Source organism: Gossypium hirsutum, chromosome A01 (genome assembly GCF_007990345.1).
Source record: "Gossypium hirsutum isolate 1008001.06 chromosome A01, Gossypium_hirsutum_v2.1, whole genome shotgun sequence".
Lineage (NCBI taxonomy): Eukaryota > Viridiplantae > Streptophyta > Magnoliopsida > Malvales > Malvaceae > Gossypium > Gossypium hirsutum.
In genome coordinates this window covers 14,023,563-14,095,651 of record NC_053424.1, presented here as the reverse complement: position 1 = coordinate 14,095,651, position 72,089 = coordinate 14,023,563, and the positions used below count along the sequence as shown (strand labels likewise).

Genomic DNA, 72,089 nt, shown 5'->3' with positions numbered 1-72,089 from the left:
TTGATGTTTGTAGACATCAACATTGCGGGTCAGAAGCGGAGTGCTCTTATTGATATGGGAGCATTGGACTTGTTCATGTCGGAAAAAGCTGCGAAGAAGCTTGGTCTGTCGATTAGGAAATTGAATAAAAAGATCAAGGTAGCAACTTCTGAGAAAGCCCCAACTGTGGGAGTAGTTCGTGATGTGGAACTACAAATCGGCGAATGGAAGAGCAAGGAAGAATTCGAGGTAATCCAATTAGATGATTACGATTTTGTGCTTGGCTTAAACTTCCTTGTCAGGATTCAGGCAACTCTGCAACTAGGGGCCGATCAAATCCATATTGCCACCGGTCCATCAACAAAGAGTATTGTGCCGGTACATCGGGATGTGAAAGTTGGGACTAAGGTGTTATCGTCAATCCAACAAGTCGAAGATGTTTTGTATGGGAGAAACATTAAATCGGCAAAACGAAATGCTACGAAAGCCTCTTCGGAAGTGTTAGTGGCGCAAGGGACTGATATGAAGCCTGCGGGATCGACTGTGGAGCTGACACCTTTGGGAAAGGTGGGTTGTGCATCGGGCTTCAAGGGAAAAGGAGCGATGCAAGGACAGTCGAGACGAGTAAATGTTACGAGTAAGGTACATTGCAAACACTCTGATAGTGTTTTGAATTCTGACTTGTTGGCTTGGCAAGGTCGTAGGGGCCCTTTCAAAGTTCATAAGCGAGGAGGCTAATGAACTGTGGGCGGTACGAAGCCGAGGTATGAGAATCGAGGGGATTCCAACAGAAACAAGTCAAAATTGGGGCAAGTTAAAGTGGAGACTACTTGCCAACAGAATGTACCAACGAGTGGAACAGTTCAAGATAAGAGGCGACGGAAGTCGAGGCATAAGTTCCGAAGGAAGGGAAAACCTGATCGCAAGACGAGTCAGGAAGAAGCCGAGGCAACGAAAGAGTTTCACAGTGAATCAAGTCAGTGTCATCCAGAAAACGCAACGAGGGCGTTGCGAGATTGGGTGGTGGAGAATGTCACGGGCCAAAGTGCAAAGCCCGTGACCATGCCGCAAGGAGCGCCCCATGGAGGTCTATCGATTAGATGGGGGACATTCAGCCCACAAGAACTGGGCCGATTCAAAGAACTACTAAAGAAGCCTATCAGATTGAAGCTTGGTTGGCCCAATGATGAAGACATGGCAACTTAGGCAATTTTGGTAACTAATCTTAGAAGATAGAATAGAATCATATCTTGTAAGATTAGATTAGATTTGATATGGTAAATCTTGTAAATCCCTAAAATCAAGGGATATAGTGAATCTCATCCGTCGATGTACATGTATCTTGACCGTCGGTTTTGGGGGAGCTCAACTATAAATAGAGAGCCTCCCCCTCATTTGTAAATCATCCATTGTAACTTGAATTCTCAAGAGTAATAGAATTCTTGAGCATTTACTCAAACACTTTGTGTACTTTCTTTCTTTAAGCTTTCTGTTGTTCTCTTGTGGCTTCTTTTGGCACAATCGCTTCCGCTATATAAATTGGTGCCTTGGAGGAGTTCTAAAAGAATCCTCTCTTTTGGGAGTAAGGCTGACTTGGGCGAGTTTGGACGAACGGATCGCCTAAGGCCGCACGGATTGCGAGACGAAAGGTCTAGCCCCGTGACACTTGTGGCTGCATACAACTCTTTGTATCTAAACTCCCTTGGTCCAGTCAAAATCTCTGCTTTCAAACACTTTTCTACTTTCATACCCTTCCATTTCTTCACAGAAACATAACCAAAAATCGCAAGAACCACAAAAAAGAAAGCTGGACCAGCAATACCAAGTCCTAAACCAAACTTCTTATGGTGTTTTTTGGTAGAATTTGAAATAGGAATGCCTGTTATTGCTGATACTGAACTCTCAGATACTATTGGAACCCACCATTGTTTGAAAAGTCAAATGGGGTGGGCACCGAAAGTAGAAAGTAATATTGGTTGGCAAGTTGGGTTAAAAGTTGGCATGGGATAATTGCAATTTTGGTCCCTAATTGTATAGGGACATTGCAAGTTGATCCTTGAACCTCAACTATAAATAGGCTTAACCATTGCTTACTTTCTTCATCCCATAATTGCCATTCTCTACTTAAGGCATTATTCTCTCTCTATTTGTAAATTTCACTTGTAATATTTGGAGTGAAATATATTTGGTAGTGCCCGAGGACGTAGGCAAAATTTGCTGAACCTCGTTAAAATTCTGGTGTTCTTTATTATTTGTTTTGCATATTTTGTGAATGTGATTGTAGTGATTTATTGTGCTATTAAATTACGATAGAGGGATATTCTGGCTAGAAAAGACTTGGTATTTAAGTGATCTTCGTGATCTACCTCTCTTTCCTGGGAATTGAACTTAGTGTGATTTTTCAGTACAATAATTTTACTCTTTCACACGCTTCCGCGCAACAATTGGTACCAGAGCCAGGTTCGTACTTGGGGAATACGACCGTTTACAGTACTATTTACGTATACAACACTATTTACGTATACGGTACTATTTACGTATACGGTACTGTTCACGTATACAGTAGTTGGGATTGAGGAGAAAAATGGCAGCAGCATCGTCATCAGCAAGGACTACTGTGACAAATGCAAAATTTGAAGTAGAGAAATTTGACGGTACCAATAATTTTGGTATGTGGCAATGTGAGATCCTGGATGTCTTATGTCAGCAAGAGCTAGATATAGCCCTTGAAGAAAAACCTGACAAGATGGATGACAAGAAGTGGGCCAAGATCAATAGACAGGCGTGTGGTACAATCCGCCTATGTTTGGCCAAAGAGCAGAAGTACTCTGTCATGAGGGAGACATCAGCGAAGAAGTTATGGGATACACTGGAAGAAAAGTTTCTAACGAAAAGTCTTGAAAATAGGCTTTATATGAAAAAGAAACTTTATCGATTCACGTATGCACTTGGTATGTCGATGAATGACCATGCGAACTCATTCAATAAAATTTTAGCAGACTTGCTAAATTTGGATGAGAAATTTGAAGATGAAGACAAAGCATTATTGTTGCTGAATTCCCTTCCTGATGAATATGATCATCTTACCACCACATTGCTTCATGGGAAAGACACGATCACATTTGATGCAGTCTGTAATGCGTTGTATAGATTTGAGACTCGAAAGAAAGATAAAAGAGATCACAAAGATACAACCGTAGAAGTCTTAACAGTAAGAGGTCGTTCACACAGCAGCAAATCTGGTAGAAGGGGAAAGTCCAAAGGGAGACCCGCCAAAGATGAATGTGCCTTTTGCCGTGAAAAAGGGCATTGGAAAAAGAATTGTCCTAAGCTACAAAAGGGCAAGGCTATTTCTAATGCATGTGTAGCGGAGCATGATGAGGAGTCAGACTTTAGCTTGGTTGGCATGGCAATGGCATGTCAAACGGATGAGTGGATTTTGGATTCAGGATGTACTTACCATATGTGTCCTAATAAGGACTGGTTTTCTAGTCTTAAAGAGCTAGAAGGTGGAATTGTTCTTATGGGCAATGATAGTGCTTGTAAGACAATGGGAGTGGGTACAGTCCAATTGAAGAATCACGACAGCTCAATCCAAGTCTTGACAGATGTTTGCTACGTACCTAGCCTGAAGAAAAATCTCATCTCATTAGGTGTCCTAGAATCTAAAAGGTTCACAATCACTTTGAGAGATGGATTACTAAAAGTAGTAGCTGGGCAACTGACGGTGATGAAAGGCACAAGAAGAAATAACTTGTATTTTTTAAATGGAAGTACAGTTATTGGATCAACATCAACAGTTTCTACAAAAGATGTAGATTCAGAGGCTACCAGATTATGGCATATGCGATTGGGACATGCTGGTGAAAAAGCTTTGCAGACATTGGTGAAGCAAGGCTTATTGAAAGGTGCAAATTCTGGCAAAATGGAATTCTGTGAACATTGTGTTCTGGGCAAGCAGAAGAGGGTAAAATTTGGTCCAGCAATTCACAATACGAAAGGAATTCTGGACTACGTTCACAGTGATGTGTGGGGACCTACCAAAGTAGCTTCTTTGGGAGGTATGCACTATTTTGTTACTTTTGTTGATGATTATTCAAGAAAAGTATGGGTGTATCTAATGAAAAGAAAAAGTGAAGTTTTGGATGCATTTCTGAAATGGAAGAAGATGGTGGAGACTCAGACTGGTCGAAAGGTCAAACGACTTCGATCAGATAATGGTACTGAGTACAAAAATGATCCATTTCTACAAGTATGCCTAGATGAGGGCATTGTGCGACACTTCACTGTTTGGGATATACCACAGCAAAATGAGGTGGCAGAACGAATGAATCGAACTATACTGGAGAAAGTTCGATGTATGTTATCCAATGCTGGATTGGGCAAAAAATTTTGGGCTGAGACAGTTACATATGCGTGCCATCTAATTAACCGTTTGCCATCAGCTACAATAAATGGAAAAACTCTTATGGAGATGTGGACTGGTAAATCTGCTACTGATTATGATTCTTTGCATGTATTTGGTTCCACTGCATATTATCATGTAAAAGAATCTAAGTTAGACCCAAGAGCAAAGAAAGCATTATTCTTGGGTATAACTAATGGAGTAAAAGGATATCGTCTCTGGTGTCCTGATACAAGGAAGATTGTTTTCAGTAGAGATGTGACTTTTGATGAATCAACCATGTTGAAGTACAAGGATTCACAAAAGGATGACAAAACCAGTAGTACTTTACAGCAGGTGGAGCTTGAAAAGGTTAACGATGATCCAGCTAATATTGAAGGGACAAATAATGAAGAGGTTCCTACCCAAGAACCTCTACAGCAACAAGATTCAATTGCATATAGAAGGCCAAGAAGAGAGATTCGTAAGCCTACTCGCTTTGATGATATAGTGGCCTATGCACTTCCAATTACAGATGATGATGTTCCTTCTACTTACACAGAAGTAATAAGTAACCCTGATGGTGTAAAGTGGAAGCAAGCAATGAATGAAGAAATGCAGTCTCTTCATAAAAATAAGACCTGGGAGTTGGTGACACTACCCAAGGGAAAGAAGGCAATTGGATGCAAATGGGTATATGCAAAGAAGGAAGAATTTCCTGATAAAAATGAAATTCGATACAAGGCTAGATTAGTAGCAAAGGGTTACGCTCAGAAAGAAGGAATAGACTACAATGAAGTGTTTTCTCCAGTTGTGAAGCATTCGTCTATTTGGATTTTGCTAGCCTTGGTTGGGCAATATGATCTTGAACTAGTTCAGCTTGATGTGAAGACCGCGTTTTTACACGGTGATTTGGAAGAGGAAATTTATATGACTCAGCCAGATGGATTCAAGGTTGCTGGAAAAGAAAATTGGGTTTGCAAACTGACAAAGTCGCTTTATGGATTGAAGCAATCTCCGATGCAGTGGTACAAGCGATTTGATCAGTTCATGAAAGGGCAAAGGTACACAAGAAGTAAATTTGATCATTGCGTGTATTTTCAGAAGCTACAAGAAGGAACTTTCATATACTTGCTCTTATATGTTGATGATATGCTAATAGCATCTAAGAGCAAAGTTGAGATTGAAAGATTGAAGACTCAACTCAATCTCGAGTTTGAGATGAAAGATCTAGGAGAAGCTAAAAAGATTCTCGGCATGGAAATATGGAGAGATAGAGCTCATGATAGAGTTAGCTTGTCTCAGAAGCAGTATTTGAAAAAGGTACTACAGTAGTTTGGCATGAACGAGCAGACAAAACCTGTAAGTACCCCGTTGGCTTCTCATTTCAAGCTTTCTGCACAACTATCTCCTTCGACGAATACGGAACGAGAATACATGTTGCAAGTTTCGTATTCTAATGCAGTGGGTAGCTTGATGTATGCAATGGTGTGTACAAGACCCGACATTTCACAGGCAGTTAGTATAGTGAGCAGGTATATGCATAATCCTGGAAAAGGACATTGGCAAGCTGTGAAATAGATTCTACGGTATATTCAGAAGACCGTGGATGTTGGATTACTGTTCAAGCAGGATAATACACTTGGTAAAGGTGTTATTGGGTACGTTGATTCTGACTATGCCGGTGATTTGGACAAGCGAAGATCAACCACCGGTTATGTGTTTACACTTGCTGGAGGACCAATAAGTTGGAAGTCTACGCTACAGTCTACAGTTGCATTGTCAACCACAGAAGCCGAGTACATGGCTGTAACAGAGGCTGTAAAGGAGGCTATTTGGTTACAAGGTATGGCTAAAACCTTGGGGTTGGTTCAGGAGCATATTAACGTGTATTGTGATAGTCAAAGTGCTATTCATTTAGCAAAGAATCAAGTCTATCATGCACGTACAAAACATATCGACGTACGATTCCATTTTGTGCGGGAAATTATTGAAGAGGGGAAAATTTGTCTTCAGAAGATCGAGACTGCAGATAATCCCGCAAATATGATGACCAAGGTGGTAACAAGCAACCAAGTTCGAACATTGTTTGAACTTGATTAATATCCTGCAAGTTTAACAGTTGAAGAAGGCACTATCAAGTATTGTTGTCAAAAGCAGAAAGAATTGTGTGAAGATAAGATTATCGTAATCAAATCTTCAAGGTGGAGATTATTGGAACTCACCATTGTTTGAAAAGTCAAATGGGGTGGGCACCGAAAGTAGAAAGTAATATTGGTTGGCAAGTTGGGTTAAAAGTTGGCATGGGATAATTGCAATTTTGGTCCCTAATTGTATAGGGACATTGCAAGTTGATCCTTGAACCTCAACTATAAATAGGCCTAACCATTGCTTACTTTCTTCATCCCATAATTGCCATTATCTACTTAAGGCATTATTCTCTCTCTCTATTTGTAAATTTCACTTGTAATTTTTGGAGTGAAATATATTTGGTAGTGCCCGAGGACGTAGGCAAAATTTGCTGAACCTCGTTAAAATTCTGGTGTTCTTTATTATTTGTTTTGCATATTTTGTGAATGTGATTGTAGTGATTTATTGTGCTATTAAATTACGATAGAGGGATATTCTGGCTAGGAAAGACTTGGTATTTAAGTGATCTTCGTGATCTACCTCTCTTTCCTGGGAATTGAACTTAGTGTGATTTTTCAGTACAATAATTTTACTCTTTCACACGCTTCCGCGCAACAGATACATTATGAGGATGTGATCTTGATCTCACAGGCAGGAAACCAAAAGTCCTGAAACTCCAATTGTAAATCAAATGAACTTCAGTACTCCCTTCTGTTGAAGCTGAAAAACCAACAAACATATCATCTTTAAGGTAGTGAGACAAATCAATCTCCAGAGATAACAATGGGGTTGGAGGCTTTACAGTTGAATAACTCAAGAAAACATTCAAAACCCTCAAATCATTCTTGTAATCAATCCAAGCAGTAATCAAATTCCCACTCTTTAAATCAATGTTTTGCAACAATGCATCAGCTGTGATGATTGAATCGAGCTCGTTGATATCCAAACCGACATGATTCCCATTGGGATCATTGAACTCGGTATCAAGCTTAGAATCAAATTCAACGGCTAAAAACCTGGTCTTGGTCGGTTGTGAAGAGTTGACAAGACCGAGATACCCACCGGCACTGCCGAGAGTTAGGTTATCAGATGAAAGAAAAAAGGTTAAGCCATCACCAAAAGAGGTTGGGTTGAGATTGTTAATGGAAAAAGAGAAACTTGTTGAGAAAGAAGCAGTGATATTGGATTCTTGATCAAAGAAACGAATTGGGTTTTCATAGATAAGGCTGCCCGAGCTTGAATAAGGAACACCAATCTCCCTGGTGAGGCCTATGAGGCCGCCATTTTTAAGATTGGAATCGCCGAGAAGGGTGAGGTTCCTGACAGTGAAGAAAGGGAAATCAAAGGAGGTGTTTTCAGCTGAGGTTAAGAGAAGAAACAAGGAAACAAGAAGGATCCTTGGCAATGGCAGCATTGTTTTGATTCTTGGACTGGAAAAGGAACAGTCGAACAAGAAGCTCTTGAATTGTTTACAAAACACAATGCATGAGAAAGAAAGAGGGAAACGTGGTTTAAACGGTTAGAAAATAGGCGCCTGTGGGGCTTTAAAGAGAGACACAATGACGGTCTTTTTTTTTTTAATATATATAATATTTAGTTTAAAATAATCGTGTATTATTGTATAACGGTTAGGAAGGTTGAAGGTGGCTTGTATATTCGCCATGGTGTAGTTTTATTATAGATTTGACAGAGTAGAGAAATGAAAAAGGGACTTCTTTTTTTTTTTTTGGAATGGGGTTTTGAAAAGTGACCGTTTTTAAGGTGATTGGGAGCGTATATGTCGGACTGGTGAATTCTGACAGCCATGTGACTGAATTCCCTTTCTTTCTTTAAAGCCGAGCAAGTTCACATTTGACCCAATAATGATGAATAGACCCAACTCCTATATATATATTGGTGATAATACAGACCCAACCCCTATAATATAATTGATGGGGTTTGAATAGAATAGAATAGATAACAATTCAAATATATATTATAAACTCTTTCAAATATATATCATTTTATTTTGTTTCAAGATATACAAGTGAAAAAGTAAAAAAGAAAATATAAATTTATAAAATGGATAGTGAGTGGAAAAAGATTTGAATATAAACTTTTAAACTTTTGGGTGAAATCAGATTCCGAAGGGATATATTCTTTCGTTTATAAAGTTAGATTTTCTTTATGCAACTCAAACGGCAACATAGAAAGTGGATCAGAATTGGTGTCAGCTTGAAAAAGAAAGGAGGCCGTGCCAACTAAGCCGACAAAACAATGAAATCTGATATTATTTTGGAAATCAATAATATGATTGGGTCCAATTCCAAACCTTAACCCAAATCCAAATCCAAATCCACGTCATTGAGCCGTTACACGAATAGAAAATTTTAAGGTTGCGATGCTCCAACATCATCACATCACATGTTCATTCTGCCTAAAAAATAAAAACCATTATCAGTGGTATAAGAACTGAGATATTACACCAATGGATTTCAAAGTACAACCAAATAAACAATTTCAACATTCTTCTCCCACCTTTAGTGCTTATAAAGGTCCAAGAACTATTCATTTTGGGCCTCTCTAGGCTTCAAATTATAAGACATTGCTATCATCGCAACTGCTTCCATGGAGCTCAGTTTATTCACTGTTTTGTATCATTAAACAGTGAGGGATTGGATTAGAAGAACACTCATTAGCATATTGGCGACTTGGAATTTTGCCAGGTGTAAAACAGTTAGCATAACTGATGCCGGCACAACTACCATTTACATCATTTGTCACATTTTTCTTTTAGTTTTTAAAATCTCCTGCTTGTTACTCTTCCAAGAAGTCTCTCTACTCGCTCTGCCACAGCAAAAGAAGCAACAATTTCATTAGAGGGGAGGGTTTTAGGAATAAACATTATTTAAAACATTTTTTATAAAGTGCTAGTTGCCTTAAAAATGGTAGTCAAACTGAAGAGACGGTGTACCTTTCTATTCATAGAAGAGCTGTCATTGAGTCGGCCGAAGATACTACGGTTTTCAAAACTGTACCATTCAATCTAACTCACTCGATATTGCTGGAGCTTTCTTGGCAAGAGAACTATTTAAGAGAACGACTGTTAGTCCAATTGACCGACATGGTACAAGATTTATGGTTTTTATGATAATCACCTTCAGAAATGCTACAAAAGCTTCCTGGGGGGAATATTACTTCTGGATCTAAACGTTGCTGGGAAGCGACAACAAGAGCCACACGATTTTTACTGCAAAAATCACCAAGAGTCAAACATCATAATCATCATTATGGAATGGTGCATGTGTTCCACGCCAGATTTTAGGATGACCAAACTAAGTCACATACCTGGCCCATGATGGAACAAATTTGTTGTTCGGTTCATCATCGTCTTCATCTTCATCGTCAGAAACCTTGTATGGCGAAATATCATATGATTGTTCCTGGCTTGTATCTGCAATCAGGCTATTGTTCCCTCTTCCTCTATCCATGGTGCTCATTTCAGTCTCCACATCATGCTTGAATAAAAATAAATATATTAACAGACATTCAATTAGTAAAAGAAACATCCAAGAGATGGTTTAGGTTAAGCTGGTATTAATATAGCAAGTAATCCAAGGGATGATTCCATCAGTCTGCTGCAAATTAACCTAAACACTTGGATAAGAAAATCTCACTGCAGACGTTGCTTTCTCTTTTGCGTTTTTACATGGTGAAAAACATATGTTATACCTTCTCAATACAAGCTGAGATAATACTTTTAGCATTTTCTCCATCATAAGACAACACGCTCCAATCCAGATGGTTTAGCAATAAAGAGACCTAACATTTAGTTGAATATAGCAGTAATACCGCTAAAAAGAACTTTACCTTTGTATTGTTATCTTCAATAGCTGTGCATGCCTTTACAGAAGTTGAAGCAACAGCTGTGCTAAATTCCATCTCTGACTTTTTTCCTTCATTCCCGCCTGCTATTTCTTTTTGCACTTTCTTATGTTTTGCTGCTTCATCACTAGGACCCTTCGTTGTTTGTGCTCTCTCATCCTAAAACAGAGACCCAAAGTTAATGCCATTCTACAGAAAGGCAAACTTAAAATACAATATCTCCTTTACAACATAAGGGAGTTTACCGGGGCTTGGCACTTTTCTTCATTCTCATCCTTCTTTGAACGCAACTTCTCTTCAGGAGCACGCTGCTGCCTCCGTGTTTCATCCATATGTTTTCTCTTTCTCTCTTTCGCCAACCTTTCTTCTTCTTCCCTCTGTCTTTTCTTAGCAGCCATATCAGCCTCTTTTTTCTTCCGTTCTTCTTCTTTCTTTTTCTTCTCAAGCTCCAACTGCCTCAAATTTTCTTGCTCCAACCTTGCTCGTTCAAGTTTTAAGGCCTCCTTCTTCATCTTTCGATCGTTCTCTTTCTTTTCAGCAAGTTTTTTTGCAGCTTCAGCAGCCTCTAGTGCCTTCACTTTAACATCCCTCTTCCCTAAAAGAATTACAGAAAATTTAAAGCATCTGCATGATCTATATGTAGTAGTTTTCATAAAATTCTGTGAAGAAACGAGACAAAAAGAACAGCTGCAGAAGACGTAAGAAGACGATTACCAGTGGTAAGAAGATGATTACCAGTGGTAACGGAAGCTGCTTGTTTTTGCTGAACAATTGGAATGAACGAAGTGACATTCGAAACTATATTATTGACCTTTAACTCCTTCTGTGAGAAACTTGGCCCACCTTTTCTCAGCCTGGTTTTCTCAGATAATTGTGGTTTACTGAACCTGTTACGAAGTGATTCACTTGCCCTTTTGGTACCATTAGCCCCTGGCAGCATACTCCGGTTCTGTTTCAACTTACTTGTGTCTCTCCTCTTGCTGGCATTGTGTTTTCCAACCTTCTGCTTGATCCCGTTCTCAGTCCCAGAGAAGCTGTAGGTTGTGTTCACAGAGTCTAGACTATCTCTAACAGTAAATTGTTCGCTTTCAGAAACTGCTGCAGGAACATTTGGACATTCCTTAATCTCAGCAAGTGCTTCCCTTTTTCCAGAACAAGCCTCAACTTCGAAAGCTGCATCTTCCTCAAATGTATCAACTGCCTCATCCATGTTCTCGTTTTCTTCACTAATGCAGGGCAGGTCAGGATTTAAGCTACCTCGCTTCTCTGAACTGCCAGAGTTCAATGTGATTTTATCCCAGAGTTTACCAATAGGAGAAAGATATGGTTTCTTCCCATCTCCAGTAACTCGAGAACTAGAAAACGGCAAGCAATCTGAAAAGGATCCTCCAAGAAAAGCATTGTTGATATCCTCACCAAAGCAACTGGTGCTTACTTTAAGTTGACCTTTCAAAGCATCATTGTTGAGAAGGGTGCTGTTCAGGTTCATGCATTCTAGAAGTCCATTAGGAATAGACTGGTAAAGATCAGTTGTTCGCTGCCATCTATATGTGGTTGGAAATTGGGATAATGGGGTATGGACGTAAGCAGACTTGCAAAGCTGCTCCAGGAGGCCAGCACGTTCGATTGTAGTCTTTGGAAGGTCCAGACTGTGAAAGCTAATTCCTTCGCCATCAATGAATACTTGTTCACTATCTGTCTGAATAATGAACCCCTCAACTTCTGGTCTGCTTTGTTCAGACATTGTCAAGTCTGTAGGTTGTCGACATGGAGAACTAACACCATCTTCTCCAAGTTGAGATTTACTTTCTTGCTTGCTCGTTCCATCAAAAGTAAAATGTTCAATATTGCCAAATTCTGATTTATAGCCAACATTCAATAGTACTTTGTTCTCATCTGCAGTGCATTTCCTTGTTGAACTAAACATTGTGCTGGAAGGATCTACTGCTCTTGTTCCCTCCACTGAGTGATCTTCAATACTTTCAAGAGTCTCTTGTGGCAAACTTGAGATAGAAGTCTTATCAATTTTTTTATGCATAAAGTTGGATGGGGGGCTTTCATTTCCACCATTCTCTTTCCAATTACATTTCCCCTGGCAAGCACAAAATAAGGCATTCGCTTAGCAAGTGTTCAAATTACATGTAGCAAACCTGTGCGATTTATGAATAACCTGTTCCAGATATGTAAGTACGCTATTTATGAAATGAAGCAGTGAAGGACCAGTGAACAATGCACAAAAATTGTAATAGTAACGGAGTCCAAAATAAGCAAGATAAAGAGAATTGAGAATTTAAGATCAATTAGAAGAGACACAAAGAGGAAAGCCAGCCATCAATGACAACCATCTAATGCAATGAAGACAGCAAGCCAAAGCATAATTACAATCTATGACTCGGTATTGTGCGCAAATCCTTTGTCACCAAAAGTTTCTTAAATGTGCCAATTCAAGAGGTAGTATTATCATTGAAATAAAACAATTAAGTTTCATCACAAAGATAAAAGTTGGTGAAAGTGCAAACATTTTATAGGAGGAAGAAATTAGAAGACATCAGTATGAATTTGGAGGTCCTAGATACTAAAAATAATTAAGAACTAAAACTACAGGAATATTAGCATACCGCATTCTGATCTTCTTCATCAGCTAGAAACATATCGACATTTAATAGCATAATATCTTCTCCCTGTTATATATGAAAAGTCATGAGATTTAGGATAAGCACAAGATTATCTTGTACAAGTCAAATTTCTTGATAAAACCCGGTTTCTAAACTAAAGCGCTTTACCTTCGAGCTTGTTGACAAAGACAGCGAATTACTTTGTTGACCTTCAATCTTCCTCCGCTTATGAGACCATGAACCTTCCATGTGGGTGCCAAAGTGTCTACCTGGCTGTATGGATTGAGTTGCAACTTTGTTTTCACTTGATTTTGCATGTTTGTGATCTAGAACGGAATCAATGTCATCAGCAATACATCTTCCCATTGAATCTGCATCTTGGTATTGACACAGACTTGGCTCCATTTTCTGCTTCAGAGAATGACCCGTAGTTTCTTCAAGTACTGCAACACAAGGATGCTCACTAGCATCACTGGAAGTTGCAGATGCTTTTCTTAGCAGGGCAGGGCTACAAACTCTAGTGAAATCAGTATCTGCCAAAACTGCAGGACAACCACATAAATCAATATTCTGATTACTTGCTTTTTGGGCTGACATCACAGATTTTATTTCTTCAAGCTTCTCATACTCCCTAAAGAGATATTCCATCGCTGTATCAGTATTTAAACTAGATCCTGCTGCATCCTTTAGTGAGTTTCCAAACAAATTTTCATTAGAAACTTTCAAGGTAGTTGAAAGATCTTCCATTAAAGGTTTTTGTTCAGAGATTTCATTGCTTTCAGGCAGAATACTTCTTACAGCATCCGTAGAAGCCCCAGGTGTTTCTCTTACTAAGGACACAACATTTAAATTAGAAGTTCTGCCCGGTCCAGATGTCTTGTTCAAATCTGTTTCGGACTCTTTCTCTTTTTCTCTAATAGCTTCTTGGTTCAACAGCTTTTCCTGGGATGGGTTGTATTTTTCTTGGTAAAGATCAGAAGTTACTTCATCCAGCTTATCTGCACAAGGTAGTGGTGTAAGAAACCTTTTCTCCAATGAGTTGATCACTTCTTCACGCTCTGATATAAGACTAGAAGCCTCATTCAAGGTGCTCTCTCCCAAATCATCAAAATCAAGTTGCTTGGGTAACACCATCATAGCAGACTCAGAGTGTGGGCTCGTTCTTACTGTTTCCAAGTCAACTCTGTCGTGCATATTCAATGTTTTTGCAAGAAGAGGATCGTTAACACCATTCAAGTTAGATGCAGAACTAGCGGAATGAGTCTCAACTAATTCATCAGAATCTGCATCAGTGTCGGCAACAATTGTGTCACATTGATTCAATTCAGCAAGACCACTGTCATTGGCACAAGGAAGGGGATTAACTTGAGTACCAGAAACATCCTTAAATTCAATTCCTTTGGACCTGCCTGATGACTTTGCGTATGGCGGCTTATTGGAAGCTTTTGATGTGGACTGTTTAACTGCAGACTCCAGAGCATTAGAAGAATCAACATGTTTAAACATATTTGCACTACGGTTAGCTCTTGATCTGGTACTACCATCATTATATTGGTCTACAACAGTACTCAGCTTTGTATGGTTGTCACTTGCAGTGGCCTTTATTCCACAACTTTCATCAGTGATATCACAAGGCTTAATCAACTCCTTAAGATCATGAGTAAGGCAGGCCACCTGCATTGATTTGCAAATGCCATCATCAGTGCTGCTGTCAGGATTGCTATCCAACTTTAAATGTTTATTCTCGAAGTTTTGCTGTTGGCTATGACTTCTGGATCTTTTCAATCTTCCTTGACAAACATTCTTTTCGTTACTTTGGGGATCATTTGCTTCCTTGGAACCACAACTTCGAGCCGAGATAGCAGAAGGCTTTATTGATTCCAGTAATTCATCAACAACATTGTGCTGACCATCACACTTTGCAACATCAGAAATTTTGCCAGCACATGAAAACCCATTAAGAGACTTGGGAGGTTGGGCAGAATGTCTAACTCTTTTGATGCTAACAGAGTGAATGCTTTTGCCTCTTTCCTTGCCCTGGCATTGACCTCTTTCTTCCTTTTCTACTATACAAGTTACAACATCAACTGGTTTGACAAATTGCAATAACTTATCAGCAGCATCATGCTGTAATCCTGATTTGTTAATGGATTCTGTAAGCACAGCACCATCCTGCTTTGCAACAGAAAAACTCTTGCCTGCACCTGGCGGACTATAATCAGATTTTGGAGGTTGAACAGAACTTCTTGACCTTGTGAGTCTACCAGAGTAGATATCTTCACCCTTTGCCTTGCTCTGGAGTTGACCTTCAGTTTTCACTCCTAAACTTCCAGCATGAACAGGTCCCACAAATTTTGATTCCAATAACTCTTGAAAAACACCAAGCTGTTGTCTTGATTCACTGATGGAGTCTGTAAGTACCACATCATCCTGCTTAGCAACAGAAGAAGTGTTTCCTGCACCTGAAAGCCCACTCATGGACTTTGAAGGTTGAACTGAACCTCTTGATCTAGTTACCCTACCAGAATAAACATTTTCACTCCTTCCCTTGCTCCTGCATTGCCCTCTCTCTACCTTTTCCACCTCATGAGTCACAACAATATCACTAGATCTAATCAATTCCAACTTATCCACAACATCTGACTGTAAAGAAGCAAATTCGGACCCTTTGTTTTGATTATTGGAAGAATTACCATTCTTCTCACAGCTTTCATTGTTTTTACATGCTTTTGCACTGTTTCGATGCTCCAAAGCCCGTTGCCTAGACTTAGATCTCTGGATTCTTGCCAGTGATGAACAATGATCAGGACAAACATCTGACATCATTCCATCTCTACAATCTTGAGGAGGAGAAGTAACACTAGGGTCCAGCTCATCAACTTTACCAGGAAGGCACTGATCTAAGCCTTCATTTGAAGCATCAATTCGGGAGCATAAAATATGGGGTAACTGAACGTTATCAGTTGTAACAACTGGCTGTTGATACAGAGAACAGTAAGGAATTGAAGCCTGTGAATGTGGAAGTAGGAGTCCTGAGATAAGATCTTCCTTATTCAACTCTGTAATTAAAAAGTAGACACTACCTTGTTTAAAAATCCAATAAATTAGCTGTTTACGGATCATAGACACAATTTAGAACACTTGCGATATTTAGTTACAAAATTGAAATGCAATCAAGAATTCTAAAGGAAAGGGCTTTTCTATCTTTCAAGAGGCAAATTTTCAATGGTTAATTCAAGTTTACGTACTTGAAAGTAGGGAAAAAAAAACTTTTTTCTCTTAAAAGAAGTTCAATACTTTGAAAAATTCCTGCAAACATTTTCTAGTAAAAAAAAAGAAATAAGCATTACAAACAAAACTATTAATGTAATTAAAAGGTAAACTCATGACATACTGATAACGTAGTATTTAGTGGAATTTTGCTTCTAATAGAAATTTAAAAAAGGAATATTAAGAAAAAATAAGGACGCCATTGTTAAAGAGCACTTCACATCGATTATGCGTAATAAGACTACATTTAAGAAAAGAAAAAAAAAACAGAAAGAACCAGAAAAAGAAGAAGAAATTCGACGATTCCAACGGAGAAAAATGAAATGTACGCATTAATTAGGAAACTGAGACCATATTATTTTAGATAATTTTGAAATAAAGTAAAAATGCACTTAAGTAAAATTTCAAGAAAAAGGAAAAATGAGAAACATAAAGCTGAAGAAAAAAGAGATTACTGGAAGTAGAAGAGGAGAGGAGCCAAGGAGGTGGAACAAAGCCATCGATGAGACACTTGGAGGCGAGTTGATGATCGAAGAAAAGGATTTGCTGCTTCACGTGGTCGATTATTCGATTCTTCCTCTCGAAGATCTGAACCAACACTTTCTCAATTGTCGACATTTCTCTTCTTCTTCTTCTTCAATAGCAACGAGTTTCAGTTTCCATTTACGGCGAACAAAATTAAAGAAAAAGAAAATGGAATTTTTTAATTGACTATGAGAGATCGAGAGAGATACAGACCAAAGGATGATGGATCCAAAGAAGGAAAGAAAGAAAGAGGAGATAAAGCGCGGTTCTAGAATTTGAAATTCAGAGGGTGAATCTGATAATTTCTTGACTGTTCGATGGCAAAATAGGTATTTAGCTATAACCGAACGACGTCGCTTGAGGGTAATCCACGTCAAGCAGGCTAGGTGATCATCAAAATATATATCCTCCGTATACCTCAATTAAACTATCACTAATTTTAAAATTTATTCCTTCAAACAAGTTTAACACAAGACAAAAATAATAAATACGCTAACAATATTAAATTGAAAATATAGTAAAAAAACAAATATTCATGATAAAAACTAAATTAAAATCATACATGTCGCTTATATATATATATAACAATTACAATACTAATGGTAACACAACATAATTTAATAGCGATAAAAAAATCACAAAATTGTTATATTATATCTCGAATTATATTTTAATTTTTTATTAAAAATAATAAATTAACTCATATATGTTAGTTAAGTGAGTAAAACAATCCATCTGTTAATATTTAGTGTTTATATATAATGTATAATAATAAATTTAGTATTTAACTTTTACATATTTATTCAATTTGACCCTCAACCTTTACACATATATAAGGTATTGTTATTTTTTTATTAAGGGTCAAATTGAATAAATGTGTAAAAATTGAAGGTAAATTTGTTATTATACCTTATATATAAGTATCAAATTTTAATAGAGAGTTATTTTACTCAATCATCTAACTTACAAGAGTTAATTTACTCATTTCTTGACTAAATGAGCTAAAATGTAATTCTATGGCATACATTTTATAATACTTTTACCAAGCAAAGTCAATAACTAATTGCAACATCAATCCTAAAGTTATCAACAACGGAAAAAAGATTGATTTATGATAAATGAATTGAAGACTTAAAAAAAGCAAATAGTAACGGGGTAGCAACAGGCTTAATCTGAAAGGAACAAAATGATAGTAGAAAAAATAGTATACAAGGTTTTGGGCTTTTGTCTTTTTTGTACTTAATTATTTGGCCCATAGATATATTATTAAAGGATAAATATTAAAATTATAAATGAACCTTAATATATTAAAGTTGATTTTGTGCAATTATACATATTAAACTTTGATTTGAGTTCAAATATATGTATAAACTTTTGATTTTAATTCAACTGTACACATTTAAAGAAATAAATACATAAATTTACTTTTATATTATAGATAAGTATGATTACTTGTGTATATAATATATGTAAATGTAAAATAGTATTATATCAATAATGATGCCAGTTATTTTTAAAAACTGAATCAAATCAAAATGTTAAGTATAACATTATAAATTGAACCAAAGTTCATGTCAGGGGCATAGTTAGGGGGCTGGCAAGGGCCTTGACGCCCTTAAAATGAAAAATTTTTCATTTAAGTCTTTTAAAAATTTTAATTAGTAAAAGTAAAATTACATTTTGGCCCTCAAAAAATGATAAAATTTTGATTTAATCTTTTAAAATTATAAAGATATAAGCTATTAAAATGATGAAATTACATTTTTAGCATCGTAAAAGTTACAATTTAATTTTGACCCCTCTAAATTTTTTTTTGACTTTACCCCTGATTCATGTGCAGTTTTAAAATTTATCCATATTATTAATTTCAGTTAATTACTTGTTTTTAAACTGAATTTATTTATAACCAAAATTTTATGATAAAATTAAATCCGATGGTGGGAAGATTAATTGAAGTAATTGAGATTAATTTGATTTTAATAGGAGTAGGCACGCCAGCCATTAGACCTAACCTTTAATTATCTGAATCAAAAGGCAAAAGGTGATGAACTAATAAACTTGAAAAGGACCTGACTCGGCCAAGGGAAATTAATGGACTCCTGAAATTAGTAATAATAAAAATCATCATCATATACCATAAGTAGTTATTAATAAATACAGAGAAATCTTTTAATAAATAAAAACAAAAATTTTGAACCGTTATTTTTTTAACAAAATTTTATTCAATACTGCTTATATCAAATGGTTCATGATTAAGTCTAATCTTTATAGTAGGGAATATTTCATTTAAATCGTTAGTGAAAACATAAGCTTGTAGAAAGTATTCTAAAAAAGTTTTTTGAAATTCAACCAAATACTCTTCATATGTAGACATATATTGTATAATATCAATTCTGGTTCTCAAACTCTCGTTTTTTGTACACTGAATCGCTTCCCCATTATTTCAGACACTATTTAACTCAAAATAGTTAAAATTTTGTTCTTATTATTCAGTTATTTAAATTTTTATATAATTATTTTTGTCAAAATTTAGTTACTCTTTTTTGTGATACCAGCAGATCCTATTCTGGGAGTCGTTTAAAGGTGCAGTCGCTCAAGATCCAAGGCTGAAAGGGATTCAAAATATTATTTCTCAATTGTTAAGGGGGCCAAATAAACATTTCTTTTAACTTTTAAAGGCGAAGAAATTTTTTTTACCAACTTTTAATGGGTCAAAAAAGTTTTTTTTAGCTTTTAAGGGGCCCAAAATTTTTTTACCGACTTTTAAAAGACCTAAAAAAATTTTCTTCAACTTTTAAAGAACCTAAAATCTCATTTTATTATTTTACCTAAGACCTTAAAAATATCAAAAGCAAGCTTGGATACTTAAAGATAATTTTTTTTTGTCAATTTTTTAATGCACACTTTTTTTAGTTTCAAATTTTAACACTACTATTTAATTTAAATATATGTTTTATATTGTTTACTTATTTTTTTAAAAAAATCACTTTTTTTCTGTACTTAGATATTAGTGAAATTTTAAATTAATTAATAAAAAATAAAGAATCATATAATATAATTAAGTTAATACATACCTCCAAAACTATGCCTCATATGATAATAAAATTGAATAAGAAAAAAATAGATAGAAAACTAACTATATACTATTACATAAATTATATTGAGTGATAATATATCTAACTCTAAAACTTTTAAATTTGAGTTAAAAAATACTTTTAATTTAATATTAGTAATGACTCTATGCTTTTAAGCACAAAAACGCATTTCACAGGTAATGGGAAATGGAGCCTAGTTTTGAGAGTACTCAATTCAAATTAGGGCGGTCTTTTCATTTAGTGGGAGCATAACTTCTCGACAGATTGCATTCATCTTTGACTTTGAATTTGTCAAGTCAGGTACAAAGCCGGCTACTCATTGTTTTGCTTTTTTATCTTGTTGATGAATAAATTTTAAAAATTGGGCATAATAGTAATTTTAATATATAATGTGAATTTAATTTTGATTTTATTTAACTCTTAATTTTTATTCATTGTGCAATTTTCTTTTTTACAGTTTTATTTTTTTATAACCTTTTCATCTAATTTTTTTAAAAAAATCTATTAATTAAATTTGATTGAAAATTTAAAAATAAAAAATAAAAACACTAAAAAATACAAGATAACAATTTTTTGTCTTTTTCTCATTACTTTAAAAATTTATTCTCAATGTCACAAATAAAAGTAAAATTGCAAAAATGGATCAAGTTACACAATATGTAAATATTGAGGGTTAAAATTTTTTTTAGAATCAATACTAAATTAAAAAAATTTATAAATATTGAAAATTAAATTATTATTATGTCAATTTTAAAAGCTGTCACCGGGGAGTCCGCTTTGAAATCGTTCGCCCTGCACCCACCCCCGAGTATATGCTTCAACAGGAATCATGCACACAGGGGTAGATTGATACAATATAAACCTTTGGTAAAATGCCCCTCCGTAACCCAGCAGATAAAGTACATTGCATAGTCCGTTTTAGGGATTAGCAACTTACCCATTCCGTGACTTTGGCACTAGACATTCCAAAAATGGGTACTATCGAGTCGAGTGAATTCAATAATAGACGTCTGGTGGCATTCCAGCTTGCTTTCTCCTTTCAGGACCTATCCGAAAGAGAATTAGTACTTCTCGGTCATGAATATCTGAATAGGGCGAACCGCCCTGTGGATATCTTTGCTTTGGAACAAAAAAATTAGAATAGAATTAGGCTCGGTCAACTGGAATGTTTATTTTCCAATGGATTTACATCTTTCATTAATGGAAATTTTTTGATGTAGTGAGTAATAGCTCTGGTTGTTCGCTGTTCAAGAATTCTTGTTTAGGCAGTTCATACCATCCATACATAGTGTTTTGATCTAAGATTTCAATTCTTCCATGTTTCAGCAATAGCATATTGTTTCATGGAGTTAAGGTCCAAAATATGGAAGAAACACGTGTTTCCACAACTCTACCACCCAGTCAATTCCGTTCCACTTAATCCCTATTTCATGACCACATATCTTTTCGGCTAAGTAATGGGAAACCTTTCTCCTCTTACATGAATCCAATTTTCATTTCATCTGGGAAAAGCCATCTTTTTCTCAACAATGTCTTTGTCATTTGATCCAATAGTCTTCCGTTAAATAGGAACAAATTTGATAAATACTGATAACTCTCGGATGGAGTATTAGAACGGAAAAATCCATTAGATAATGAACTATTGGTTCTAAGCCATCTCTGGCGATGAATCAATAATTCGAAGTACTTTTCTTGCATATTCTTGATAAACCAGCGTTTATATATAGATGTAGGAAGATCTGTTTGGGAAGTAAGAAGCCCCTTTGACATCTCTTCATCTGCAAAGAATTTTCGGTGTGAAAACATAGAGAAAATGGCTGATCTTTGAATAGGAAAAAGAGTGGATTCGCAGGATCCCAAATGAATTGGCTTATTCGAAAAAAGCCTTGTTCTTTGGAAGATCTATCTCGTGCCTGGTACTGCATGGTTCCACTCTGCAAGAACGCTGAATCATTCTCTTGAAGCTCATCCTTTTCATCATAAATGATCCGCTTGCCCGAAATGACCCGGCCCAATAGGGAAATCCCAATTTATTTGGCCTTTCGATACAATCAAATAGAAAGCCCCAAGGGCGCCATATCCTAGGAGCCCAAACTATGTGATTGAATAAATCCTCCTCTATCTGTTGCGGGTCGAGTACTCCTTCTCCTTCCCCTTCTTCAAACTTCGATTCGTTTTTTCATAGAGATTTCTCTGATCAACGATAGAACAATATCCATTTTGCATCATATATAAGGGATTCCCCGGCTCGGACCGAATAAGTAATGTCACTCGATCATTATCAAACTGACCACAATCTTTTTCTGTCCGTGAGGATCCCACCAGAACGCTTTCTACTTCTAATAAGCCATGAACTAGATCAGAATCATTCTCAACGAACCCATAAGAAGTGATCCCATTTTTTTCATCAGGTCTGGGTAGAGACCAAAGGTCTTGAGTGACCGATCCGGCAGAACAACTCAAAAGATAAAGAAGTATCGTTAATTTCTTCATACTCGTTCCAAGCTCGAAGTACCATTTGTACAAATAAGAATCCCCTTCGTTACATGATTTCTTCTTCATATAGATAGATATAGGATCTAAGGGGCAATTACTTAGAAGTATATTTTGTACAACAGCCCTTCCTATCTGATAGAAAAGGATCCCATGATCCTGAACCGATCTTACCTGGGATCGCAAATCCCAAGTTTGTCTATGAAGAGCAGATCTAATTGTATTAGTGTCTATAATTGATTTTTTCTGTGAAATACTAATCGATAGGGCCTCATTGGTAAGTGCTACAAGATCTTGTGCATTGGAACCCACGGTTATGGACCCAAATCCATTAGTATGGAACATTTTCTTTTCTAAGTGAAATCCCCTAGTATATGAAAAAGTGAAAAAGTGTTTTCGTTGTTGTGCATCTTAATACATGTATTTAATTTATTCGGGGCTACTAGAGTGGGATCCACTTTTTGAGGAATATGAGTCGAAGCAATAACAAGAATATTTCTAGTGGAACATCTTTCACAATCCTTGGAGAGATAGTTCACTAATAGACTGAGGGATAAGTAATTCGCCTCATTCACATCCAGATCATGAATGTTTGGAATCCATATTATGCAAGGAGACATTGCTTTTGCTAGTTCGAATTGAAGGTTGATATAAAATCGGTCTATTTCCGACATCATATCCATAGTTAACGCATTCATCATAGTTAGAAGCTCCAGCTCCTCACTATCATCAATAGCGTCACTAGCATCAATATCGTCACTATCATCAATATCGATATCATCAATAAGAAAACCTTTAAACTTGCTATTCAAGAATTTGTTCAGAAATACTGTAATGAAAGGAACATAGGAGTTTGTCTCTAGGTATTTGAACAAATAGGATCGTCCGGGTCCTATAGAACCTATCACTAAAATACCCCTAGAGACAAACAAAATTAAATAATTATTTTATAATTTTTTCATAACTTAATAATAATAAAAATTACTAATGTAGTTTAGACTTTTATTTATATATTTTTGTTGCTGCCAAGTCAACAACATAATGTAAGTCACCTAAATCCATCTAAATCAATAACCATACTAATGGCACCCAATAAACACTACAAATTCTTTTACGTTTACCATTCTTCTTGGTTAGTATTTTTGTGTTCTCTTATTCGCTAATTTTTATTTGTTTCCCGTTTTTTTATATGAAAAATACAAGAAGAAAAGCATTTTTAATTAAAGAAAATAAACTCATCTATAGTTTATAATTTTTTTATTGAATTGGTGTCACAAATTAATTTAATTTAAAAAATATTATAATTAGTAGTGAATTAGGGGTTGACAGAGGCCCCGACTTCTCCTAAAATAGAAAAAAAATTTTCTATTTAGGTCATTTTATAGTTTATAAAATTTTAAATTAATAAATATAAAATTATACTTTAGCACTCCAAAATAATAAAAATTTGATTTAATATTTTAAATATTATAAAAATATAGGCTATTAAAATAATAAATTTATATTTTTACGATAAATTTTTACTATCGTAAAAATATACAATTTAATTCTGACCCCCTAAAAGAATTTTTGGCTTCGTCCCTAACTATAAATTACATATACACATTTTTTGGTGATATAATTTTTTTCTTTAATTAAGGTACATTAAAACTATATTTTTAAAATTTATAATTGTTTGTTCTAATAATATTATTTTTAGGGTTTAGAGAATCTTAATTTTTTTTTGTCAATCTTTAATTTTTTGTGAATACGTGATTAATTAATTTAATTTTTTATAATTCTATTACTTGGAAGAAGAATCTAGTGGTAGAGGTCCATGAATATACATCAAAGCAACTTAAGTTAAAAGGCAAGAAATATTTTTTAATCATCTAAGCGTCAAGTGAGGTTTGTGATTTGCTTTGTCAACTTTTTCAAAGTCGCTTTTTCAATGATTATTTTGTTTGATTACATCTCTTCATAAAAGAGGGAAAGAATGGGGGGTGGGGGTGGGGGGTGGGGGTGGTTCATTACACTACTTGTACCCATTATAAATAAGAAAATCATTGAAATTTATATATTTTTCGGTCACGCTATGCAATTTGTATTCATTTTTAATAATTTTATGTTATATCAATATTTTTATCTTCAATTTTAATATTTTTATTGTATAAAAAATTAAATTTAAAATGAAATTGTTAATGTGACATCAAATTATTGGAAATAGATAATATATATATTTTAAACAATCTTTTCTCAGATAACTAGATATAAATACGAGTTGGTGCCCTAGTTGCAAATCCTATAATTAGAAGGGTGAGCAAGTATTTTGACTCTCAAAAATAAAAAATTGTCTATTTAATCCCTTCATAATAGATGAAATTATCTATTTGGATTTAAAAAAGAAAAAAATCGTTCTATCCATTCAAAAAAATGATAATATCTTAAGTTAGTACATAATAAAATTATACTTTGATGTTAGAAATTTTGAACTCAACTTCGCTCTCCTAAAAAATATTTTGATTTCACATTTACTCACTATGTGTGCTTTTGCATTTAATTTATCTCCTTTTATAAATTTTATTTAAAAATATAAAAAAAACCTTAAAATAATATATTTATTAATTACTTTAATTTTTTTAATATATTTTTTTAATCTAGTTGGTATTAATTTGGGCCACATGAAATTTCAAATTTATTGTTATAGTGTTGTAAAATAAAATTTTAAAATGTTTTTTTCTGTGATCTAAAACACTTTTCTCTCCTCTAATTATTTATTTATTGTACCTTTTTTTCCATTGAACCTAACCCCACACTCATTCGTCAACGTTTATTTTTTCAATTATTCATTTGTTTTGGTCAAAAACTAAATCACCTAATTTTTTTCATGCAACTTCTAATTATTATAAAATGTCAACAACTTCTCTTCTCCTTAAAACGATTAATTTTTAGTTATTTTTTTATTATAATGTAATTTTAATTTTCGTTATTTATAATTAATAATCATAATTTATTTTAATTTGTAAATAATATACAAATTTGAATTATATAAAAAAGTAAATTATAATACTGATTGGAAAAAAATAGAAAAAATGTAATAATAGTTTATGATAAATATAAAAATATATTTATATTAAATTAATAGACACATCTAATTATAGTGAATAAAAAATAATTGTTGAAATTTGAATTTCGTTTCAAATAATTCCATAATGCATTTTCATATGCACGAAATAAATAATGGATAAAAAAAAGATACGATTTTAAGAACACTTGCTTCACACAATATAAATAATTCACATAAAAATTATAAACTAAAATAAAATCATAATATTATATTATCTTATCGCCAATTAAAATAAATTTCGATCACTCTCCAGTACCATTTTTGTTCAAATAAGATTCGATATTATCTCTTCGAAAGACCATTTATTGAATGCTTATAATTCTTTTTTATATAATTCTATCTTATTAAAACTAACAATCTTCATTTTTACTGCTAATTTTTCTTAAATGCTACTTGATTTAATATGTTTAACTACTAAATATTATTTATAAAGCTAAATTTAAATCGAAAACTAATCATCTTTACTAATTTTAATTTTATAATTTTATAATAATTTATTTAAATTGAACTGTATGAATTAATCAGAATAACTTAAAATTTAGTGCCACCTAAAATTCCAATTCTGAATATTCTGCTCATAATTTCGTATACCAGAAATAATTTCAAATAAAGATAAAATAAAAGAAGAAAATAGTTGAAATGTTGAATTGAAAAAGTTGGTGAAAGAATTAGTCGCTTTTTTTTGTGGTTTAAATGTTCTTTTTTTAGGCTTATTTAATAGGTCAACTCTAAACCATACTTAAAGTCATATAACTATCGTAATCAAAATCCTCCCGGTTTACACTTTGTTGCCAACATGATCTCAAACCCGACAACATTCAAAACCAAATAACCTAAGAAAAAAGAAAAATCAACATTCAAATTTAAGATAAATTATATAAATGATCATTTAATTATTAATGTGTTTTTTTTTATTTTTGTTTGGTCATATAAATTAAAAAAATTATTTCAATTATTAATATTATCAAAATTTAATATTTTAGCCACGCATTCGTTAAATCACCAATAGTGTGTTGACCTAGCCCTTTTTCAGTGGAATAGTAAATTTAGCCCTCCAATATTTACAAATTCTATTAATCTGGTCCTAATTCTAAAAAATTCAACAAATTTAACCGTCAACTTTACACATTATTCCAATTTAGTCTTGATTCTTGAAAATTAAAAATTAAAAATTAAAAATATTTTTGATGAAAATGCATAAGATTTTATAAAATACATACAAAATTATAAATAAATGATTATCCATTTTTCACTTTTCTAATATGAAATTTATTTATTAAACTAAAAATTTTATAAATAAAATATTTTTAAAAAACCCATATTCAAACTTTTCTTTTCTTTTTTAAAAAAAATTATTTTATAAACAAAAATTTATTTGTTATATGTTTGGTTTTGTTCCTTAGTCCTCGTCCAATTTGTCGAGTCTTGGGCACTGCATTCGCCCACAACCACCAATATCAATAACTCTTACTCTGAATTACTCGATTTTCACACCTTCCATCGACATGTCAACGAACCAGGAATCGGTTGTGGAGTTGCTGGTATGACCTTTCACCTACTAGGTTTCTAAGACCTCTTTATCACCTATATATCATCGATCATGCCCACCTTCAAGCACAATCTCAAACACAATAAACTCATACTGGGCCACTATCCAAAGACATCGATACTTACTCTTTTTTACCACAGCTGTAGTTTTTGACCCAACTTGAACTTGATTGTGATTAATGTTGAAAAAAAGGGATAAGTTGAATCTCCTTAAGCCTTCATTTTTTCCCCCATAGTGTTTTATTTATAAAATTATTATATAAAATTTTAAAGTTCCTTAATTTTTATTTTTGAATTTTCAAGACTCAAGTCTATATTGTCATAATGTGTAAAGTTGAAGGTTAAACTTGTTAATGTTTTTAGAATTAAAACCAAATTGATAGAATTTGTAAACATTGGAGGGCTAAATTTGTTCTTATGTCGATGGAAAAATGACCATGTTAGCACTCTATTAATGTAACAACCCGTTTTTCAATGGTGTCGAAAACAGTGGTTTTGGGACCACAATTTCGATGAGAGAGCCCGTAGATATATTTAATTAATATTCATGAGTTAAATATAGTATAATAGTGAATCATGACTTAATAGATTTTATTAATTGATTAGTTAGTCAGGGTAGAAGTGGTGTATACCGAAAGTATGTGGTTTTGAAAAATGAGGTATCAAGACCTCATTTTCATAAATCGAGCTCATAAATATTATTATTGAATATTTACAAAACTATATAAGTGGATTGAAGTTTGGTCTAGAAATTTTGATGATTTGATAGTTAATTAAGGAAAAAGGACTAAATTGTAAAACTATAAAAGTTAATCGCTATTAATTTTTATTAGTTAAATTGGTTAAATAGTATTACATAAAGGGTTTAATTGGAAATTAACCACTTTTTGATAGATGATGGGCGATTAATGCTTTTAATTTAAATAAAAATAAAAAAATGTTAAAATTAATGTTAAATTATATTTAAAATATGTTAAAACATTAATGAAAGTTATCATCTTCTTTTTCACCACCGAATCTCCATTATTAAGGAAGCCATAAAGTTCGTCCAAGCTCTCATCCTAGCATGGTGAGTGAATTTTAATTCGCTTTTAGTAAATTTTATATTTTTGAAATTGTTACAATTAGGTTCAACTAACTCGTATCTTGATTTTCAAAATTGTTGAAGTTTTAAAATATTTCAATTGATGAATGCTTGATTTTTTTTTTAAATGGTTGTATTTTAAGCTTGGATATGAGATAGAACTATTTTGTAAAGTAAAAATTGTTAGTTTTGAATATAGAGACTAAAGTGTAAATATTTTGAAATGGGTACGAAATTTCTATAATTATTGATACTAGAGGGCTGTAGAAGGAAGAATTTGAAATGATTTTAAAAATATGAGCTCAAATACAAAAGTTATGTTAGTTTCGGTTTTAGGGACTAAATTGAATAAAATACAAAACTTTAAGGCACTTTTGAAAAATGAAATTGAATTAATTTACGATTACAATAGGTTGTTTTGAGATGTTTGAAATTGATTAATTAAATTAAATCATATTATAGATCGGGATTTGAATCAATCGAAAGATAAACGCGGAAAAAGGAAAAGTTGCCTAAAGTCCTGGGTGTCGTATTTGTTGCCAATTTTGATTAGGTAAGTTTCATATGAGACTTAATTTGTTAATATTTTTTATTGTTGTGTTATTTAATCGCTTGATAGTTTAATTGTTGTAATACAATAATTATTGGCATTGAAAGAACTATAGTGCAGAATATGATATATGTGGCTAATACGAATAGTTATATGATATGGAACGATTATGAAATATTAATTGGTTTAAGTTACAAGTATATGGTTATTTGATATGTGAATGGAAATGAATAAGTACATGGTTATTTGATAATCGTGCAAAAATGTTCAAAAGAATGGAAAAGATTGAATACGTGATACAGGGCCCGTGTGAACTTAGTGAATAAGTAGGATACAAATGACATGTCATTAAGGTCTTTTATAGCAAGTACTCTGTACTGGTGTTGGCTTTATGTCGTATATATGCAATAGGTACTATGTACAAATGGTGGATACCTTATCGATGACTAAGATCCTATATATATTGCGGATTCTTCACAGCTCGTGTCAGCAGCATCGTATAATGGTTAATGTATCGATTTACTGGATACCTTACCGATGGTTAAGATTCTGCATGTGCTGTGGATTCTTCACAGCTTGTGTGAGCAACATTGTGTAATGGTTAGTGTCTGATTCACAGCTCGTGTGAGCGCTTTCAGTCACAGCTTTGTGAGCATTATTATCCCGTGTATTCAAGGTATATTCACTATAGTTCTCCGAGCGATGAAAATAAACATGATGTGAAATGGAATTATTTAAATGGTGTGAATACTGAATCTGAAATGGATACATGAGAAAGGAATGACATAAATGTTGTACTTGCTTAATGTTTTTGATATAGATTAAATTTTATTATTGGAAATGTTAAAAGATTCATGTGTGATGATCTCACCTGTTGTTGTTAAATTGTGATAACATGAAAATGTATAGTAGATAGTCCATTTAATTAAATGTGAATTGAGGTGAGTTATATTGTTTTAAGTTGTGAATGATAAAGAAATAAAATTATTTTAAGTTATAATTGGTCAAATGTGTTTTGGATAGTATTAATGTTAAATGGTTATATTATAAGCTTGTGTAATATAATGTACTAACCTATGGAAGGGTTAAGTGATGTACTTGTGGATGTAACAAGATGCCAAATGATATATGTACTTGTTACATTATGTTTTCATAATTTAATTGCAAATTTATTGAGGTAGGTTAAATGACTTTCAAACGAACTTACTAAGCACTAGTAATGTTTATCTTGTTTTGTTTTCCTGTCCTTGTTTAGGCCTTATAGCAGAGCGCGTCAATCGGATCAACTTAGAGTTCACGCTATCCAACCTTGATTCGGTATATTTTCTATTGTTCCTGACTTGGTTAAGTGACATGTATATAGGGGTTACATTGTAGAAGTGAATGTTTAAATGTATGTGATTTTGAATTTATATGGTTGATTTTGGAAGTATGTATGTTATGCATTTAAATATGTCGGATGCATGATGAAAGGTTACAAATGAAGTCATGAATGGCAAAATTTTGAATGTTGGATGATTGGGAAAATGTAGTAGATAAGATTATGGTAAAAAATTATGATGATGTATAATGATGAGTTGTATGCTTCAATTGCTAATGAATGTATATAAGTAAGATGTTTAATTGGTGCAATTTGAAACTGTGAAAAATAAAATAAAATAAAATAAATAAAATAAAGAACACACAAATTTTACATGGAAACCCTTTCGGGAAAAAAACCACGGGCAGAGAAGAAGAAAATTCACTATGTCGAAAAATTTGAATCAAATACAAGAGGAATAGACTATGTCTATTTATAGACTTGCAAAGCCATATTCTAGTAGGATTGAAACACCTTATCCTAATCAATATAAAATAGATGGAGTTTAATAAGGTTTAAAAACCTTATTCTAAAATAAAATAAAAGAAGTCTAGTTCTATATGGATTTTACTTTTATTTTATTTTCCATCATATTTTATTTAAATAAGAATTTGGGTCACTTAATTCTAATAATCTCCACCTTGACATAAATTCTCAATGAACAAGTTATTCATCGCGAACTTTCAATAAAAAGTTCTCCACCTCTTCCATAAAACCCCTTAAGGGTTTAACTTCAACAATGAACACCAACCAAGTCTAAGCAATGCTCAAACTTGGTTATAGGAAGTGACTTAGTCATCATATCTGCAGGATTTTCATGAGTACTAATTTTGCTCACAACAATATCACCACGAGCAATAATATCACAAACAAAATGATACCGAATATCAATGTGTTTTGTTCTCTCATGAAACATTTGATCTTTTGTAAGAAAGATGGTACTCTGACTGTCACAAAATACTGTGCTGATTTGAAGGTCTTCATTGAGTTCACTAAATAGTCCCTTCAACCAAATAGCTTCTTTACAAGCCTCAGTAATCGCCATGTACTCAGCTTCAGTGGTAGACAAAGCGACTGTAGTTTGCAAAGTGGCTATCCAACTAATTGCACAACCTCCGATTGAAAAGACGTAACCTGTGAGAGATCTTGTTCTATCAAGGTCTCCAGCAAAATCAGCATCAACATACCCTATAACTCCATCTTTAGTTCTTCCAAACTGTAAGCAAACATCAGTAGTGCCTCGTAAGTATCTTAAAATCCACTGAACTGCTTTCCAATGTTCTTTACCGGGATTTGCCATATATTTGCTAACTGCACTGACTACATATGATAAATCTGGACGTCAACAAACCATAGCATACATGAGAGATGCCACTGCACTAGAGTATGGAACATGTGACATGTACTCAATCTCATCATCTGATTGAGGAGACAAGGTCGATGAAAGTCTGAAATGGGCTGCTAAAGGAGTACTAACAGGCTTAGCACTCTGCATATTGAACCTGCAAAGAACTTTCTCAATGTACCCCTTCTAACTTAGGTACAATTTACTTGCTTTTCTATCTCTGAGAATCTCCATACCAAGTATCTTCTTTGCTAGTCCTAAATCTTTCATCTCAAATTCTTCACTTAGTTGGGCTTTAACCTTTCTTATCTCTCCTTTATCTTTTGCTGCTATCAACATGTCATCAACATAAAGAAGTAGATACACAAAAGAACCATCACTGTTTTTCTTAAAGTAAACACAACTGTCTAAACTACTTCTTTTGAAATCATGAGAAGTCATAAAGGAATCAAACCTCTTGTACCACTGTCTTGGTGACTGTTTCAAACCGTAAAGGGACTTTCTCAGCAAGCAAACATAGTCCTCTTTTTCTGAGACTATAAAACCCTCTGGTTGTTGCATGTAAATATCTTCCTCAAGTTCTCCATACAGAAATGCAGTTTTTACATCTAACTGCTGAAGCTCCAAATCATGCATGGCCACAATACCAAGTAAAGCTCGAATCGAACTATGCTTAACAACTGGAGAGAACACATCTGTGAAGTCCATTCTTGGAATTTGACTGTAACCCTTTGCAACAAGCCTTGCTTTATATCTGGGTTCTTCAACTCCTAGAGTCCCTTCTTTCTTTTTAAACACCCATTTACAACGAACAACCTTTTTACCTTTAGGAAGTTTCACAAGGTCCCATGTTCTGTTTTTGTGGAGTGATTCCATCTCTTCTTGCATAACAAACATCCACTTTTCTGAGTCTTCACAACTAACCGCCTCAGAATAATTAGATGGCTCTTGATTCGCATCTATATCTTCAGCCACATTTAAAGCATAAGCAACTAGATCAACATTGGCATACTTCTTTGGAGGTTTAATTTCTCTTCTAATTCTGTTTTTGGCGATAGAGTATTATGGTGAAGAAGAAACTCTATTCTCAATTTTTGTTCTGACTTGAGGAGTTGACTCTGTATTAATCTGATGCTCCACCTGCTTTTGATTTTCTTTATTGGAAGAGTCTTTAAGAGATAAGTTAGGTAGCATAGCAGTTTCATCAAAAACAACATCTCTGCTAATCACAACTTTTCTATTTTCAGGACACCATAACTTATACCCTTTTACACCAGCTTTATAACCAAGAAAAACGCATTTAATAGATCTCGGTTCCAATTTTCCATTATCAACATGAGCATACACAGGACACCCAAAAATATTTAAATCAGAATAATTAGCAGGATTACCAGACCATACCTCTTGTGGAGTCTTTTTCACAATGGCAACGGATGGAGATCGGTTGATTAAAAAACATGTAGTAGAGGCCGTTTCTGCCCAAAATACCTTCAGTAAGTTGGCATTTGACAACATACATCGAACCTTCTCCATGATCGTTCTGTTCATTCGTTCTGCAACGCCGTTTTGCTGTGGAGTATGACGAACTGTCAAGTGTCTCATGATCCCTTCTGACTTACACAATCTATTAAACTCATCAGAACAAAACTCTAAGCCATTGTCTGTGCGGATGTATTTTATCTGTTTTCCCTTCTGTTTTTCAATCATAATTTTCCAAGACTTAAATGCAGAAAAGTCATCGCTTTTCTGCTACAGGAAAAACGCCCAAACTTTTCTGGAAAAATCATCAATAAAGGTTAGCATATAATTAGCTCCACCTCTCGAAGGCACTCTGGATGGCCCCCACAGATCAGAATGAATATACTCCAACGTTCCCTTCGTGTTATGGATTCCTCTAGTGAATCGAACTCTCTTTTTCTTCCCAAAAACACAGTGCTCACAGAAATTCAGTTTGCAAATTCCTTGCCCATTAAGAAGTCCTCTTTTGCTTAATTCTGCCATGCCATTCTTACTCATATGCCCTAGGCGCATATGCCAAAGTTTAGTAATATTATCATCTGATAAGGAAAAGGAAGCAACAGCTGCATCACCAATAACAGTAGAACCCTGTAAAACATATAACTTGGCAATCTTTCTCTGCCCTTTCATCACAACAAGGGACCCTTTGGAAATCTTTAAAACCCCACTTTCAGCTGTGTATCTGTACCCTTTTGAATCAAGAGTACTTAATGAAATTATATTTCTTTTCAATTTTGGAACATGCTGCACGCCACTAAATGTTCTGACAACTCCATCAAACATCTTAACTTTAATTGTTCCAACACCTGCAATTTTACATGAATCATTATTTCCCATCAAAACAACACCTTCAGATACTGTTTCGTAAGTTGTAAACCAATCCCGATTGGGACTCATGTGGAAGGTGCAACCTGAATCAAGTATCCACTCCTCGCTTACTTTAGAATCATTGACAGAAGCGACTAGAAGTTCACCATCGCTGTAGTCTTCTACAACATCAGCTTCACCGGAATTTTCTGGTTGTTTTCCCTGTTGATTCGCAGCCTCCCTTTTAATCTTATTTTGTAGCTTATAGCACTCAGATTTAATGTGCCATTTCTTCTTGCAAAAGTTGTAAGTTTTACCTCTATTTGAAGACTTCGATCTACCCTTAGATTTACCACGAGGATTTCGTTCCTGTGTCCTACCACGATCATCATCAGCATTTCGATCTTGTCTCCCACAAACAATGAGACCCTCTCCCTGAGAGTCGGGTTTAACCACAAGATGCTTCATCTTATCATACGAGGTTAAAGAATTATAAACCTCATCAACTGTGAGAGACTCACGGTTATATTAAATCGTGTCTCTAAAGGTTGAATAAGACGGGGGCAACGAACAAAGTAGAATCAACCCTAGATCTTCCTTATCATACTGAACCTCCATGACCTCCAAGTTTGAGAGAATTTCTTTAAACACTGTTAAGTGTTCGTGTACAGACGCACCTTCCTCCAAACTATTAAGAATAAAGACGCTGCTTCATATGAAACTTTCTTGTTAGAGTTTTCGACATACATATTTGTTCTAACCTCTTCCATAATGCAGCGGCAGTTTTCTCTTTCATCACATCCTGCAAAATTTCGTTGGACAAATACAGATGTAATTGTGTTAATGCCTTTCGATCCTTACGGTTCTTCTCTTCATCTGTTAATGTCGAAGGCATCTTATCTATCCATAGCAGGGCATCCTCCAGATCCATCTGTGCAAGAACTGCTTGCATCTTAATTTGCCACAACGCAAATCTAGTGTTGTGATCCAATAGCGGAATTTCATACTTCAAAGACGCCATTACCATGATCGAGATGAATAACCTGGAAGCTCGGATACCAATTTGTGAAAAATAAAATAAAATAAATAAATAAAATGAAGAACACACAAATTTTACGTGGAAACCCTTTCGGGAAAAAAACCACGGGTAGAGGAGAAGAAAATTCACTATGTCGAAAAATTTGAATCAAATACAAGAGGAATAGACTATGTCTATTTATAGGCTTGCAAAGCCATATTCTAGTAGGATTGAAACACCTTATCCTAATCAATATAAAATAGATGGAGTTTAATAAGGTTTAAAAACCTTATTCTAAATTAAAATAAAAGAAGTCTAGTTCTATATGGATTTTACTTTTATTTTATTTTCCATCATATTTTATTTAAATAAGAATTTGGGCCACTTAATTCTAATAGACACTTTGGTAAATTATGTTTAAAACATATAGATGAACTATTTAGATGGCAAAAAGGTTATGTTTGATGATGTATATGTGGCTACCTTGAATTGGAAATATTTGGTATGAAACTTTGAATGTTTTAAAAACAGGTATTGAAAGTACATTAAGTATGTTTTGAAGTGTTGGAATGGTTGACTTGAAAAATAAGTCAAATAGTCTAAATTTCGTTGTACCATATGGCCTACCACATGACTGTGTGAGGTACACGGTCTAGAGGCATGATCGTGTGCATTGTGAAAAAATGTTTTCAATATAATCCACACAGTTAGAGTTTGTTACACAGTTTAACTAGGTGATCGTTTGACAAGGCCGTGTGAGACACATGTGTTATGACATGGTCATGTGATAAGCCGTGTGACTATTGTAGTATATTTTGAAGTTTCCACTCGGGCACAGTGAGTTACATGACTTGGAGAGACGGCTATGTGGCCCATGTTTTGCATATTTGTCTTTAACTTTTGAAAATATTGCAAATTGATCCCTATTTGTTTCTGGGTTCATTCTAAAGCTCACGTAAGCTCGTCTGAGGCTCAAATATGGCCATATATTATATTGAATGATTGATATGATAAAAATTTGTCATGTTTGACTGTGAGTTACTGATCATGGTTTCTGTTTGTTTCAATTTAGTCCCTATTGAACTTCAAATATATTTTAGAGCTTTCACAAGCTCGATTTAAACCCGATTTTGTTCGCAAAGCATGATTGATGTGAATTTATGATATTTATTAAATGTTTAATTGAATTCTTGAATTAAAGTCACATGTATCTATTTCGTTAATTATTGTAACATCCTATAACTTGTTTCCAGCGATGGAGATGGGCGAGGGGTGTTACAGTTAATGATTTAACAGATGAGTAACCAAAATATTAAATTTTGATAAAATTAGTGACTAAAATAAAAAAATTTAAATCTGCATGACAAAAATAAAAACACACCTATAGTTGGGTGATTATTTATATAGTTTACCCTAAATCTTATTTTGGGTTTTTTGGTATAACTTATTTTTTTGTACAAAAAATTGAGTAGTTTTTTTATTACCTAACTTTTTAAAGTAATTTTTTACTTAACAATAGTAAAAAAATTAAGTTTCTTTTTGGTTACCTATTATTAAAAGTTACAAAATGATCACCTAACTATCAAATTTGTCCTTTTTAGTCCATTTTTGTCAAGTGTAGTTAAGTTTTTGATAGAAAAATGGTGTATAATTTTAAAAAATCTTAAAATTTCACCTAAAAAACTTTTAAAATCCACCTAATATCCATGTAATATAAAGAGTAATTTCTTTAAATCTAAAAAATCCATAGAAGTAAAACTACACTTTTTTTTTTGTAACCTTAAAGTATGATTTAACTATCACTCATCTTTGTGACACGAACACCTAAACTATGGTGAAGAAAAGAAGGAATAGATGGATGTACCCAATGTGTTCAAAGTATGCTCTTGTGATTTTCCTGATGATTTAAAAACTTCTTACTCAAATGATAATCTAAGTAGAATATTTTTTTTGTTGCAAGTTGGTTTGATCCACCAATGGTCCTTATTGAAGAGTTGTTCTCCTTGGTTTTTGAAATAAAATTAAAGGATTAGAGTCGAAAAGAAAATAGAATGATAGTTGTGGATTATTTGTTGTATTTATTATAAAGTCAAGAGAAAATTTGTATTTGTTTGTGATTGTGTGTATTATTATGGTCATGGGTTTGGTTTTTGTTGCAAAAAATTTAAAGTGTTTGTTGATTAAGGTGTAAATTCTTAAGGTTATCATTAAGTAATGAGACATGTGTTGAATAAGATTTAAACATTCGGATGAATTTTAAACATTGTTTCCTTGTGTTAGAAAAATTTGGTTAAGAAAACGAATTTCGGTTACAGTGGAAGTTTAAAAAATTTGAAAACCAAGCTAATTTGTGATATTTATAGCAATAAATGTTTTCGCGAAAAGTACATGTGTTTTGTGCGAGGCAGATCTGTGACTTTCAATTAAACGACCTTTTCTACTATCCTTGTACCTCAAATTGCGTTGAGTGTAGGCTCGAGCAACATCAATCAAACACGAAATGAGAAACAATTTAATTACATTAAATAAGAGAGTAATTCTCTCAATAAAAACCTGTAGAAATTATAATTCCCATAAAATAAAATTTATTCTAAGAAAATAGAGTTCTACTACTTTCTGACATAATAACAATATATAAAACTTGTGTGTAAAAATAGCTCTAACTAAGAGAGTGATGGGTGGCACACCTTAGTAAATATTAGGTATAACTGCATAAAATACCTTCAACGTTTATAGGTTTTTGGTTTTGAGCCCTTAACCTTTTTTTTATTAACACCTTCAATGTAACGATTTTTCCAAAAATCAACTCAATTTTAATGGTAAATGTGGGTTGACCGTCAGTCAAATGGTAGGCCAACAAAATAGCCTATGTGGCATGCCACATAAGCAGGATGTCATAGATGACATCATCAAAATATTTTTTTTTCATTTTTTCCATCTTCTTTCTTCTTCTCTCTTTCTCATATTTCTCTTTCCAAACACCCATTTTAGCTTCACTTCCCTCACTTCATTCCCATTCTTTACCTTCCTTGTAACAACCTCAATGGCGATCACTATAGTCATCTATCAGAAAATTAGATTGGATTCATATTTTCTCGAAGAGAAAAGGAAAAGCGAAGCTTTGGGTTCTTTAATGCATGATTTGTTTTCACTGATTAATAAAAAAATATATATTTTTTCTATTTTCGGGTTTTAAGGGAAATTCTACTATTGTTGGCAACTCAATTGACTTTTAATATAATCAAAAGTGAAAGGGTCAAAGAATTATAACCCTTGCTTTGAATTGTTCATTGTTGGGAATAAGCTGAAAACCTAACTGGGAATTAGAATTTGAGTGTTTGTTTGTTTGTTGGAGAGATGACGCTAGAGTCATTACCTTGGAGTTTAGGGTATATGGATTTGTTTCCAGAGAGATGAATGTCATATTTCAGTAATCCTTATGTTTAGGATGTGTTGTAATTGTTGGAATTGGTAGCTTGCTCTTTGGTTATGAAACATGTATTAAATCCCTTACAACCCTTATTTCTAACCTCATCATGGGTTTTATTGTTTAGTTTGGTTCATCTGATGACAAACATTTGTATATTTCTATAGATGAAACCAAGTTTTGTTTGAATGTCTGGTTCATCTAATGACAAAGATTTTTATGTTTCAATTGATGAAACTAAGTTTTGTTTGAATGTCTGGATTGTAGCACCATAAATGAATTGATCTTAGACATTGAAGGTTTTGTGAACCAGGAAAAGAAAAAAGATTGAGTAAACACATTTTTGGTCTTAAATTATGTGTCAAAGAAAGAAACTCTATTAAGTTAACATGATTACATGATTGACTTTCATTTAATTCCCCGATTCAATTGGCTTTTTGTAACTTAAAAAACCTTTAAAATTGTTAATATAGCTCATTGCTTCTACATTATGTTATATGGACTTCTTTAAGCAGTATCAAATATTCAACTGAACAAAATAGGAACACATGATTCTCTTCATTTCTTCTTCTATTTAACTTTTCTAGGAACATATTCTTATTTGGAAATGATAATAATTGCAGATGTAATATAAGATGCCCTTTTTTACATAAAAGATGACTTTAAGATCGTTAGGCAAGTAGTTTCCTGTAGGTATTATGAACTTGTAAAGGTGTTTTGAAATATTAAACTTACTTTAGTCATAAAAGAGCATGAAAAAGAAGGAAATCAAAGAAAATTTTATTTTTTCCTTTTGTGTATGATTGATTGAGTGGGGGAGGAAGAAATGGTATTAATGATGAGGACTTTGTTAGTATATCCCCACAAGAAACTTCTTGTTGGACCTTATGTGTTTTTTGATAGATGACTACAGTGATCGCCATTGAGGATGTTAGAAGGGAGGTCAATAATGAGAATGAAGTGAGAGAAGTGAAGCGAAAATGGGTGTTTGGAAAGAGAGAAAGAGAGATAGAGAGGAGAAGAAAGAAGATGATAAAAATTGAAATTTTTTGATGACATCATCTATGACATCGTGCTTATGTGGTATGCTACATAGGCTATTTCGTTAACCTGCCGTTTGACTGACAGTCAACTCACGTTTACCGTTAAAATTGGGTTGATTTTTGAAAAAAATCATAACATTGAGTGTGTCAATAAAAAAAAGGTTAAGGGCTCAAACTCAGAAACCCATAAACGTTGAGGGTATTTTATGCAATTATGCCTAAATATTACTAGGGTTGTTGTCCCTCACTTATTATATAAGGGAGATTAAGCCTTTCATAAATTAAGTCCAATTATATGTGATTTCTGGACTTTTGATCCATTACTTTATAATTTAATCCAACCTAATATATATTTTCTATTTCCCAAAATAAATGTTATTAATTTAATTAATTAGATTAACTAAATTAATTTCCAAATTAAATAATTTTCTCAACCTAATTCTAATTCTGTTAAAGTCATGATAACTTTACTGTAAAAAAATCTTTGAGGAAATGTATTTAATTTCCATATTCAGCGAATTCATAATGACTAATTAATTATTTCAAATTTCAAACTTCATTTATTTAATTATAATTAATTAAATAATAATTTGAAAATTTTAAATTAATTCTCAAGTCATTTTTATACTTAGTGAGAAAACACATTCATTTTTGAATGCGACCTATTTCTTTAACTTCATTATTTCTATTCATTTCAGTTCATTTTTGGTTTCAATGAGCTAGTGGAGGGACTGATTGAACATATATAATTAAGACTCAAATAATTTATAATTAAGTTTTGACCTTTTTCCTATTAATTATAAACTTATTTAGTCACGAAATTATTTCACTATAGTATCGTAACTAAGCTCTCTCTAATTACATACCATTACGAAAGCTACTCAACAAGTGCTTGTCCAATGACCTTGTCATAAGTGTGTTACCCTCATAGGATATCCTTAATCTCTTTGTGATAAATTCATTATCCCAATATGATCCTATTTTATCTCATGACAACTATTACATCTTTCCTCATGAAAAGTCAATTACTATTTAATAGTAATCGAGTCATTTATTACAAAGACAAACGACCAGTGACCATGTTTACTTTTCATCTATCATGTAATGCCGAGGAATATCATTTACCCATTAATTGAACTATGAATTGCACTATTGTGAATGATACTTCATATTGTAGTAGTCGTATACCCAATGCACTAGCTTTCAGTTACTTATTTATTTGAACTCAGGTTTGTACTTACATCAAAGTATATGAGTCAAGTATACATAGTCCATTATCCACTCAAGATTAAGGTATGCCACATTATGAACATCACAAGCGATTAAATCTATAAACGAATCTAGGATCTATTCTACTTGGTCCTATTTGATGTACTGTTAGTCCAGTAAATCACATCTGTGTCTCTATTTTTTGGGAATTATCTGCTTTGATACTCAAGATAAAGCATCTCCCTAAATTAGACTTGATAAATAACATATTAGTCTTTCAATCGGTTTGCTCATTTCTGATTAGACTAAGGACATATTTAAATTCATTTACTAATACACATTGTGTTTCCATATTAAGATATGACCACGTAATACTGCTTATTATTAGTTAAATGTTAGATAATTAGTGAGCCAATATTTGCTTCCATTTCGCTTTTCTTGCAAAAAAAAAACATTGAAGGTAATATACAAAGAGTTGTTCGAAAATTACAAATATACAAAACAACTATACTGCACTTAGGGCAGTAGATCTAACACCTTGTATGGTCCAAAGTAACAAAAATATTTAACCATTTTCCTAAATTTTAAAAGCTAACCTTAAACACTTAATTATAAATTAAAACATTTGACAACCACTTATAAAATTATATTCCTTTACCATATTCTACCTTCAATCCTTTGTTGGGTGAAAGACTAAGTTCAATCGAAGGTGAACCAAAGTCTTTTAATTTAGATATTTTTCGTGGGAATGGACTTCTAGAAGTGCTGAAGCATCAATTGTGCATGAAAAAATCCACTAGTAACCATAAATAGGAATTAAGGTTACAAAAAAACCTTATTTACAAGTAGATTAGAAAGTATAATACTCATCGGATTGTATAATACTTTATGTTTAACAATGTATGAGCTAGTTCATCCTATATTCCGTCAAAGAATGACCTTTATAAAAGAACTGGACCTTGCATCATTATATTTTATTAGAGGCTTCTACCAAAGAAATGGGCACAATTATATGATGAAGTCCAATGATACACTCATATGACAATGAAACTTATGCAGTGTGTAAATGTGGTGTTGAGGTCCACCCAACATTTGCCCATTACGGAATTAGTTAAATTGACGTATTATTAGAGCAACACACCTTGGTTTTTCTAAAAGAAGCATATAGTTGAGATGATATAATTGGGACACACCATTTGTGAATATGAGATGAAGAGACTCACGATTAATGTCTATTGTGTTTCATAATATTCCCGTGACTTGTTGAAATTTAAGGTTAAGAGACTAAACCTTCACTTTAGGAGGTTCACTTTAGGAGGTATTACATGGTTGGTATAAAGTTGATCTTAAAGGAGGTTGGTGCAATTGTGTGCATATTCAGACAGAGAGGTACTCATGTTGCATGTTTAGCATTAGATGCAAGAAGGTGCATCTCGATATATCAAAATATATTAATGACATTTTTTGACTTGATCATCTTTTGGAAAACTTATAAATGTCATTTTCAATTGCTTCCAAATTGAGTGCACTATCTGTTGGGGATTGACCCGGTTAAGCAATGAACAAGTAAAAATAATGGAAGAAATTAAGAAATTGAACATACAAATTTAACGTGGAAATCCTTTCCGAAGAGGATAAAAAACCACGGGTAAAGATAATTTTACTATAATGGCAAAAGAACGAAGAGTACAAAGATGAAGATAAAAACTAAACCCCAAAACCCGAAAACAAAGAACCCTCAACACAAAATTCTCCCAAAGTCTTATGAGTTCTAATCTCTAATAGGTGTATTTTTTAAGGTTATAAAAAAGCGTATTTATAGGTTAAATTCATAAGTTAAATAATAAAATAATCTAGACTAATTAGAATTTTGATTAAAACAAATAAATAAAGTTTAACTGGATGATTATTTCTCAAATTTGATTGAAATATGAGTCATACTCAACAAATCTCCACCTTGACTCATATTTTCACAACGCCATCTTTGCCAAAGCCCGCCACAGGCCTATCTTGAACTATGTAAGGAATTAAATGAGTTGAATTTGTGCTTAGAAACTGGAAGACTTTTAGCCTTTGACTTGTACACTGCAAAATCAAAACTAACCTGGGTCTGATTTTCACAAACACAGTGCCCTAACTTTTCAAAACCTGCATCCAAAAGAGAACCTTTTTTCAACAAAATGATCATACATTTCCTCTCCTATGACCAAGTTGCCTATGCTCCAAAAGAGTTAACTTTGACTCCATAGCGGACGAGGGATGTCCGATTTCACCAATCATTGTAGAACCTTCCAGAATATAAAGATTGCTTGTTTTTTTACCTTTTAACAAAACGAGAGCCCCACAAGACACCTTAATGCCACTCGACTCGATGTTGATTCTGCAACCTTTCGAGACTACATACCTAACATCTGAGAGTGTCCTAATTGTCCCATTGTGCATCCTACTTTTAACAATATCAATACCAATTACCTTACTAGATCAATCGTTTCCCATGCGCACAACTCCACCTTCAATCGAACTGTATGTGGAGAGTCATTCTCTATTGGGACACATGTGGAAAGTACATCTCAAATCTAGGATCCATTCGGACGTAAGCTCAGAGCTTTCGCTCGTTGTCACTAACATGAAATCGTCACCGCTTTCGTCGGCCAAATTAGCAACAACTACATATTCCTCGTTACTCTCAACAGCCATTTTATTTCGTAGTTTATAACAATCTACTTTGACGTGACCTAACTTCTTACTATAGCAACACATTTTGTCTCGTTTCTTTGATGCTACTAAAATGGAAGCTTGCCTATCTGCCTTGCTATCCGAACCAAACTCATTGTCGAGTTTGTTTTTACCCAACAAATGACCCTTAACATCTTCAAACAAGAGTTTGTCTCTGCCATAAATCAAGTTATCCTTGAAAGAGTTGTATGAAGGGGGTAAAGAACACAAAAATAACATAACATGATCTTTATTGTCAATCTGAACCTCAATGTTATTTAAATAATTTAAAAGGATAATGAATTGACTAATGTGATCTCTAAGAACATATTTGTTCATGCGAAACGTAAATAGACGTTATTTTAACACTAAACGGTTAACCAGAGAATTAGTCGCATAAAGAGTTTCTAACCTTTTCCACAAGGTGGATAAGGTCTTCTCTATCAATACCTCATGCAATTCCCTATTTGCGTGGCACAATTGGATTGCAGACAAAGCCTTTATATCAAGCTCTTCCCATTCTAACTAATTTGGATTCTCGGGCTTCTTCCCGGTAGTGACCTTTTTCAAGGCAGTCTGAACTAAAATTGCCATCATCCGAACTTGCCATAGATTGAAATTTGTGACACCATTGAACTTCTCAATGTCAAACCTTGTTGTTGCCATCTCTGAATAGGCTGATCTACGAAAATTAAACTAACTATGATACCAATTATTGGGGATCAACCCGATAAGCAATAATGGAAGAAATTGAGAAATTGAACACACAAATTTAAAGTGGAAAAACCCTTCCAAAAATGATAAAAAACCACAGGAAAAGATAGTTTTACTATAATGACAAAAGAACGAAGAGTACAAATGTGGAGATAAAAACTAAACCCTGAAACCTGAAAACAAAAAACCCTCAAAACATAAACACAAAATTCTCCAAAAGTGTTATGAGTTCTAATCTCTAATGGGTATATTTTCTAAGGTTGTAAAAGAGCCTATTTATAGGCTAAATTCATAAGTCAAATAATAATAAAATAATCTAGACTAATAAGAGTTTGATTGAAACAAATAATTAAAGTTTCACTGTAAGATTATTTCTCAAATTTAACTGAAATAGGAGTCATACTCAATACTATCCAATAAACTCAATACCATACTGCGTTGTTCCAAATCCAAAACGCTGCAAACCTTCAAAAGGTCACTTTAAATTAATCCAAATATGCATGAAAATGAATGAATGAGAGGTAAGCCGATTAAAATAGTACTCATGATGTAGAAACAAATACCATGACAAATACAAATGTCCATTGTGCATGCAAATAGTTCAACTATCTTGGTTAGGGTTATGGGTTTCAACTTGTATTCGATACATCATTGAAATGAATTGTGCTTTCACTTGATTTTTGATTTGCCTCTATTAAAAATAATATATATTTTTTGCAATCAAAGAAATTATTTAATCTTGTATTTGGACGGTAATTGACAATTAGGATAAAGACTTATAAATTCATGAATTTGGAAAAATATAAATTCAAGTTCATTTATCCATTACTTTGTTATTTGTGAATGGAGCGATAGTTAAAATTCTTATCAGACATTTGTTTGGTATGGATTCAAACCATGTTACTTCCATCCTCTACCCTTAATATAAAAAATAAAAATCTAAAAATAATTTCCATATTCAAGACACTTAAACGTTGTACATATTTATCAAGCTTGGTCCATTTATTTAGGATCCAAATTAAATTGAGATTAATTGTTTAAAATTTTAATAGAGAATGTTGAAAATAAAACAAAAATATGCAATTACTTTCAATTAAACAATTTTTTTACATCTAGAATAAAAAATTTAACCCTAAATCTTACCTCAAATAATGGGTATATTGTATCGCAGGTCACTCTAAAATAGCATTGTTCCTATTTTGGTCATTTTAATTTTTTTTGTCAATTGAGTCATTCTAATTAAGATAATTGCTCGAATTGGTCACTGCCATTAAAAATTTCGTTAATCCACTAACAAATTGCTGATGTGGTATTTTATTTTTTACTTTTGACTAGCTAGGGGCCTCTCTGTAATTAGTCCAAAACACTTTTTTTTGTTTATTTGCAACATAAGACTAAAATTTGTAAGTTTTATATTTTTCCTTCTTCTTATTTGTTTTGTGAGAAAAGCAATCGAGAAAAAAGACGATAATTTTGACTATTTTAAAACAACCTAACCCCACTTTTATAGAGGACAACTAGTAAACGAGGCCGTTACTAAATAAACAGAAGAAAATAGTGACTAAAATAGGAATGTAGTTATTTTAGAGTGACTTGCGGTGTAATTTACCCTCAAATAATTAATGGCTTCTTAAATGCGTTTTGCACCTCAATGAATGTCAATTGTATGGTAGGTTTCGTCATGATGGGACCTCAACCGAATCTTCTACAAGCTCATTGAACAAGATCATACCTGAGTGTTCAAGTTGGAGGGGAAATTTTGTGAACTTCAATGTGTATGCCATATTAAAGACCTGTGATGTAGTTGAAGGACTTGGACACAAAACACCTTTGCCAAATTGGTATAAGGACTGCACTGAGCTTTGAACGCATCATCCGATTGCAAATGTAGGATCATATGAAAATGTTAGACACTCTAAATGGGTGGGTTAGGATAGATAGCCAATTCGATAGGCTCCTTGACAATTGGTGCACACTTTCGCACTCGGACTCACTATTATCAACTTCGACAACTACTCTCAATGTGTGGGTTGGGTTAAGCCGACTATGGGATAGGCACATCGACAATTGTTGCACACATTTGCACTCGAGCTTATTCATGTAAAGTTCAATGATTGTTCTTTAGTCGAGGTCTTGAGATAACAAGATATTAACCATCATGATATAAAATCGATAAACAGTTAATCCTAAACCAATCCATATACCTTATATCCTTATGGAGCTCGTATCCCTAGATTGAGTCGTCGATGATGACATATTGATGACGTCTATACTAATCTTGGATATATTATTTACATTCATCAACCCAATTTCTTTCCAAATGGCCTATTAAATCTCTATCTTAAAGTGTATCCATGTTCATAAGCTGTCACAGATTGGTGGCCACATGCTGAATTGCCGCAATACTCAACCACTAAGCTGCCATTCAACAATATAGAAACATACAACGGGCATGTAAACCCTCCCTAAGGTGTACGTTTCCTCGGCGATATCTCTATATACGAAGGCATTAGTCACCTCAACTTGATACAATATCCATAGAATCTACTATATAAATTCGGATTATTTGTGTAAACTCATGATTTGATACAAATTTATTCAAAATCTACAAATATGTTAAAAGGCAAAATATGTCGTGAAAGTTAAATAAAAGTATGTTTTTTATATTTTGGATAAGATGAACATTCGCATTTGAATCCATGGGAGGATGCAAAACCATTCAATTTGGCCCCTGTGCGTGTGTATGACACGTAAGAAAAAAATGAATGGGGGCGGCTGAAGTTGAGGGTTATATTACGTCAGCATCCACTTCATCGCACCGTAGCTTTCCCGGCATAAATGGCATGCTCCAACTCTTTACCTCACCTATAAATAATAATAATAACAACAACTCGCTAAAGCAATAACTGACCACCACGCAAACTTTTCAAACTCCCTCTAATTTTTCTTCCATAAGTTTCCCCTTCATTTTCCATTTCAGTAAACCAGAAACCAAATATTTGAATCTTTTTTTGTTCTTATTTTTATTATTTATTTATTAACACTGTGATTATACGTTACCTACCTTCAAAACACTCGTCTCCGTTCGTTGTTTTTGCAGGTAAATCTGACTTTGATTTGAATTTCATGATGAAATTTTTTGCGTTAGGTTGTGTTAATTGCTCATAATCAAGAGCAGCTTCACAGTCTTTTTTTTTTGAAGAATTTTCTTATTGACCTTTTTTGAGTGACATGTAGTGGTTAACTCCATTAGAGATTAAAATTGTCCCTTCATTGTCTGGTTTGTCACAAAGAGTACGAGTTAATAAGCTTCTTTCAAATCTTCTTTTTATTTTCCCGAGTCAGAAACTTGTGAAAATATGTGGCCGAAAAGAGTTTCAGTATTATTGTTGTTATTATTACTATTTTATTTGCTTGAATTGGCTTAAACATCTTTTATTTTATTGGTTATCTTAGTAGTTGAGCATTAACTGCTTTTATAACCTTATACGCTTATGTAACTGGATTAAGTGATATCATTTACGTAAGCATGATGTATGATATGTGTATGGATACTGTATGAACTTATGTATCTATGAAGGAACGTATAAGTGTTCACATGATGTATGTGTGAGTGTATGTATTAACAATTTGATATCCAAAGAATTGGATTTCATTTATTTTTGTATCTTATTTAGAAATTGAATTTGAGAATTTGATATTCATTGATTGTTGAACAGATGTCGGTTTCGATGGACTTAAGGGAAGTAGTTGGAAGCCAGGTGTGCGGAAATGGAGTTTGCAATACTGAATTGCTTCCTGCTATCAATGATGGCCATGGAGGTGTCATTGTGGAAATGAAAGAGCATATGGATTCTCAAACCTTTGTTATTGTGCTCAGAGCTTCCATGTTGCAGTGGAAGCAACAGGTGTAATAACTTTGGATGAATATTTTGGTTATTGCTTTGCTGAATTTCCCTTAGAAGTAAGCTGAGATGCTTGCTTAAAATTGAAGAATGAGCTTGAAATGTGCAAATTCTCCTTATTTGTTAGCTTTCTTAATTTTAATGGAACCTGAGTAGGAGATAAATCTACTCTTTAATCTTTTTAGCTAACCTCTAATTTTGAAAGTTTATCTAGAACCAACGGTTTTACTTAATTATGTCGCTGTTATTCTACAAGGGCTTTAAGTTTGTTAGTTTTAGTTTTTCAGTGTAGTTTGTTGTTCTTTATCATGCAGGGTAAAAAGGGAGTCTGGATTAAATTGCCTATTGGACTTGTGCATCTAGTTGAAACTACAGTGAAGGTAACCTATACTTGTATATATTATGCAATTACACTGTTCAAACTAGTAGAATAAACTTTGAATGTCTGTTTCAGCTTTACTTGAATATTGAACTTTGATATTGTGAACAGTTTTATCCTCTGAGCTTGAGACTTATGATGTCTTGACTGCTTTGAAACACATTACACTGGTTTTAGGAGGGGTTCAGGTACCACCATGCTGAACCAAGTTATCTCATGCTCGTTTCTTGGATTCCTAATACACCTAACACTATCCCTGCAAATGTAACACACCGAGTACGTGTTGGTGCAATTATCCTGAATGATAAAAGAGAGGTTCTCCATTACCCTTTATTTTGTTCTAATTTGTTGATGCGCCCCTTTTTTTTCTTCCCAGATTCATCAACCTTTTTGTCTCATAGTTGCTTCTTGGCTAATAGGTGCTCACAGTTCAAGAAAAGAGTGGTCGATTTCGAGGAACCGGCATATGGAAAATTCCTACAGGAGTTGTTGATGAGGTATGTGGCAGTGTGTCATGATGAGGACTTTTTACATCTGCTAGAAAATTGATTTCATGTTGCTATTAAATAACAAATGAGCTCTTCTACACACAGGGAGAGGATATTTTTATGGGAGCTATTAGAGAAGTAAGAGAAGAAACAGGGGTAAGTGATGAATGTGTAAAAATATATGTTCTTCTTACATATAATTTAAAGTATTAATGCTTTCGTGTGACCCACTATTTTTGTCCTTTCCCAGGTTGACACAGGATTTGTAGAGGTCCTAGGGTTCAGGTATGGTGTTTGCATGATTAAACATGTCCTTTTGCCTTTAAAATTGAGTGATCTCAATAGTTTTTAACCTTCACTTGAACATAAAGAACTTACGTCACATATATTACACTAATTCTGCTATGCTTCCCCTCATAGCTCCATGTTTTTTTCAAACCAGTTTTACGATTTGTTGATTGGGGGAAACGAAGATCCTCTGCTCCTCGAATTAATAGTTCTTTAAAAGGTTAAGAGAAAAATTAGTTTTTCACTCATATTATATATACAGAAGAAAATGCACTCTTGATAACATTTTTTTTTTATATTTTGATTCGGTTTAGTAAGACTTGGGAGTTGACCAATGGCTGTGAAAATGTGGCTGTAAATCTAAAATCATAGGCATGGAAAGATTCGGATGAAATACTGGTTTCTGTTGTGAAAATAATTCTATTCTATTTGAATTTTTTTTTAAAATTTTAAATTAATCATATTTGATTTTTTCCGAATTAATTCGAATAAATAAGTCGAGTTTGAATAAATTAAATTTCAAAACTCAAGTAATTCGAATAATTTAAATAATAAATTAATGTAAACATCTCTTAAGTGCTTATAATATTGAAAATCTGTAAAAAAAAATTTAAAATAGTTTTAAAACAATATTTATAAATATATATTAAATATTTATTTTCCAAAATTTTATAAATATATATTAAAAAATTAATTTTTTTAAAATATAAAAATACTAAATTATATATATTTTAAAAAAATTAAATGATAAATTTGAGGTCTTAAACAAGTAAATTATCAAATCTAATTTTATGCTACTAATTATCTTGTTTTTAAAAATTTTTTCTTTTATTTTGGAATTTAATTATCTTGTCAACAAAGTTTCAGTTAGTTAAAATTTTTTATTTAATTTAAAAAAATTTATTCGACTCAAATAAAATCTATTTCACTCAAGAAAAAAATTCAAATCAAGGACAATATAAAAATAAAAATAAAAGTTGGGCTGATATTTTTCTTTTAAATGTGGATGCGACAAGCATTTTAGTACAGTATTTCCAATGAGCCTAAATTTTGGTCATTAGCTTTTGCGAAAATACTGCTTTAAGGTTAACGATACTTAATCCACGGACTCTACAATTCATGCTTATGTATTTGAATTTCTCAGGAGTTTTTTATTCTTTGTTGACATTGCTTTTCCCAGATTTATTAAGCTTATGTTCATCATCAATACTCCAGCGGTTCAGCCTTCACTAAATTCTTTGTTTTGACATCTTGTTCTTAAATTCAGTCAATCGCACAAGACATTCTTCGAGAAATCAGATCTATTTTTCTTATGCATGTTGCGTCCACTATCTTTTGATATTCAGAAGCAAGAGCTGGAAATTGAGGCAGTTCAGGTACAACTTATTTGCGTATCCTATTAATTCACTAGCTAGTTCTGAATAAAGAGAAGATTTAAGTGTACGACCACTTTTCACAGACCTGATACATATAGTAGGCATGCATTTACTAGACACCTTTCATCTTATATGTTTGCCCTTTTTGTTTCCTTCAGTGGATGCCGTTTGAAGAATATGCAGCTCAACCTTTTGCCCAAAAGCACGAGCTTTTCAAATACATTAACGAATTATGCTTAGCAAAGGTAGACAGAGACTCTGCTGGGTTTTCTCCAAGGCCTACGTTATCAATGTTCAGCGACCAACCATCTTCCCTTTATTTGAACAACAAGGATCTGGACAAGTCAAGGTCTGCTAACAACCCATAAATGTAAAATTGGGTTGATGGTACCATATCATCTGCTAGCCTACTTTATTCCTTCTTTATTTATTGATCCCTTAATTCTCCATCCTCTTTCTGATAAAAGAAAGGGTGCAGCCGTGACCAAAAGTTATCAGTTATTATCTCTTGTATAATTTGACCATTGATTATATGCGTTTTGTCATCCTTATTGCTGAATATTTTAAAGAAATTATGAAATTATAGATATAGATCACCCTTTAAACATTGATTAATCAATTGAGTTAATTTAGTCCACGAGTCATAGGTTGTATTTACTACATGAAAACAGACTTTTAGCGGCGTTTTTTTCCTTTAGCGGCACTTTTTTAAAAAACGCCGCTAAAGACCAAGACTTTTAGTGGTGCTTTTATAAAAAACGCTGCTAATTTACCCAGTTTTGCCATATGTATTTTTGCACCTATATCCAACCCTCCTGCAATAAATTCAACCAAAAACAGCAAATATACCATGAAATCCAACCAAAACATGCAAATTTAAATAATACAAAATTATACGAAAAATATATTATATAAATTGTTTATTGGTCAAAAGAATATTGGTCTAAGGTCATATCCCAATATGTTTTACATATATATATAACCTTAGCTAATCCAGTAAATATCTGCCAATATCTTTTACACTTTCTCCGGGGAAAGTGTTTATTGGTCTGTGCCAAAGGTAAGCCGTGCCCACAAACACTTTCTTCTCATTTGATGCTTTGTCCAAAATACACCATAGACGATTCTTGATAGTCCTATTAACCCAACGACCCATGGCTTGCCTGAGTGTCCTGGTCGTGAACCCAAGTGCTGCTGTTTTCCTCTGTATGAGCCATGACTCTCCATCACTAGTTAAGATCCCTTGCCCCAAAAGATCATGAAATGCAGCCTGCCAATGAGGCCCTCTGGGGTAATCATCGAACCGGTTCTGGAGAATGTGCTCAATGGTTTTGGGGTGACAAGTGACAGTGTAGAACCCATGCTTGCGAGCCAAAAATGGAACAGCAATATATTAAAACATTGCTTTACACTAAAACTAGCAGATTATATTAGAACATTGTTTACCTTAAAAATATGTATAAATTAAAATCAACTAAGGCTAAAATACCTGAGGAAGTGCTTTGACACAGCTGCGATAAGTATAAAGCACGCACTGATGCCATCTCCTTCCCATCCTGGATAAGTGTGTTCTGCCATGCCATCAAATACAAGATCAAAGACTAAAACAAAACACTAAAAAGTTTATCAAAATTTTGCAATTAACTTTAGACTCTAACTAGCTTGGGCAAAAAATAAGTATTTATGCATATAAGCAAAAAGGAGAAAAAATAAAATAAATTGACATACAAGCTGATTGAGAGCTTTTGTGTCCTCTGTAAGAGCAGAAACGATAAGCAGAAGTAATCATGATGTGGTTCATATTTCTGTCCAACTTCATAGTGGAGAGCTTGAAGAACTTCTCCATGCTCTGTAGATTATGAAATTATCCAACTCATCAGAAAGAAAAGAAAAACAATCAGCCAAAAGAAAGAAGCAATAATTGGAAAAACAAGGACAAACCATTTAATTGCAAAAGAAAGAATACTGACAAGTAAACCAGGAAGTTTATCTTACAATGCAACTGAACATTAGCATTTTGAATTCAAGCAACATATATCAACATTTTCAGTTTCATTTATGAATTTAAACAATGTTGAAAAACATTCAACTTTTGTGATAATTGATGGATAGAATGAAGATTCAGAGGTCTAGTGCTCTACCTTCCAATAGAATGACGACTTGACATAAACAAACATAGAACTGGTAGGCCAATTTGCACAAATTTATAAAAAAAAAAATAGTAACCAAACCTTGGGAAAAATGTAGAAGTTCGACATCTTCCAAAATCATAGTTCTTGTACTTGTCTAGCTGTAAAGGTTTAAAAAATTCCATTGTAATAAACTGCCCAATTTACATGTATAAGAAAATAGGGAACTATCACAATGAATATCTTGGGAAACATCTTACCATAGCTGCCATTCCTTTGCTTGTCAATATGTATCGAGCATGAATCAAACCATAAAGCATCTCTGCCGCAGATTCAACTAATTCATTTTGCTCTTCTGTAAACATATCCCTTATCAATTTCAACCCAAGACAAATTTACCCATTGTAAGAAAAATATATAAATTTCTATCATATAAATTCATGATCATATGATACAAAATGAAAGGAAAAGCAATTTCATTTATTTAGACAATAATAAGGATTTATTTATAAGATACAAAATGTTTTTCATGTGAATTTTATAGTTTATGTTTAATTAATAAATACAATATATTTTATTAGCACTACATCGAATATTTATTAGGAAATTGAGATTTCATATTATTCAACAAATATCGTAATCAAACATAGTTATACAAACCTTTGCCTATTACTAAAAACATACAAATATATATACACTATGATCAAAACCTCAATTAATTTGTTACCATCGGAGAGAAACTCTAATTCTTTACCAAAATACAAAGCTTTCTTTATTGAGTGAAATGAGGAAATAGCATTTGAGAGTTGATGGAAAAGGATGTAGGACCATAGTGTGGACCCTTTTGAATACATATATATAGAGAACAAAATTCAACACATTATGCAAAGCAAAGCAAAACAATCTAGAATCAATGTGAACACAACAACTTCCCCTCAAAGAAAATTCTAAGACTAACCAGCCACCTAAAAGGTCCCCTTCCGTAACCTCATTCTTCAGCCTTAGCCACCAATTTTCAGCTCACCCTTCCCTGTTTTCAAATCCTCTCCTGAAGTCCTTTACCGTACCATCCCTTTTTCACTAATGAGTAAACCACCACGCTTTGATTTGCTCCTTGTGTTACTCTTCACTGTCATTGCCTTGGCTTCTAATAGTGTCACCGTCGCTACACCAATAACCCAACAATTCAAAGAAGCCCCACAATTCTACAACTCTTCAGGTTGTGCTGTGCTGGTTGATGAAGATGAATCAGACGGTGAAGCCTCCATCTTGTGCTCGGATCAAGCGGTTCATGTTGTAATGACTCTTGACACGGCTTACATCCGGGGATCCATGGCTACTATTCTTGATCATATGAAATTTCTATCATCCACTAATTATTTAGATCCCTTTCTGCTTCGTAACTTACATACAAGTACAACTTGCTCTCTTCACGTTTAAATAAGACTTATTTAAAAAATATATAAATTTTAAAGAGGCCCTCAACCTTATCTTTTTCCTTGCTCTCTTCACAAAATTGGAAGTCCTTAGTTTGTTATTTTGGCAGCTTAAGGAAAATGAATACATGTAAAAAAGGGAATGTCTGTGCTACTCACCACTTTGATTTTATCCTAACCCAAAAGGAATAAACAAAAATGCCACTAAAACCAACTATAATCATTGTTTATACCGAATAAAAGCAAAACAAAGTCATCAGATGAACCAAAGACAGCAAAGAGAGAAGAAAAACTAACCCAAATTCCTCGTAGTTGCGTGAACAATGTGTCCCTTTTCCAGAGCAGATCCCCATGAAGAGGCCATCCACATGATTTAATGGGTCATCTTAACTAAACAGCCAAAAACAAATGATAAGTAGATAACGAAACATCTCAAAAACAAACAACAATGTATTGAGGCCAACCATCAGATCAAAATTGAACAAAGCCTCTTTCAAGTCAAATGTTATCAAAATACAACTCATCAATGATTAGAAAAATGAGGCCACATTTGCTGCAATTTCAGAGTCACATCATACCAACCATTGACTATAAATTATAAAAATTTTCATTTTAATTTCTAAAATTCTCGATAATGGATATCCTTTAAAACATTCTATCAATTTAATGTTTATCCCTATAATGTAAAACAAGATTATTATAAATCAAATTCTGGATGACAAACCTCGACATTCAAAATGTTGAACAAAGCCCTCAGATCTCATAGCTATATCAGGTCATTCGCAGTATTAACGAATTGGTTTTCATTAAAAGAATTTACCAATCATCAGCTGTGAGAAAAAAGAGATGCAAGAATAAGAGAAAAGAAGGATATAGAGAAAGAGAGAATTATAGATAGAAACCAGAGAAGATAGAGTAACAGAAACAGAAGGAGAAAGAAAGAAAGATTGAACAGATGAAGATAGTAAATGCTCTAACACGAAAATCAGTCCTGCTCCATTCAATGAGTTTTCCATCCCTGGGCAAATATCCACTTTGACTAAAATTTAATTAAGTTTCAATGTCTGTTAAAACCTCTGTAAATCGAGATTAATACTCTGAAATTCATCTGTCTAAGCACCACATTTAAAAAAACAGAACAAAAACTAAAACTCAGTTGTCTGTGTCAGATATCAAGATCTCATCTAAAAAACTCAGACAGGGATAACTGATTCAAAGATTTCTCATCATAAACAGACAGAACTGAAGTAAAAACTCTTAAATAAGATACTATGGATATTATTTTGTGTTTAAAGAAAGCCTCAGACCGTCCTAGTTCATGAGTTTCTACAAATTCATACAGCACAGATAGAACTGCATTTCAGAAAATCTCAAATAGTTTCATCATTGGCTTCTTTCACAAATTGCAAGAAAAAGATTAAAATCAAAATAAATAAAGAAATAAAGAGGCATCAGATCTTCCTATTCAAATAAACGAAATCATAATACTCGATTTTGAAATTTTTCGAGTATTATTCGATTCGAATGTTCATCATTAGGCCTCCATTTTGATAGAAAATAAATAGTGCAACGTTTAGTAACAAATGGAGAAAAAAAATGAACAATTTATCGGAAAAGAAGCAGGTGGATAATGAAAAAACCTAGAGATCAAACAGATGGCTAAAGAAACTAAGATCCCAACGGTAGATCCCATTTTGTGATGGTATAACGATAGATCCCAACGGCCGCGCAGATGATTGAGGCGGCGTCGATGCTACTGCTGCTTCTTCAGCCATTGCTTCTACTAATTTCAGGTGAAATTTTAGGATTTCTTTGGGGAGGGGGAGGGAACCGATTTTGGGAAAAAGAAAGGAGGGAAAAAAAAAAGAGATTTTGGGATTTCGGGGGGAAGGGCGAACCGATTTAGGGAAAAAGTTTTAAGGCATTCTGGGTAAGTTTTGGGTAAGATTTTTTGAACTGTTTTTATAAAAACAACGCTTGTTTATCTTTTGTGGCGTTTTTTATAAAAATGTCGCAAAAAATCTTTTTTTTTTACACAAAAGGGTACGGTTTTGCTCTCTTAAAAATCTATTATTTTTTTAATATATATAAACTTTATCATTATCTCTTAAATAATTTAAACTATATTGATAATTTTAATATATTAAAACAAATATTATTTTTTTATAATTATATAAGAAATTAATTAATATATAAATTAAAAAAAGCAGTCATATACCCAAAAATAACTTTAAAATTATTTTAATTAATATTATTTTATTTTTTTCATTTTTGACATGTGTTTTTCTATATTTTTACTTTTAAAATTTTTCTCAATAAAATCCAAATGTTGCTTCAATTTTCTAATAGTAAACCTTAAACCTAAACCCCAAACTATAAACTTATATCCTAAACCCTAAATATATGTATATTACAAGGGATAAAAGTAAGTAAAAAAGAATCTTATTACTTACCTAAACCCAAAAATAATTTAATTTTTTGTTATCTTATCAAAAATCCTAACTCTTAAACCTTAATAGCCTAACCCCTAAAACCATGAACAGTACTACGATCCCAACTGTAAAACAAAAAACCAAAAACTCTAAACCAAAAACAATAAACATTATATCATAAACCCTAAACCCTTAAACCTTAAACATTATATTATGAACATAAGCTTTTACATTAATATCTATGTATATACACATCAACATCTATATGATGTTTTTTGGAGTTTAGGGTTTTAGGGGTTATAGTTTAGTGTTTAGGGGTTTTTAGGATTTAAGGGTTTAGTGTTTTAAGGGTTATAGATTAGTGTTTATTATTTTTTTGGGTTCAGGGTTTTAGGGATTATATGACTTTTAGCTGCGTTTTTCCAAAAGCGCCGCTAATGCTCTGTTTTTTAGCCTCGTTTTGCCAAAAGCGCCACTAATGCTCTAGTTTTTAGCGGCGTTTTGCCAAAAGCGCCGCTAATACTCTGGTTTTTAGCGGCGTTCTGCCAAAAGTGCCGCTATGCTCTGGCTTTTAGCGGCGTTCTGCCAAAAGCGCCGCTAATGCTTTGTTTTTAGCGGCGTTTTGTTGCTCTGTTTTTAGCGGCGTTTTAATAAAAAACGCCGCTATTGCTCTGTTTTTAGCGGCGTTTTTGGTAAAACGCCGCTATTGCTCCGTGTTTTATAATTTTTGCGGCGTTTCAATTCCATAAAACTCACTCGTTGTCAGATTCTTTCCCCTTGACTAAACAATCGGTTTCTTCTTTTTTTCTGAAGCGAAACTTTCTTTAGTCAAGGATTCCAGCATTTGCCATCCTTGTGGCGATTTGGATATCAGCCTTCAACCTTGATTACATGGTTTTAGGGGAGGATTCTAATGCATTCTTGCCATCACCATCTCTTTCTGGTTATCCTTCGTATGGAGCTCCTCCATCACCCCAATCTTTTTCTGGCTACCCTTCGTATGGAGCTCCTCCATCACCCCAATCTTTTTCTAGCTATCCTTCATATGGAGCTCCTCCGCCACCACCACCACCCTCGTCTATTTCCACCTATCCTTCATATAAAGTGTCTTTACGTTTTGCAATTCCATAAAACTCACTCGTTGTCAGATTCTTTCCCCTTGACTAAACAATCGGTTTCTTCTTTTTTTCTGAAGCGAAACTTTCTTTAGTCAAGGATTCCAGCATTTGTCATCCTTGTGGCGATTTGGATATCAGCCTTCAACCTTGATTACATGGTTTTAGGGGAGGATTCTAGTGCACTCTTGCCATCACCATCTCTTTCTGGCTATCCTTCGTATGGAGCTCCTCCATCACCCCAATCTTTTTCTGGCTATCCTTCGTATGGAGCTCCTCCATCACCCTAATCTTTTTCTGGTTATCCTTCATATGGAGCTCCTCCGCCACCACCACCACCCTCGTCTATTTCCACCTATCCTTCATATAGAGCTCCACCTCCGCCATCACGTCCAGCTCAAGCTAACTGTCCGCCACCACCAGTTCCAGTACAGTGTTGCCAGTACCCCTACCATCCAAATCCTAATGAATACTACCAGCCTGTTGATGACCATTCACCTACTCCTTATTCACCCCTTTCCACCTTTTCCATTGTAATATTTTGCTGTTTTATTCTAGCTCTATCTATGCGCTAATTTTTCTTGTTTTGCTGTCAACAAGCACAGAAAATCTCTTAAAAAGGCTTGTAGTTGTTTTGCAATAAAAGACATGTTTATTTTCATTAGATCAGGTTTCAGTCTTTTGAGCATGCATGTAATGAATTGATGGTGTTGTATGTGTTTCAGCACTGGAGTTGCCTTTTTCTAATAATTGGTTTGCGGTTTTTGCAAGCATGTTCGTGAGAGATAGAAATAGAGAGAATCTTGAACTCTCGTTATGCAAAGCGTGAGTGTCTAGTCTCTGCCAAGTGAAGGAGGATCTTAGTTTCTATTACTGTCCCTTTCTAACTGACCTTTCTGACCTTTTCAAACCCAACGCAATGACTTGAAAAAGAAAACTTTATATTCCCAAATTATGGATTCACACATTTAATGTGTTATTTTATATAAATTTTAAATATTTTAGACTTTTTTTCTCTCCACTTTAGTTGGGATTTTTTAATTTTGTTGATATACATGCGGATCACAGGCGTTTAATTAATTTTTTAAAATTTAAAAATTTAAAAATTAGAAAAATTCTTTTTAAAATTTAAAATATAAAAAATATAAAAAAATATTTTTAAAATTTTAAAAATGAATTAAATGTTGACTTTTTATCTACGTGGCATTCTACATGTATGCAATATTAATAAAGTTAACAAAAGTTAGTTTTTCCATCTATTTTGAAGTGATATGACAAAAAAAATATAAATTTAAAGGTTAAAAGAGATAAAAAAATAAGTAGAGAACTAAAATGATTTTTTTTTATAATAAAGGGAAAATATTATTATGTCAATGTTTTATTAAGACTATTTTTTTCTTATTTTATATTGTGTGTGTGTGTTTTTTTTAACATAGAATATTTTATATTTGAGTACATACCAATATAATTATTTTATTTGTTTTTGGTGTAGTCTTAGTCCATGTAGAAATTCTATCCACATTTTATACTACATAAAGAATAACATAATAGTGATTCGATATTAATCGATTCCGGTTATATTAACCCGTAATAAATTGAAATTGTAATATATATGTGCTAATCATAAAGGGAAAAAATTAATATCTCACTTATTATTTTTTAATTAGTGAAACTAATTAACAAAAATAATCTACAAGATGATATTGTAAGTTAATGTATTAGATAGACTTTCATATTGTTTATTTAGGATTTATTAAAGATTAGGTAATGAATATTTTATATTTGATATATAAATGTTTTTCATAAATATTTTTAAAACAATAGTAAATACATCAATATCATGTATTAATATAGTAGGCAAAAAAGAGGAAATTTATGGGAAATGAATAAATAACACCTTCTGAAATACAATCACACCCTTCTTAAAAAATTTCTATGATAATCTTTACCTGTGAAACGACTGTTATGAAATTCTTAAGCATTTGTTCCGACATTTATTATTATTATCGATTCCTTTGAATGAGTTTAGATTCCCTCTGACGCTCTGCAGTCTAGATCACCTTTGACCATTAGGCATTAATGAAAGGATCTATCCTTTGAGAATTCTCACGAATTCGCCGCTTTGATGTCATACTTTCTTCGTTTTTCGATACGTAATGATTGTTCAGCATCTACACCCACAAAGTTGAATTTAGATTTGACTGTACAAATAGTCTTCAACATTCCTTTTCTAACATGTATAAATTAAGATTTTACACTCCAAAAATCCGAAATCATTTTCTTCCATTTGTTTTCAAAGAATTATACATGTACATGCAATCTACTTTTGAAGATAATATTAGCAACCTAAAATTTCAATACAAAATTTAATAAATCAGATAAATTATGTTAGATTACTAAAAACAAAATTAGATGTAAAAGTGTATATAAATTTATTGATTTCTTAAAATCTTATAATTTTGATATTTCAGATTAAGTAATTTAAAGAAGATAACTCTCTCTTTCTAAAGAAGGTGACTCTCTTTTTTTCGATTTGTTTTTAAAGATTTAGATAGGTATATGCAATCTAGTTTTGAAGATAATATTAGCAACGTAAATTTTTAATATAGAATTTAATAAATCAAGATACGTTATGTTAGATTATCAAAATCAAAATTAGATGTAGAAGCGTACATGAATTCATTGATTTATTGAAATATTCAAATCTTATAGTTTTGATATTTCAGATTAAGTAATTTAAAGAATGTCTCTCTCTTTTCTAAAGACAGAATGTTAGAAAAGTTATGTATGTGTAATTTGGGGACCATAACACTAATATATAACTTTTGCATATCAATCTTAGTTTCTAATCGACCCATCATCAGTTAGAAATTATATATTAGAGTATTTACATATATTTGGCTCATACTTTATTTAATAACTGAAGTCTAATAAGCCTTAACCAAATTGGATTCTTTTAATTTGGATAACCTTTTATGATAGTAAATAATAACATGTAATTATTCTTATTATATATGTGATGCCTATATTTTTCTAATAATCTCCCTCTTGGACCACATATATATACTAATTACTTTACAATTACATGTCATTATATAACTTTATGAGCTTAAAACCTATTATATCCAAAAGATATTTCGAACAATCTCGTCAATTAATTATGTTAACATAGAACCAAGACAACTTTCATTACATATATCATAACTAAATCCATCATTGATCACATATATTAACACAATCGAATGGCATAAATCAAGTATGGATGTGTAGCATGGAAATTACATGTAATGTGATCCTAAACATGCATATTTCCAACTAGTCCTCCTTAAACCTTAGTGAGATCAAACTTACCAAAATTAGAGTGTGAATAAATTAGATATTCTTTATTTTTGTGAATAAATTAGATATTTCTTATTTTTGTAGAAAACAACCTTAGTATCCGTAAACTGAAATAACTAAAAATGTGTCTATAACAGAAAAACATTTAAAATTACAAACTCTCACTAAAATCGAATATCCTCAAATGACATTACACTAATATGAGCAGTAAACATAGGGTGGTAGTCTTTTAGTAAGTAGATCTGTAATTATGAAATTTGTCCCAATATGTTTTATAGACATCTAATCACTCTGAACTTTTTCTTTAACAACGAGGAATTTAAAGTCTATGTGCTTTGACTTTGATGTGTTATTGTTGTTATTGGAATAAAAAAATGTTATTTATTGTTATAATTTGCACATTAATGACAATTTTGCATCCATATTCCATCAAAATCAAGTACATAATGATTCTTAATTTATCAGACCTCCGATATGTGAGCATATAATGTTTTGTTTTATGAAAATAATGAATGAATCATTTGGTTGCGTTCCAATGATCAATACTTGAACTGCTAAAATATTTGCACAACAACCCAACAATATACGTAATATCCAAATGCGTACAGACCTAAACATACATTAGACTTCCCACTGTTGAAATGTAGAGAATCTTATGATTTTCATAATATCAAAATCATTCTTAAGGCATTGATTGAGACCATTTAATAATATCAAAATCATTCTTAATGCATTGATTGAGACCATTCTTACTCCTACTAAACTTATGATGTATACAATCATTAACCAAAGCCATCTAAAAACTAAATGAGATAATCACTTGGTGAATATTGTAATATCACTGATGAAAGGTTTTCTTGAGCTCATAAATGGACCCCTTTAACTTGCAAACCACTGGCTTTGCATTATCGAACACAAAGCTTTCTAGTTGTACCATATAAATCGTTTCATCAATGTCGCCATTGAGAAACGTAGTCTAGATATCCATTTGATGTAGCTCAAAGTCTAAATATGTCACTGAAGCCATTATAAACCTTTCTTTAGTTTATCTTTTTAACGATGTTAGTTCTTGATGTTGTTGTTGGGAAATATGCCCATATTGCAGTAAACATGTTACTATTTTCTATTTATTTGAATGATGAATAAATAAATAAAGTTAATTTCATATTTCACTATTGTGTCTTTTATATTTTGCATGCATAGTGAAATTGTGGCAAGCAAATATTAGCTCATTGATTGTCTAAAGTTCAAACTGAAGATAAGTGGCATTGTAAAGAATGTTTACTTTGCGAGAAAGACAACTTACTTCAGTAGATAATCTAAATGAGCCCGTAATCCCATAAAAGAATCAAAGTGAGCATGTGATTCAAATACTGAGAAGGATTATTATGTTGTCTATAATTCAAATTGGGGAGATGGTTAGTCTTGGCTACCGAAAGAGTTGACTCCACGAGTAGAGACATAGATGTATTCATTGGTATAATGATACATTGGACTGGACCCAAGATGAGTTAATTTTGAATCCATTTTTGAATTAATTCACTTGGGATGTTCATGGTGTGGTTTACCTAAATCCTAAGCTAGTCACTGACCATGCGTATGTAACTCATGTGCTTTGATATAAGTTATGCTCTAAAAATGATCAAGCCCATAGTCGGTATGTTGGGTACATAACTTGTGTATGGCACGGTTTTACTAGCAACAGTGGAATTCATAGCTCAATTAAAAAGTTAATGATATCCTCTCATTGGCATTGTGTGGATTGATAAATATGGAACGTGGCCACGGATTGCTTGTTCTTGAATGAGCAATGTATCATAGTTATTTGTTAATAGTGATCATATTAATCATTAAGAAGACACAGTGGTGACAATGAGAGAAAATAAGATTATACCGAGTGAACGAATTTAACTCAAAGGAATCAAGGATATCATATGAGGGTAACAAACACATGACGTGGTCAATGGACAAAACAACATGAGAATTTTCATACTTTTAAAGAGATAATGACAAATTTAGAGGATTTTCTCGGAGGCCAAGTCATATTGGCTTGACAATTCGCTATTACAAATTTGATAAATCCTCAACAGAAAACTGGCACTTTGATCAAAAAACATATGCTTAAACTTATCAAATTCTTAATGAAAGCGGAGGACAATGAGGTTGAATTAGACGTGAACACACCAATTGAAATAGTGTTCAAATCCTTAGCCAATGAGTTTGATGGTTTTAGGGCTGTTTACGACTCGGGGAACAAGGCGCTTACCTTGACTCAGTTCATGAAGGAATTACAATCTTATGAGTTAATGTTGAATGGTGGTAAGTTGGTTCAGGAGAAACCTGAGGCAAACTTTGCTGTGGGCCCCTTATCCTTTAAGGGGAAGCAAAAAACCAAGGGAAAGAAGAAACCGACTGAGTCTTCGGTTCCACTTTGTGTGGATAGGAAGAAGGCTAAGAGTCAAAAGATTCTAAAAAGATCAAATGTTTCTTCTGCAACAGGAAAGGGTGTTTCAAATCAAATTGTAAGGAGTATTTCAATTACCTAACCAAAAAGGGAAAAGGCATAGAACTTTTTGTGGTTGAAGCTTGCTCAGTGGAAGAATCAATTGACATCTGGGTTATTGATTCTGGAGCCACTAACCATGTGTGTGTTTCTTTACAGGAGTTCAACGAAACAAGAAGTCTACATGATAGTAGCCTCTCGTTGCAGATTGAAGTTAGGAGCTATGTCGTTGCAGATTGAAGTTAGGAGCTATGTTTCAGCTAGAGCAATAAGAGAAGTTATTTTACACTTTGATAATTTTAGGAAGATTGTTTTAAAAAACGTGTTTTATATACCTCATTTTAAAAGGAATTTAATTTTTGTAGCATGTTTATTTTATGACAATTATACCGTGAAATTCAATAAAGAGATTGTTATTCATAGAAATTGTTCTTTAATCTGTAATGGATAGGTGGAAAATAATTTTTACTTTACCAAACCAAATAACTACTCGATGCTTCAAACTGAAATAGTGAATAAAAATCTTAAAACTTCTCACTTTAATGAGGGATACCTATGACACTTAAGACTTGGTTATGTTAACCAAGAAGGAATCACTAGACTCGTGAAAGATGGTCCCTTAAGTATGCTTAAGGAAGTTATTCTTCCACAATATGAATATTGCTTGGAAGGTAAAATGACTAAGAGGTCTTTTACTGCAAAAGGTATAAAGGCCAACCAAACTTTAGAACTTGTGCACACTAATGTATGTGGTCCTATGAGCAACAGTGCTTGAGAAAGTTACGATTATTACTTGACTTTTATTGACGACTATTCTCGATATGAATATGTATATCTAATGCCCCACAAAAGAGAAACCTTTTATAAATTTCGAGAGTTTCGTGCGGAAGTGGAAAATTAATTAGGTTTATCCATAAAGAATCTTCAGTCTGACCGATGTGGGGAATATTTGTCTGATGAGTTCTTAGGATACCTCATAAAGAATGAGATTTTATCCCAGTTGACTGTGCCGGACACTCCACATTAGAATGAAGTAGTTGAGAGAAGGAATAGAACCTTACTTGACATGGTTAGTTCAATGTTAAGCTATTTACAACTTCTTTCTGGGGATATGCGATACAAACGACTTGCTATATTCTGAATGATATACCAACCAAGTCTTTTTGTAAGACACCTTATAAACTATGGCATGGAAAGAAACCCTTTAAATCACTTTAGAATATAGGGTTGTCCAACACACGTTCTGGATAAGGATGCAAAGAAGTTAGATGCATGGACAAAATTGTGCATGTTTGTAGGATATCCAAAATGAACAAAAGGAAGATTATTCTACAATCTAAAAGATAATAAGATTAAAGTTTTTACTCATGCTGCTTTCCTCTAGGAAAGCTACATAGAAAACTTTAAGCTTCGAAATAAAGTGGTACTCGAGGAACTTTCGGGAGTGGTAGAACAATCACCAAGTTCAATTCTTGAGAAAGTTGTAGAAAGACCTGCAAACAATCAACATCATAGGGGAATCCATCGTAGTGGGAGAGTTTCTAAGAAATGAGACTTCTTTATTTATGATGGTGGTATCATCAACACAAAAAGTTACCAAAATATCATCAACACAACCATGATTTAAAAAAAATGGATAAATCAGAAATATCTCAATACAGTATGGCACTTTAGAAAAACTCTTCCAACAAAGACTGCAGCTGACAGTAAAATAATTGGCAAAGTAAAGATCAATATCCCCTGCCTCCAGTAATTGTTGAAGAGGTACTCTAAAATTCCGCACCATCTAACCAAAAGTCACACACTTTATAATGGAGAATTGTGAATTGAAGAACAATTAGATGTCATTCAAAGATGAAATACCAGCACTCCATTAAGTAGAATAGCAACCGTAAATCTAAATAATTTATGATCACTTTCAAAATATGCAAGTAAGCTGCTTGGCTTACATGTTAAAATTAGATTCAACCTTCAACAAAACATGAACTAAAATCCACAAACATTCTTTTGCCATTGGCAAACCATGATCAAAAGAGTATGATAATCAGGGCTCCTCTGTTATAACTAATGGGGAGGGAAAATCCACAAACATCTAATGTAGATTTGTTGTTTCAATTCTATAAAATAGGACTCACCTTGGAACCACTAAAATCCCTTTTGGTCAGTTCATCCCCCTGAAAAGAAAAGTGGAAAACAAAATTGATTGTAAATTTGCATTTAGTAAGCTGCTCACCTAAAAGTGATCAGGGACAAAGTAGAACTTTTTTAAAAAAACCAATCGTGTTCAATATGACATTTGAGGAAAATGTTAGGCAGCCCCCATACATATTAGCAAGAAAAAAAACCCAAATTTATTAACCATTTATAGCCAAAACAATGATGTAAAGAAAATAGTAACGGAGGGCTGTGGAAGCTTCTCCATCACTCTATTTTTGACCATACAACAGTTTGATAAGACAATAGGAGTAGCTTGGGTTGTTAGCATCATTGTTAGCATAAATTTCCCTTTTTCTTATGGCAACAATGACAAAAAAAAATTCAACACCACTAGGTGACGTGTCAGATTTAAAAAGGAAAAGCATTTATGGAGGTAGACATGACATGAAACATTATAGATTTAATAAACACATGTTTACTAATTTTATAGTGTCATATTTACACAGTTAACATGAGATATAAAACAAAAACATGGGTTGTCACGTTTGATGGAGGATGGAAATATACTTAACAGATGCAATACATGTTAAAAAAATGAAAAAGAAAAGAAATGAAAGGGCACTGGTGCTAAAACTACATGTCGGATGGTGAATCAAGACAAGGACACAAAGGGAACTAGGAGCAGGTCATGGAGAAGAAGGTGAAGAAGGGAAGTGATTGTGAAAGATGATGGAAGAGAGAACAATATAGTGAGCAACAAAAAAATGAGACAAAGAAAATAGAAACAAGCACTTAACTGATCTATTGTATCTGTCAAAATATGTTCTCAACATTATAAATTACATTGATTTTCACAAGTATTGCATGTACCAATCCACCTTCAAAGCCGTGGAGCATTGGTATTTCATATTGTCAGATATAGCTCCTTTATGTATATCAACAACCATTAGCAAGGGCAAATTACAATTTTCAAATTGTCCGAACTGATAAAAATTAAACCCATAATCGAAAAAAATCACCCAAACTAAATCCGACTAATGCTTCCCCTCTAATGCTGCATGCGAAGTACAATGGAGACAAATACATATCCAATCAATAAAAAAATAACAATAGCTTGAGTGAGAACTATAGAAAACTATAAAATCCTTTGAATGAAAATTAATTACAATTAGCAAATCATAAGCTCCACAAGAGTATAAACTCAAAGCCTCGCAAATAGAACTTTCAGTGGTCATCAAGCAGAAAATCTTAATATAAACCACATGGACAATTTAATGGATGTTTGATTTGTCATTAATATTGAAACTCAATCAATTCTCAAATTTTAAATTACATACAGAGCAATGCTGCAGCTCTTTCATAAGTAATTTTACCTTTCACCAAGCTACAAGGCGTATCCCTGCAAATTAGTATACAAGGCTTATTCTGACCATGTTGTTTAGGGGAAACTGCAAGTAACCTTAGTAGCATAACAAGTTGCAATGATAGTTCAATAAAGGATCATCCCAATTTAAGGCTACAACAAAAGCCAAAAGTTAAGAAATTTGAGATTGCACAATTAGTATACAAATGGTGTAGCCATATGCAACTTTAACAATTAGTCTATGGATTACACAATTACCAAACAAATTTTCTTTCTCCCCCCAGTAGTTACAAACATTTCATAACTCTATTTCTTCAATCATTTTAAAGGATTAAAAATCAAGAATTTTAACTGTACATAAATACTCTATTAGGCATTCAATGCATACTCAATTCCACTTCTCATTTCTATAATAAAGGCAAAACAACACATATAATTAGCTTATTTGAAGTTCCATCAATGCCTTGAATGAATAATAAAGAGAAAAATAAATTGCCAGTTCCAAAACCCTTAACGCATGCAATCAAAGAGTTTTGATTGTAAACTTGCCAATTAGTAAAACAAGCTTCAGGGTGAACAGAGAAAAAAACCACCAAGCTGGGTGAATAGAGAGGCAGAAATTTAACACTGTCTTATATTGTGCCAGCAGCATTAATTTAACACTGGCAAGTGGAAAGAAGAAACACCATGAAAATAAAACCAGTATCAATATTCAAAACTGAAAAGAAACCTATTATTTCTACTAATTTAACAAAAAAATTAGAAAAAAAAGGAAATCAAAATGGGAGAAGAGTTACCTGAGGGACGATTGCTCACATCGAACCAATCCGATTATTTCTCTTTTCAAGTTTTCACCTCATATGATTCTTAATTGAAGGCCTTGTTGAGGGTTGTTAGGGTTTGCCAAAGGGTTGGTGAGGATAAAAGAATGAAAAAGAGGGAGAAGGTTAGAAGAAAATGGGGAGAAGAATGAAAAAAAAAGAAGAAAAATGCGATAGATTAATGCCAAAGAGTAAAAGAGAGCGAAATGAAAAATATAGAAGGATAAGCTAGAGGTCACTCATGATGGTACAAACCAAGTAAAGAAGTCTAAGTTTGGAATTCTCACCCAATTATGAAACATTCAAGATGAGTTTTAATGAGGATATCAAAGTGATATCTGATAGATTCACAATCATTACTAATGGGCTCAAGTTATATGGGAAGGCATATCCCAATGAATAAGTGGTGAGAAGATTGCTTATAAGCTTGCCAGAATCTTATGAAGCTAAAGTGACCACCATCAAAGAAGCAAATGATTTGGACACTCACTTTAAAAGAGCTTATCATTTTTTTCTTACATATGAGATGAGGCACAATGAAGGGGTTGAAAAGGAGAAAGTTGAAAAGAAAAATATTGGTGTTACACTTAAATCCACTACTAGTGATGAAAGTGAATCAAGTGATGAAATGGATGAGGATAAAGAAATTCCCATTTTTACTAAAAGATTCAAGAGATTCATGAAGTTTAACAAGGGAACAAAACTTCAAAGAAAAGAAGGGTTGAAGCTTGAATCTAACAAGGAGAAAGATCTCGTAATTTGTTATAAATGTAAAAAGTCGAGACATATCAAATTCGATTATCTACGCAATGGAAGAAAAATGACTAAAACAAACAAAAGCATAAGGCCAATATTGCTACTTGGAGTAATGAGGATTCTTCTAATGATGAAGAACAAGAAATAGTCAACCTTTGCCTTATGGCCATTGAAGATTCTAAGGTAACTTCTAACTTATTTAGTTAAATTTATTATTCTTTTGATGAGTTACAAGAATTCTATCATGAGTCAGGTTTGGAGTTTGAAGTCATAGTTTCAAAATATAAGAAAAATGTTTCAAAATTGAAAGTTATAAATGACTTACTCTCTAAAACCAATCATAAAATTGAAAAGAAAGTAAACGACATGCAAGCAATTATTAATGACTTTGAGAAAAATAATTTCGACTTGCATAAGTTACTTTCAAAAGTTCGTAAAGATCATCAAAAGCATCTTAAGTTGCTTACGAAAGAAAAAACTTATGCTAACAAAGTTTCTCCAAAAATATTTGAAAAATGAGAAAATTCAAAAACAAAATTTGTTAAAACAAGCTTTAATTACTATAGACATAGAGGTCCCTCAAAAACTTATAAGGGAAAACTTGTTAGGAGTGTATGGGTCCCTAAAGGACTTAATACTAGTCAAGATAAGGATATCCTTTCTAAGTGGATACCCAAAAAGACTAGAATTTTAGGAACTAATACTTATAGACCCAAAAAAAATTTGGGTACCAAAAATCAAAATTTAATTCTTGTTTGTAGGGAAAGGAGCATTGTTTCGAGGTGAATAATACAAGTGGAAATTCATAGTACCTTGATAGTGGATGCTCAAGATATATGACTGGTGACGAGTCATTTCATTGAACTAAATCCAAAAACTGGAGGAAAAGTTACATTTGGTGACAACTCCAAAAGACTCATTGAAGGAATTGACTTTATTGATAAAAAGTTTTCAATCTTTATTAAGAATGTTTTATATGTCAATGGTCTTAAGCATAATATTTTGAGTATAAGTCAATTATGTGATAAAAGGCTCAATGTCATATTTGAGTCAAATGGGTGTAAAGTTATTGACATTGTTTCTAATAAGATTGTGTTTGTTGGTTATAGAATAGGAAACATCTATATGGTGCATTTAGATGATTTGCATGATTTAAACATTTGTTTTATGACCAAAAAATGAAAATACTTCTTGGTTATGACATAAAAAACCTAGGACATACTAGTATGCGTGGGCGTAGCTAAGGGGCTGGTAGGGGCCTCGACCCCCTTAAAATGAAAAATTTTTCATTTAGGCCCTTTAAAATTTTTAAAATTTTAAATTAGTAAAGATAAAATTACACTTTGGCCCCTAAAAATGATAAAAATTTGATTTAATCCTTTAAAAATTATAAATATATAGATTATTAAAATAGTGAAATTGTATTTTTACTATTGTTAAAGTTACAATTTAATTTCGCCCCCTAAAAAAATTTTCTGGCTTCGCCCTTACTATATTGTATAAATTGGCTAAATCTAATTGAGTAAAAGTTTTTTTTTTGCCAAAAATTGATTTTGATTTAGATAAAGTTTGTGATGCATGCGTTAAAGACAGACACGAAATAGTTTCTTTTAAACCAATCAATGATATGTCTACTAGTAGAGGTTTACAATTAATTCACATTGATAATTTTGGACCTATTAGAACTACTAGCTTGGGCGGAAAAAAATATGCTTTTTATACTTGTAGATGATTACTCTAGATTTACTTGGGTTCTTTTCTTGAGTACTAAAAATAAAGCTTTAGAGAAATTCATCACTTTTTCAAAAATCAATCAAAATGAGAAAGGTTATTTAATTTCTAGTGTTAGGAGTGACCATGGAACCGAATTTCAAAGTATTAGTCTTGGTGGTTTATACCAAATTTCAAAATCTTAGTTTTGGTGGTTTATGTAAAATGGTATAGCCATAATTTAACACCCATAACCCCCTCAATAAAATGGAGTTGTTGAGAGAAAAAATAGAACTTTAGAAGAAATGGCTAGAACCATGCTTTGTGAAAATAACTTGCCAAAATATTTTGGGTGAAAGTCACAAACTTTGTATGTTATATTGTAAATCAAGTAATGATTAAGCCTATTTGAAGAAAACTCCATATGAAATTTTTTTAAAAAAACACCTAACATTAGCTATTTTCACATTTTTGGGTGCAAATGTTTTGTTTTAAATAATGGAAAAGATAACATTGGAAAATTTGATGCAAGAAGTGATAAAGGTATTTTTCTTGGCTATTCTTTAAACTCTAAAGCTTATCAAGTCTTTAATAAATGAACTTTAGTTGTTGAAGAGTCTATACATGTTTTCGATGATCATAACCCCCTTCCTGGAAAGGATTCTTGTGTTGATGATAATGATGTAGGAACATTGAACAATAATGATAAAGTTGAAAAATCTTCAAATGAAAGATACAATAACATACACAAGATGCTCTAAAGGAACTTACTTTAAAGGAAAGAAAAGTTAGTCATCCAAAAAAGTACAACTAGGTAAAGAATGGTAAAATTTTGGGTGATCCATCCAAAGGGGTGACTACTTGGTCCTCATTTAGAAATACTTATAATTATGCTGCATTTATCTCATGCATAGAGCCTAAGAATATCAAAAAAATATAAAATGATGAATATTGGATATTGGTTATGCAAGAAGAGTTAAATCAATTTGAGAGTAGTAAAGTGTGGACCCTAGTTGAGAGACCTTGTAAACAATCTACTATAGGTACTAAGTGGGCTTTAAAAAACAAACTAGGTGAGAATGGTAACATACTGAGGAACGACACTAGACTTGTTTCCCAAGGGCATACTCAAGAGGAAGGGATAGATTATGATGAAACTTATGCTCCCGTAGCTAGAATAGAAGCCATTAGAATGTTTTGAGCTTTTGCATGCTTTCATGATTTCAAATTATATCAAATGGATGTTAAAAGTGTTGTTATAAATAATTTTATAAATGAAGAAGTGTATGTTGAACAACCACCCGATTTTGAAGATTCAAAATTTTCAAACCATGTTTTCAAACTTTCAGAAGCTTTGTATGGATTAAAACAAGCTTCTAGAGCTTGGTATGAAAGGTTATCAAGCTTTCTTACTGAAAAGGGTTTTTGTAAAGGGAAGGTTGACACAAACACTTTTTATTAAAAAAAAGGCCAATATCTTTTAGTAGTACAAATATGTGTTGATGATATTATGTTTGGTGTTACTTATGATCTTCTTTGTCAAGAATTTTCTAAGCTAATGCAAAGTGAATTTAAGATGAGCATGATGGGTGAGCTCGCATTCTTTTTAGAGCTTCAAATCAAGCTAAGGAAGGATGCCATCTTCATTAATCAAACTAAGTACACAAGAGAGATACTAAAGAAATTTAGGATGGATATCCTCAAACCACAAGTTACTCCTATGAGCCCTTCTAAAAGCTTGAAAAAAATAAGGAAGGTAAATGTGTTGATATTAAACTTTATAGGTCAATGGCTGGTTCTTTACTCTATCTTATCACAAGTAGATCAGATATCATATTTAGTGTTTGCTTGTGTGCTAGATATCAATCTTGTCCTAAGGAATCACATTTACTAGCCATTAAAAGAATCTTTAGATACCTTAGAGACACTCCTAACTTAAACCTTTGGTATTCTAGAGACTCATCCTTTAGCTGGCATGCTTTTTTGGATGTGGATTTTGAAGGTTGCAAATTAGATTGGAAAAGAACCTCTGATACTTGTCAATTCTTAGGCAACATACTTATATCATGTTTTTCAAAAATAAAAAAATAGTG

At 33.0% G+C, this 72,089-nt stretch overlaps 3 protein-coding genes, 2 non-coding genes and 2 pseudogenes across 11 annotated transcripts; 1 reads left to right on the top strand and 6 right to left on the bottom strand.

Moving 5' to 3' along the window:
• The window catches only part of LOC107952989 (probable L-type lectin-domain containing receptor kinase S.7), an 11,259-nt pseudogene extending 2,932 nt beyond the window's left edge, over window positions 1-8,327 (bottom strand).
• A 407-nt stretch (window positions 8,328-8,734) lies between these two features.
• On the bottom strand, window positions 8,735-17,039 carry LOC107952991 (uncharacterized). 4 transcript variants are annotated; one of them, XM_016888211.2, is made up of 11 exons: window positions 16,698-17,039; window positions 13,141-16,031; window positions 12,976-13,038; window positions 11,072-12,449; window positions 10,603-10,952; window positions 10,343-10,516; window positions 9,821-9,990; window positions 9,631-9,722; window positions 9,447-9,559; window positions 9,011-9,319; window positions 8,735-8,909 (listed from the first exon to the last, which is right to left on the bottom strand). In XM_016888211.2, the coding sequence occupies exons 1-9, from the start codon at window positions 16,858-16,860 to the stop codon at window positions 9,519-9,521; spliced, it is 5,322 nt and encodes a 1,773-aa protein (XP_016743700.1). In that variant the 5' UTR covers window positions 16,861-17,039; the 3' UTR covers window positions 8,735-8,909; window positions 9,011-9,319; window positions 9,447-9,518. The 4 variants fall into 4 exon arrangements, with proteins under 4 accessions (XP_016743700.1, XP_040932585.1, XP_016743699.1 ...); XM_041076651.1 differs by having other exon boundaries at window positions 11,093-12,449; XM_016888210.2 differs by having other exon boundaries at window positions 8,735-9,319.
• Window positions 17,040-46,689: 29,650 nt separating this feature from the next.
• LOC107917891 (nudix hydrolase 10) lies at window positions 46,690-50,780 on the top strand. Its single transcript, XM_016847287.2, has 9 exons — window positions 46,690-46,899; window positions 47,519-47,707; window positions 48,019-48,084; window positions 48,261-48,398; window positions 48,503-48,580; window positions 48,677-48,727; window positions 48,822-48,856; window positions 50,127-50,235; window positions 50,394-50,780. Exons 2-9 carry the CDS (start codon window positions 47,519-47,521, stop codon window positions 50,601-50,603), a joined length of 876 nt encoding a protein of 291 aa, XP_016702776.1. The 5' UTR covers window positions 46,690-46,899; the 3' UTR covers window positions 50,604-50,780.
• A 346-nt stretch (window positions 50,781-51,126) lies between these two features.
• On the bottom strand, window positions 51,127-55,772 carry LOC107917892 (cytochrome P450 86A1). Of its 4 annotated transcripts, none has more exons than XM_016847294.2 (8): window positions 55,441-55,772; window positions 54,525-54,630; window positions 54,098-54,190; window positions 52,625-52,719; window positions 52,467-52,525; window positions 51,964-52,084; window positions 51,725-51,806; window positions 51,127-51,598 (listed from the first exon to the last, which is right to left on the bottom strand). In XM_016847294.2, the coding sequence occupies exons 5-8, from the start codon at window positions 52,504-52,506 to the stop codon at window positions 51,224-51,226; spliced, it is 618 nt and encodes a 205-aa protein (XP_016702783.1). In that variant the 5' UTR covers window positions 52,507-52,525; window positions 52,625-52,719; window positions 54,098-54,190; window positions 54,525-54,630; window positions 55,441-55,772; the 3' UTR covers window positions 51,127-51,223. The 4 variants fall into 4 exon arrangements, with proteins under 4 accessions (XP_016702783.1, XP_016702779.1, XP_040932571.1 ...); XM_016847290.2 differs by having other exon boundaries at window positions 52,625-52,733; window positions 55,441-55,770; XM_041076637.1 differs by lacking the exon at window positions 55,441-55,772 and adding an exon at window positions 54,779-55,393.
• LOC121207066 (uncharacterized) lies at window positions 54,959-55,038 on the bottom strand (annotated as a pseudogene).
• On the bottom strand, window positions 55,099-55,191 carry LOC121207143 (small nucleolar RNA snoR20a). Its single transcript, XR_005902275.1, has one exon. It is a non-coding gene; the product is annotated as a small nucleolar RNA snoR20a (small nucleolar RNA).
• Window positions 55,249-55,329, bottom strand: LOC121207132 (small nucleolar RNA snoR64a). The gene has a single exon (XR_005902273.1). It is a non-coding gene; the product is annotated as a small nucleolar RNA snoR64a (small nucleolar RNA).
• Window positions 55,773-72,089: the final 16,317 nt, after the last annotated feature.

Excerpts from the sequence above, each read along its gene's own strand:
- LOC107952991 (XM_016888210.2), bottom strand. The coding sequence starts at position 16,860 with ATGTCGACAATTGAGAAAGTGTTGGTTCAGATCTTCGAGAGGAAGAAT. Across the intron at positions 12,450-12,975 it reads ATGAAGAAGATCAGAATGCG|GGGAAATGTAATTGGAAAGA; the intron begins GTATGCTAATAT and ends TGTGCTTGCCAG. Across the intron at positions 9,560-9,630 it reads CTTTTGTAGCATTTCTGAAG|TTCTCTTGCCAAGAAAGCTC; the intron begins GTGATTATCATA and ends TCTCTTAAATAG.
- LOC107917892 (XM_016847294.2), bottom strand. The coding sequence starts at position 52,506 with ATGATTTTGGAAGATGTCGAACTTCTACATTTTTCCCAAG. Across the intron at positions 52,085-52,466 it reads ACTTCTACATTTTTCCCAAG|AGCATGGAGAAGTTCTTCAA; the intron begins GTTTGGTTACTA and ends CATAATCTACAG. Across the intron at positions 51,807-51,963 it reads CAAAAGCTCTCAATCAGCTT|AACACACTTATCCAGGATGG; the intron begins GTATGTCAATTT and ends ATGGCATGGCAG.
- LOC107917891 (XM_016847287.2), top strand. The coding sequence starts at position 47,519 with ATGTCGGTTTCGATGGACTTAAGGGAAGTAGTTGGAAGCCAGGTGTGC. Across the intron at positions 48,399-48,502 it reads TCCTGAATGATAAAAGAGAG|GTGCTCACAGTTCAAGAAAA; the intron begins GTTCTCCATTAC and ends CTTGGCTAATAG. Across the intron at positions 48,581-48,676 it reads CTACAGGAGTTGTTGATGAG|GGAGAGGATATTTTTATGGG; the intron begins GTATGTGGCAGT and ends TTCTACACACAG.